The following is a 72,089-nucleotide window of genomic DNA, read 5'->3' as shown; positions in this document are numbered from 1 at the left end:
GATTCCCCAAAGCCTGTCCACCATCTACAAGGCACAAGTTAGGAGTGTAATGGAATACTCCCTACTTGCCTGGATGTGTGCAGCTCCAACAATACTCAAGAAGCTTGACACCATCCAGGACAAAACAGCCCATTTGATTAGCACACCATCCAACACCTTAAACAGTCACCACCTCACCCCTCCCCTACTTGTGCAGTAACAGCAGTGTGCACTGCATTGCAAATCACCAGTTCTTATGCAAGAGTACCTTGCAAGCACACAGCCTCTACCACTTGGAAGGACAAGGGCAGCAGATGCATGGGAGCACCACCACACACAAGTAACCCTGACATTGGAATCATTTGCTGTTCCTCACTGTAACTGGGTCAAAATCCTGAAACTCCCTTCCTAACAGCACTGTGGGCCTACTACATCAGATGGATTGCAGCAGTTCACCATCCTCTGCTCAAGGGGAGATAAGAATGGGCAAGATATCCCAGATCACATGAAAGAATTTTAAAATGTCAGAACCAAACCTTTATTTTAAAATGAGTTAATGAAAAATCTGCTAAAGTGTTGATTCTTCGATTTATTTTTTCATAATTCTGACATAGACACAGCACTGTCTGACTCTCGGATCTCTTTGCATCTCTACAAATTAATCTGGTCCTAATCAATGTCAGGAGGTGAAAACTTCTCCTAATTATTCCAACACTGAAGCAATTCATTTGCAAAATACATCCAGCCACCATATTAATTATCAACACACGTGCAAAACACTGATCAATTAATCTAAGGGCATGAACTGCATGTTCTGGCAGTCTGCTATGCAAACCTGACAGCTACCAATCAGATTCAGTTGCCAGCTTGCATTGAACTGGTCTCAGCTGCAAGTAAGATTGCAACAGTTGAATTAGGTTTTTGGTTTGTGGGAGATTCAAAGTCCTCCAGAGTGCTGCTCCTGACCAGCAAAGCGATTCTTGCTGGAAACTGTTCATAGTGAATGTTGAGTGTGAGAGAATCAACATCAGTTGTTACCCCATACCTACTCCCCCCACCCACCCCCCCCATCTCCAACCTCTACTCCATAATGAGTCAGTAGGGAGATTTTCAACTTCTCTACCTGGCAGTAACCTGCAAAAGTGAATCCCCTGCCTTTTACTGAGCATTCCCAATCTTTGTTCCATTGATTTTTATGTAATGAATATCAGTCGATATAAAAGGGTTGTTGGGGTGGGGAGGGGAGGGCTGGGATGGTGGAGTGTAACAATCCACTTCAGCAAATTACTAACCAGGTAGCAAAGGTCAAAATTACCTGCAACATCTTCAAATGATTCAGGGAAAATATCAAATTAAGTATAAAATGGAAAAGCAATAATGTATTCTCTGGCTGTGTGTCTTGGAAATCTCTGAGAGTGCATGAAAATTAGAGATTGATTTACAATTTATTTACTTGATCTGAATTGTCATGGATGGGAAACTGCAGCTTTAATTAGAAAATAACCAACCTGTGATTTATTTCTCTGTCTGGCTGCCTTCCTCTAATTTTTCCTGTTGCTGCTGAGGTTTCAATGCTCATTAATGAGGCTGCAAAGCCTGCACTGTGCCAGCATTTAAACTACAGATGTTAATTAATGAAATCAATATAGCAGTACCAGAGTTTGAAGCATAGGATGCACAGTTAACACATTACAACGGGATTTTTGCAGCACAATAGGATGTGTGAATCCCCAAATGGCCGGGTGAATAAATGTATTGTCGCTATGAGTTAGAGGTCGGGAACATCACCACTGTTTCCTGTTTACTTCCCAATTTCAGAAATGAAGCAGAAATGGAGGACTTTACTCTCAGTTAGGAAAAGAACATTCAGTTAGAGTTTCTTGCTGGGAGTGTGTGTACACATGTAGATGATTATATGTACACGGGGAAAAACAAAGATGTGTTTAATAATAGCAACACTGGTGGAGACTCTGAGCTAATTCTTAACTCCCAAAATTGGGTGGATTGGTGTCACTTTGGAAATTGAAATGCAAAGGATCTAGAACAGGAACTGAGCCCATTTCAAACCCAGCACTCTGGTTTAACAAAGGTGGGATAAGGGATGACAATACCCTCTCAACTCTGTGCAGAACCTACCCTCCAGGTTAAAATCCAGTCCACAGGTCCTGGCATTTGCACAGAAAGAGAGAGAGAGCTTTTGAACTTCGGAAACTGGAACTGAAAACAAAACACCAACTTAGAATGGCGGAGGCAAAAGTTGAGGAAAGTGGTGAGGAGGAATTAACTCTTCTTAGTCAAAAGTCTGGTGGGGATCTGTTTAAATATATTCAAGCACTGCAAACGTTTCATGAAAAGGATGTAAATGTCTTCTTTAATTTGAGAAAGTACTAAATATTTAAAACAACCACAGATCCTGTGGGTACTGTTGGTTCAAACAAAGTTGGTAGCAAGAGCTAGTGAGGTGTTTGCATCAGAGGAGGCGTTTAGGGATTATGGTGAGGTGAAAGAAGCTATCTTAAGTGCATATGAACTAGTGCCAGAAGTTTAGAAATCTAAGAAAGGAACCAGGTCACACGTATATAGAATTTGAAAGAATCAAACAAAGTAACTTTGACAGAGTGGATAAGAGCATTGAAAATAGACCAGATGTGCGATGCTCTTAGGGAAAGTTATTTTAGAAGAATTTAAAATTTGCTTCCCAAAGTAGTGAGAACTCATGTGGAAGAGCAAAGTGTTAAAACTGCGAGACGAGCAGAAATAGCAGATGAATTTGAATTAGTTCTTAAATCAATGTTTGATTTTCAACATCAATTTCAATCTGTGAGGGATAGAAACTGGGGAAAAGAGAAGTCCTCAGGAGTTCAAAGCAAAGGGGATCTTGCTGGAGATAGAGAAGCTAGTTTGCCTCAGGTTTAAAAGGAAACATATGACGGTGGAAGAGAAATAAGAAACTTTAGAAGTTTTCATTGTAATGAAGTTGGACACACCAAGTCGCAGTGTTGGTGGCTTAAGAAAAGTACAGATGTGCTGAAACAGGATAAGGGTTTGTTCAGTTGGGAAAGGAAATCATGATTGAAGCTGGAGAGGTGTAAAAGAATGTGCAGCCTGTTCAGAAGTTGGTTGATAAGCAAGCCTCAGATCTTTTTAAAGATTTTATTTGTGTGGGTAAGGTTTACTCATGTGCACAAGGAGGAGTAGGTAAAGAGGTTAAGATCTTAAGGGATACAGGATCAAGTCAATCTTTAATGGGCAGAGTTGAGGAGATATGTAGTTCGGGAGAATTGCCAGAAAAGGTGGAGATATGTGAAATTAGTAGTGAAAAGAGTAGTGTTCCGTTATGTGAGATAAGGTTGGAGAGTACGGTGAAAAGTGGTCCTAAGAGTAATAGAGAAATTATATTTTTCGGGTGTACAGTTCATCCTGAGTAACGATATAACTGGATCACAGTGGGAGTGATGCCTACTGTGGTTGAAAAGCCAGTGGAAAATTAAATAATTGCAGGAAGCATATCCTGGGATGTTTCCCAACTGTGTGGTAACAAGATCATCAAGCCGCACGTTAAGACAGGAGGAGGAGAAGTGAAAGAGTAAAGATAAGGAAACTAAGGTTCAGTTATCAGAAACAATCTTTGACCAGATTGTTGATAAAGAACAACAACAGTTGAAGGATGAAGTGGATTTCTTTAGCTTAGGAAAGTTGGCAGAATTACAACAGGAAGAAGTAACGATAAAGCAATTGTATTAGAAAACATACACAGGAGAGTCTAAGTGTAAACCAAAGTGCCATTACATTAGAAATAATCACCAAAATCTTGTTCCCGTTCACGTTGATGGGATCTTACGGTCCTGCCAATGATGTGCCCCCACCGCAGGTTTCCCAGCAGGGAGGGGTATGTTCAATGGGAAACTCTGTTGACAACAGCGGGGCCGTAAGATCCCACAACCAGGGAGATTGAGCCACCTCCCACCACCAGAAAGCACATTGCGGAGAGGGAGGAAAATCCTGCCATTGTCTTAATGAGGAAGTGGAGACCTTTACAGTGGACAATGGAGAACCTGTGGATGTGGTGTACCTGGATTTCCAGAAGGCATTTGACAAGGTGCCGCACCAAAGACTGCTACATAAAATAAAGGTGCATGGTGTTGCGGGTAATGTATTAGCATGGATAGAGGATTGGTTAACGAACAGAAAACAAAGAGTGGGGGTAAATTGGTGTTTTTCTGGTTGGCGATCAGTGACGAGTGGTGTGCCTCAGGGATCAGTGTTGGGACCGCAATTGTTAATGATTTACATAGATGATTTGGAGTTGGAGACGAACTGTAGTGTGTCAAAATTCGCAGATGACACTCAGATGGGTGGCAGAGCAAAGTGTGCAGAGGACACAAAGTCTGCAAAGGGATATAGATAGTCTAAGTGAGTGGGCGAGGGTCTGCAGATGGAATACAACGTTGGTAAATGTGAGGTCATCCATTTTGGTAGGATTAACAGCAAAATGGGCTATTATTTAAATGGTAAAGAAATTGCAGCATGCTGCTGTGCAGAGGGACCTGGGTGTCCTTGTGCAGGAATCTCAAGCAGCAGGTAATTAAGAAGGCAAATCGAATTTTGCCCTTCATTGCTAGAGGGATGGAGTTTAAAAACAGCGAGGTTATGTTGCAGCTGTATAAGGTGCTGGTGAGGCCACACCTGGAGTACTGTGTACAGTTTTGGTCTCCTTACTTGAGAAAGGATATACTGGCACTGGAGGGGGTGCAGAGGAGATTCACTCGGTTGATTCTGGAGTTGAGAGGGTTGGCTTATGAGGAGAGACTGAGTAGACTGGGGCTTTCCTCATTGGAATTCAGAAGAATGAGGGGAGATCTTATAGAAACATATAAGATTATGAAGGGAATAGATAAGATAGAAGCAGGGAAGTTGTTTCCACTGGCGGGTGAAACTAGAACTAGGGGGCATAGCCTCAAAAATAAGGGGAAGCAGATTTAGGACTGAGTTGAGGAGGAATTTCTTCACACAAAGGGTTGTGAATCTGTGGAATTCTCTGCCCAGTGAAGCAGTTGAGGCTACCTCATTGAATGTTTTTAAGGCAAGGATAGATACATTTTTGAACAGTAAAGGAATTAAGGGTTATGGTGAGTGGGCGGGTAAATGGAGCTGAGTCCACAAAAAGATCAGCCATGATCTTATTGAATGGCAGAGCAGGCTCGAGGGGCCAGATGGCCTACTCCTGCTCCTAGTTCTTATGTTCTTCTGCTCAGGCGGTTGAAAAATGGGCAGAGGTTCCAGTGGGAGGTCATTTAGTAGTAAGGAAAACTCAAGCGAAAATACAAAAACATTTTTATTGCTCTGGATTGCATAAGGATGTGGTTGCATTTCATCATACATGAGACATATGCCAGATAATAGGAAAACCTCAAGCGATAATCAAACCAGCGCCCTTAATACCCATTCCAGCATTCGAGGAACCATTTACTCGCGCCTTAATTGATTGTGTGGAACTCCTGCCAAAAATGAAAAGTGGGAATCAGTATTTCTTGACCATAATGGACGTGTCTACGAGTTTTCCAGAGGCAAATTCATTGCATAATATTACAAATAAGAGGAGTTACTTCAATTTTCTACTAGATATGGACTCTCCAAAGAAATCCAGTCAGACCAAGGATCTAATTTTATGTTGAAGTTATTCAGGGAAGTTATAGATTGCTTAGGAGTGAAACAATTTAAATCAAGTATCATCCAGAATCACAGGGAGCATTAGAACGATGGCATCAAACTTTAAAGATATTACATATCTTTACATATGTAAAGATCATAAAGGCTTATTGTCAAGATTATCCATAGGACTGGGGTAAAGGGATTCCATTGTACTTTTTGCAATTAGGGATGCATGTAGTTATGGTCTTTTGAGCCAAGTTTCCATTCTAGAACCTTCCCGTCTAGCTATAACCTTAACTGGGATCATAACATTTAAATTTTCCATTTAATCTCTCTCCATTAAAGAAATGATAAAATGCATCATAAATGTTTTCCTTGTTAAAATTGCAATGAATTGTAAGATTAATTCTTTATTTTTGCAAACAAAAGGGAATGTTCTGCAAGGTTGCATTGACAAATTAGAAAGGAAAATTCAAAATCTGTGCATTAGTTTTACAATTCACATGCTGTTTTCCATATACAAATACTTAGTTGTTCTAGTCTATCAGATTTGTTAACCCTTTGAAAATATGAGTTAGTTTCTCCATTCGAATAACAAAGTAATTAATGGATTAAGTGTCTGAATGCCAGATTGTAGGCTTTTAATTTTGTGATTTTTGAAAGAGCCTTCCACTTTGTGGGCTAGATTTTCTGACTGTTTCTGCTGGTGGGAATGCCCGGTCCCACCGACAATGAGTCCCCAGCAACGGAGGGTGCGAATAATGGGAAACCCCATTGACAGATGTGGGACCATCACCCACCGATGGCGGGCCACAAAACACACGGTGGGGGGTGGGGGGGGGGTGGGGGGTTGCGGAAAGTCCCCCTTGCAAATTGAATCACTGAACCTCATCAGTTTGGCGGGGACTGACGGCAAGTGATGCTATCCTGGTGCCAGCTTAAAGTGGGAAACAGAAGTCAAGAGGCAGATAAATTTAGGGAGAGAATTCTGGAGTTTAGCTGAAGGCTAGGCTGGCAGTGATGAAGTGATTAAAATTGGAAATGCTCAAGAGGCCAGAATTAGATGAGTACAGACACCCTGGAGGATTGTGAAGCTAGAAGAAATTGCATCGATAGAGATCGAGCAGCAAAGCCATGGAAAGATGTGAAAGCAAGGACGAGAATTTTAAAATTGAAATATTGACTAGAAGCCAATGTAGGTCACTGAGCACTGGGTGGTGAGCGAACAGGATTTGGTGCAAGTTAGAAGGTGGGCAGCAGAGCTTTAAATGATCTCAGGACTATGGAAAATAGAATGTGTTCAGGAAACTGTTGGAACAGTCAAGTCTCAAGATGACAAAGGATTTCAGCGACAGGTGAACCAAGGCAGGGACAATGCTACGGAAATTAATTTGGATTGCCTTACTGAGTTCCCATTGTTCATGCTTTGACGTTGGTGGGAGATTGGTGGAAATCTGAGAAAAAGACTGGAGTGATTGTGATCAACTTGAGAAGGGTTCGCTTTTGAAGAATACCACATTAGTTTAAGCTAATGAAGCCACTTCATTGGTTCACTTTCCTATATTAAGGCTCTTGAGTCCTTGTATTTCTTTTATCATGTGGCTGCACAGCTATAGTTTGATCTCGAGGTTAACAATCCTTCCGATTTTCATAGAATCTTCAGTGCAAAAGAAGGTCATTTGACTCATTCTGTTGTGTTGGCTCTTTGAAGAAGTGATTCGTCCTATTCGCCCAAATTTTCTCCACTTCCCACAAATATTACCTTTTCAAATATATGTCCAATTACCTTTTGAAAGTTAATATTGAATCTGCTTCCACCATCTTTTCAGACACTGTATATTAGATCAGAAGAATTAGTGTTTTTTTAAGATCTCATCATCATCTCCATTTTGGTTTTGATGCCAACTAAATCCTGTTTTCCAGAAGATTTAGACAGGGAGAGTTAAAAAGGACAGAATAACTTGAAATGTTGTTTTTAATCTAAATAATCACATTTTTTCTGATGCTAATACCTTTACATAGTTTAATAATTAAACAATGTGTTCTGGTATAGCTGGGGATCACAGTTGTTGTTTCCAATATAAGATGCGTCAGAGCTCAAGATGTGGCCGTAACCTTTTAAATAACTTTATTAAGTAAGTCATGCAGCGTGCTAGAAAATTATAGAATAGTTCTCATTTTCAATGTCATACGTTTCATTAAAATTCATGAGTGCTGACTCATGTGAGGTACTCTTACGACATATCCTCACAGATTTCTGAAGCATGCCTGGAGTGTCTGTCGCTAACATTCGACACTCATCTGATATTTCATCAGCAAATAAGGTGATGACACCAAAATAAATGGAAAGACAGATAAACTGCATTTAACAGGTGATTGAGGAGCAATTATACAGCATGGTGATACTTCATCACATAACTGAATCCGTTGACAAAGAGGTGGAAAGTAAGTTGCTCCTTGTTATTGACCATGATGTTCTTCCACTGCAGCCCTGTAAACGAAGCCTCTGGTGCTTCTTTGTATTCAGAAGCAATGGAAGTGGGACTGATTTTGTAATCAAAGATACCATGTGATCATTTCAGTTGCCTTAAAAGGGTTGAGATGCCATTTGAAAACACAAAAAAACTTCCCATTGTAAAATATCTGCTCTCGTCAACAAAAATGTTGTGATGGAATGACATTTTGCAAGAATATTTACGAAAAACAGAATCACACCCAAATGTATAGAAGATGTGTTCTGTGTACTCCCAGCATCATTACCTTCACATATTGTTCCTGTGACTAATTGTTGTTAATTGTACCTTTGAGAGCCAATCATTATCCAAGCATGAACAGTGTAATCTATTATGTTGATCACTGCTTAATTTAGAAGCTTCATTTCTTAATGTGTAAAGAAAAGGAGCAGGGCTAAATAAATGTAATTAGACAGAGTGGCTTTTGAAAATTGCAGTACTCCTCAAGAGACATCTCTTAAAGCACATGCAACAAATTGTTGTAAGTTGGTCAGTTTATAACATTAGTTATCAATCCTTATAGCTTTCAGTTCATATCTATAAGTCAATTTGCCTGAAGCTATGTATCACTTTTCAAAACATTTTCTTACAAGAGTTTGGTATGTATGGATTACTTTGATTCTACATATTTCCTGTTTGTTCTCATTTGTAGTCACAGTAAGAAGTCTCACAACATCAGGTTAAATTCCAACATGTTTATTTGGTAGCACAAGCTTTCGGAGCCCTGCCCCATCATCAGGTGAGACTCATTTGTAGTGAAAGTTATCTGGATTTGTTACAGGTCTTGCCACAATTGCAAAACTCTAATCTTTGAACAGAAACAATGGGCCCGATTTTACCATTTTGATTCTAAGTGCTGAATCTGGGAGTGATTCAGATCCGACCTGTAAACCTGTTCTTCGGAGTTCTACGCACTCTGCCTGAAAAAAAATCAGTGATTCTGAATTGCGCTGCAGAAGTCTATGGGCGGGGCTTATCGTGCCAGAAACGCTGCTGCTCTGACCAGCGTCTCCAACGGCGCATGCGCAGTAAAAGAAATTTGAAAAACGCTCCCCTGCCACATCGCTGCCGGGCCAGATAAAGCATTCTGGGAGTGATGGCCCCCACAGACATTACCCCACCCCCATGACATAAATGTCCCCCTTATCCACCCACGGCCCCCACTACCCAGACTGATCACAGCCCCCTGCCCCACTTGCCCCCCACCGATTGCACGCAGCGTGGCAGTGGACAACCCCTTCCCCCCCCCCACACCAGAGAACGATCTGGCCTGCCTCCCCCCCCCCCCCCCCCCCCCCCCAACCAGTGATCCATCTGACCCGCCTCCCTCCCCCCTCCACCAGAGAACGATCTGGCCCACCTCCCTCCTCCTCTCCTCCCCCCACCAGAGAATGATCTGGCCCTTCTCCTCCCATGCATACCAGAGATCCATCTGGCCCACCTCTCTCCTCTCCTCCCCTACCCCCACCAGAGAAGGATCTGGCCCCCGTCCCTCCTGTCCCTCCTCCGCCGCTCCCCCCCCCCACCCCCCCACCCCCACCACCAGGGAACGATCCGGCCTTCCTCCTCCCCAACCCCCCCCCCCCCCCCCCCAACCAGAGATCCACCTGATCCACCTCCCTCCTCCGTCAACACCCCACCGTCAACCCCCCCACCCCCACCCCCCCCCACCCCCCTCCCCCCAACCAATCTGAGTCAGAGAGCCGCTGGAAGCTCTGAACTTACCTCCTCAGAAGCTGGAGCGCCAGAAACAGATTTTTGCGGGCCATGTCTGTTTCACGCCAAATCTGGACTGGCGAACGCGATGGTAAAGGGGGGAATGCTGGTAAGTTTGGACACCCAGCCCAATAAGTCAATTTAAATGCGTGCAAATGCATTTAAATTGACGTCACACCCCTTTTAGGCGCGATGCCGATCACGGCCATTTTGGGCGCTTGGTAAAGGGGGGATGGGTGCGGGAGGCGGTAGCGGATCGCGCTACTCGCCTCACGCCTGACTTTACCAAGTTTTCGCTCCCAAAAACGGGTGCAACTTGTGGGTAAAATCAGGCCCATGGGTGGAAATTTCACCTTCAGTGCGGAGTCCCTGGCGGAGTAGGGGATGGTGAGTGTTTCCCGCCGTTTGAATCAGCGCCACATTGTTCCACCCAGACCTCATTAATTATGCAATTGGATGTTTCCTGAGGCAGGGTGGGCTGAATAACACACTCCACACTATCAGATCCGGGCACAATATTTAAAAGGCACTTGGACAAAAACTTGCCCACCATGTTGCTTGAGGAGATGACCAGAAGATGAGATGGAACTCTGGCACCCAGGTTCAACAATGCCTCCCTGGCTGTCCTCCACAACCAAATGGAGACCAGGAGGAATGTGCTCTTTCCAGCAGATGGGAGTGGTAGGCCGAAGGGGGAGATAAACCCTGCATGGGCGGATGTCTCCACATCAGTGTCCAGTGCCTGTATCAGAGGACTGCCCTACAATGCTGAAAAATATAAATGACCTCACTTATGCTGCCAGGGTATGTGAGAACCAACTGTTCACACTGACCTCAATGAATGGTGCAGTGGCCATGGGTCTCCGTGTATCTGTGAAAGGTGATGCCTTAGATTCCACTGCAGTCCATGCACTTTCCAGGTGGAGAGGTCACTGTGGGTCCCTCAACCCTTCACACAGAGAACTCAAAAGCTGTCTGGAAGGATGGGATGGGGAATAAACAAGTTCAGGTATTGAGGGCACCAGCAAAGACTTGCCTCTCTGAGTCTTATCCTTGTATCTGGATGGGTTCCCTGCTCAGGACTGTGTTGGCCCAGAACTCTTCTGGATAACCTGCAGTGCATCAATCACACGGCACACAATCCAGTGGGTTATTTGTAAGACTGGAAGCATGAGAAAGATACACAAAACCCAATTGTCCTCAACCCCATCTTTTCTCTTTGTGCAGGAAATTTTAAGGCCTAATCATGAGAGGGGGAGAAGATGGGATGGGGAGTCAGCCACAAATTAAACAAAGAACAAAGAAAATTACAGCACAGGAACAGGCCTTTCGGCCCTCCAAGCCTGCACTGACCATGCTGCGCAACTTAACTAAAACCCCCTACGCTTCCGGGGACCATATCCCTCTATTCCCATCTCATTCATGTACTTGTCAAGACGCCCCTTAAAAGTCACTACTGTATCTGCTTCCACTACCTCCCCCAGCAACGAGTTCCAGGCACCCACCACTCTCTGTGTAAAAAATCAGCCTCGTGCATCTTTTTTAAAACTTGCCCCTTGCACCTTAAACCTATGCCCCCTAGTAATTGACTCTTCCATCCTGGGAAAAAGCTTCTGACTATCCACTCTGTTCATGCCTCTCATAATCTTGTAGACTTCTATCAGGTCTCCCCTCAACCTCCGCCGCTCCAGTGAGAACAAACCAAGTTTCTCCAACCTCTCATCATAGCTAATGCCCTCCATACCAGGCAACATCCTGGTAAATCTTTTCTGTACCCTCTCCAAAGCCTCCACATCCTTCTGGTAGTGTGGCGACCAGAATTGAACACTATATTCCAAGTGCGGCCTCACTAAGGTTCGATAAAGCGTCAACATGACTTGCCAATTTTTAAACTCAATCTCCCGGCCGATGAAGGCAAGCATGCTGTATGCCTTCTTGACTACCTTCTCCACCTGCGATGCCACTTTCAGTGACCTGTGTACCTGTACACCCAGATCCCTTTGCCTATCAATACTCTTAAAGGTTCTGCCATTTACTGTATATTTCCTATCTGTATTAGACCTTCCAAGATGCATTACCTCACATTTGTCCGGATTAACCTCCATCTGCCATCTCTCCACCCAAGTCTCCAACTGATCTATATCCTGCTGTATCCTCTGATGGTCCTCATCGCTATCCGCAAATCCACCAACCTTTGTGTCGTCTGCAAACTTACTAATCAATCCAGTTACATTTTCCTCCAAATCATTTATATATATTACAAACAGCAAAGGTCCCAGCACTGATCCCTGAGGAACACCACTTGTCACAGATCCTCCATTCAGAAACGCACCCTTCCATTGCTACCCTCTGTCTTCTTTGACCGAGCCAGTTTTGTATCCACCTGACTGACTCCGAGGAACAGGTATCCCAGCTGACAGGTGGAACAGGACTGATTCATTGGATATGAAGAGATTGGCTTGCGACCTCTATCCAACATGGATCAATGCTTATCATACAAACCACAGGGCCAAGTGTGTCTTCATGTTGGAGGCCGTTCATGCAGTCAGTCATTCTCTCCTCTCTCACTTCCAGGTTCCAACAGGAAAAGGGCAAGACCCGACACTTAGGAAACCCTGTCCAACTCCAACACAATCCTGGAGAGGAGCAAGGACATTGCTAATGAAGAAAGAGCAGTTGTATAGGTGTCACAGCAGACAGCTGCATCCTCCACCAGCCAGAATCACACTTTGGTGGATATTTGATCTAGTTTAGGAAAGGTCTCACATTCTGGTGGTCACTGTATGGACATGTGTCTGCAGGGTCAGCCAAGCTCATTGCCACTTGGAAGACGGCTGGGGAAGAGGCATCTGCAAGATCCATGCTCAACGGCAAGTCTTTGGAATTGGCCTTTCAAAAGATGCTGGAGAGACAGCAAGAGATTGGGGATCATCAAGCAAAGATGTCAGAGGCTCTCAACAGGATGGCACATGAGGTGGAAAACTCTGTCCACCTGCTGGTTGATGAAGTGGTGTGGACCTGTGCATGTACATAGGTCTCCATGAGGAGGGTGGAGGACTCAAGGGTGAACCTTGTCCAGCAGACTCTGCAAGAGATATCTGCAGACTTCAAGTGGGTATGCGAGAGAGAGGCAGGGTGCCTTGACCTCCCTCCAGGGTGCCCCTTCTCCTGAGGGAGTCAGGCAGGGGCCATACTTATAAGTGTTCCTAGATTTTAATTTAGAATATGGAAACTAAAAATGTAATTGGGAAGAAGAGAGGTCAGAACTTCTTGGACAGTGATTTCCCTTCGTTGAGCTAAGGAGAGTTCACATTTTGGGCCATGGAAAATCTAAATGTGTTCAACGTTAGTATTCTTCTGCCTTGCTTCTGTTTTGATGTTTCAATAAAACATTTGTATAATTTCATATTTAAATGTTTTGTTCTAATGTTTGAATATTAGCTAAATTTTGTAAAGTTCAATAAAAAACATTTATTAACGCAAATAATGAAATGAATACAAAACCTTTGGTAACATGTTAACATTTAACTCAGCATTTTACTTCAACAGCTACACTATGGGCCCGATTTTACCAAAGATTTGCACCTGTTTCCGGGCGCGAAATCGTGGTAAAGTCGGGCGTCGGGCCTTTAACGCGATCTGCACCCGAATCCGAGCAGATCGCGGCTTTACCGACACCCGCCTTGGGCGCGGGTCCGGTCCGCGCCCGAATTGGGCGGCCCGACGATTTAAATGCATTAGCATGCATTTAAATCGACTTAATGAACCGCGCGCCCAACTCTACCGCCAAATCCCACTTTACCGTCTTCTGGTCCGTTCCGGATCCGCGCTGTAAGCGACCTGCAGAATAAAAATCCGAAGCGGATTTCTATTCTGCAGGGGAACGTCCGAAGCTCATCCTCTTCGACCATCCTTCGCAGACCTCCCGCTAACCACCCCGGCAGATCCCCCCCCCCCCCCCGATCAGACCCCCCTGGGAGGCAGGCCCCCCTCGGCAGAGCACACCCCCAACCTACCTCGATCGCTGGTCTCCCTCCACCATCCTTCCGACCTGCAGTCCTTCAAGAGCCTGCAGTATCTTCCTGGCCTTCCGCTGGCATCCGCCGGAGGAGGGGGGCGGGCTCAGATGGCTCTCTGGTTGGGAGTGGGGGGGGGGAGGATGGGGGGCAGGATGGACTTGGGAGAATCTTGCAAACTGAAAATAATGTAGCATCTTCTTTGTGCTGCCTAATTATCTATGGGAAAGGTAATTAAATTACAGTGTCCTAGTGAGCAATTAGTGACCTGTATAATACATTTGTGATCTGTAACTGGATTGTTGATGTCCCTGTAGCCATGAGCCAGGTGCTCAAATGTTCAGTGTCATGTGGTAAACTTGGAGGAATTGTCCCCGTGGTGGAACTTGGTTGGAAATAAGATTCAAGGAGATTACTACACCTGGGAAACCAACCATAGTGAAAAGAAGCTTGTATTGGCAACTCTTCTCTCACATTCCATGGCAGATGTGCCCCTACTTATGAATGTGATTTGCATGGGCAATGTTGGGTGCAGCTAATCTGCCTCTGGAGCAGCCTTGGATCCTTTCTTTCATCTTATTTTCATCTGAACATTCAAAATATGGATGGGGGGGATATATATTTTGAAATATTTTCCCAAATTTTTGACTGTCAGGTTTTTAGTTCCTGCAATTATAATTTTGACATTATCTTCCAAAGGGAATTCCTCTAATTCTGTGCAATGTTCAGATGAAAACAAGATGAAAGAAAGGATCCAAGGCTGCATGAAGGGAGGGAGGGGTGGGGAGGAGGAGGGAGAGAGTATGAGGGGGAGGAGAAAGGAAGTTGGGGGTTGGAGGGTTCGAACATAAAAACTGTACATTCTACATGTAGCCTGACTCTTAGACTTGCACCTACGTCTCAGCCTCAAAAGAACTTCAGTTCAGAAGCCAAGCTAAAAGTGTGATGTCACAGCGGTGGTGGAACATAACTCCAGATTTTCAATCTGCACTGGATTCTGCAATACCCCAACAGACAGAGAGTTCACATCAGCTAACAGGAGACTTGCATATGCAGGAATGCACTTTCCTAAAGCATTTGAACTAGCCAAGTTGCATACTTCCCACTGTAAATGTAGAACTCATTTCACTAAGAGGCTTCGAAGGATCAACATTACATCAGGTAGGTTCTTAAAATTGGGATAAACAATTGGACTTTAGCTGAAACTTATTCCAGACACTAACATCCGCCATGTTATATATGAACGTGCTTTTTGCTGGAATTAGTATGTCATGACAAAGTTGTAAAAATTAAAAAAAAACATTTTCTTTCACTTTCTGTACATTACATGTATGTTAAACATCTTTTTAAAACATTTACTAAAAAATGAACCCATCCAAAGAATGTCTGCTGCCTTTACTCGCTGCAGCCAGACCCAAAGAAAGTGTGCAAATAACTAAGTGTAAATATTCACGTATCATCAGCACAGGTGATGGAAGTTAGGGAGATATTGCAGCTCTGCGCTTCAATCCCGGCATCTTTACAAAACCAAATTGGAGGTTTCAACTTGCCGTGCTCCCAGCGCGCAGGTCTATGCGTCAGGACTTCCGTATTGTCCCGACATGCATGTGTGGCACGCAATCAACTTAGGTCAGGATTTGGGCCAGAACTCACGGGCTGTTAATGCACAAAAATTGACATTTTGACCACATTAAATTGAAATGCAACTTTACCATGTGTGGATTTGGAAAGTGGACTTGAAAATAGAACTATGCCTACAAATAACAAAAAAGGACCATTGAACTTAAATGGAACATTATTTTCTCAGTTAAAAACTGGAAACATGAAAAAGAAACACAAGACTTGAGTTAGGATAACACTCTCGTGTATAGATTCTGATAATGCTGTTAAATCTGTTGCCTTTGTTTTGGTTAAATCGTTGTAATTATACAATATAAGATGTGTAATTGAGAAGGGAGATCTATGGGTATGATGTAATAAGTTAGGGTGTTAAGTTTGTGTGAAGTGGATGTAAAGCCAGTGTAAAGAAATTGTCATAATTGTGAAGATTTCTTTCTTTCAAAGAAGGTGTTGGGAGGCAGAGGTAGATTTAAGTGATCTCTATTTGTTTTGTTAAGTGTGACGGTTTTGTGTCTTTAAGAAATTTATTTTTAATCATGTTTCTATGATTTCTCTGTAGTTATAAGCAGGCGCTGAGCTGTCTGCTGTTGTCCTTTTATTGCTGGTTAAATTGTTTAAATGGGGTTTTGTTTATTTTTAATCTGGGCCTAATGCCCTTTCTGGGAGTTTATGACCTTTTGAAGTATTGTGGGAAGATTGATTGACAGGTCAGGTGGGACAGTTTTTTTCCCCTCTCTCAAGAGTTCTTTACTTTCAGTTTTGGTTGCTGGCTATTTTGTTAGTTAGAAGCTGTGTGGAATTCAGACTGATAACAGTGTTCCTGTGACTCCCCCTGCTATTAGAAATTTAACTCTTGGTGGCTAGCTAGCTAATAACTAGAGTGAGTGGTTTACTGTGAACAACTGGAGGACAACAGCAGCTGTATCTCTACCTCGAGGTCTGCTGGAAGTTAAAAGGCTGGGAAGTCTGAGTTTCAATTCTCCAACCAAAGGACTAAGTTCAAAAATCATGTGAGCGTTCATAGTTTCTGGTGTTAAACCTATGGCAGGTATATATTTATGAGGATGTTACTTGTATTGAAACAGTGCATTTAGTTAAGGTTTATACAATATCATGGTTTTTTTCTTGTTTGTAATTGGTAAAAACTATTGCTAGTTTTCTTTCTATACATGTTAACTGTATTCTTAAATAAACTTTGTTTGATAAAAGCTCCCTAGTGGGTCTTTTGAATCAGACCTGAAGTGAAACATCTCTGGGATGATTCTCTCTTCCCACTGAGCTGATTTTTTAGTGCAGTGGGCTGGGAGATTCAAGCAGCGCCCAATGCATGGAATCCATGCTGGATGTCCCACCCCGATAGCATCTCCCAGCACCGGATTTCAGGGGGCGTCAGTTCCACGCCAGAAATCAGTGGGGAGCCACATATATTATTCAAATGATCATTTAAATATAACTTAAATGCCATTAGCGAGCCTGGGACTGAAATCTCCGGGCCCGCTAGCATCATCCCACCCCCCACCCCCCCCAAACCCTACCAGGAGTATTTCACTCCAGCAGGTTTTACAATAGCTCCCCACTTTCGGGAGCTAGCTGCCCGACCCCACTGGAGTGAGAGGGGGGCAATCAGGGCACTCCAGAGGGTCAGGCAACAAAGGGTGGTGCTCCTGTCACTGCCCAAGGGGCAAAGTCCCAATGCCCAGGGGATACCTTGATACTGCCCATCAGGCATGGGGCAGAGTGAAGGACATGGGGCCTAATAGGGATGGGGCTTAATAGAGACAGTGCCTAATAGGGGGGATTGTTGGGGATGGGTGTTCCACTGCCACTCTGCACTTTGGGACTGAGTGGAGGGAAGGAGGCCAGCAATCAGGGATGGGAATCGGGATCGGGGGTGGGGGGGGGGCAGGGGTCAGGGCTGCTGGTGGGGAGGGGGGAGACAAGGGGCATTGATCAGGGCTGTGGGGGGTGGGAGTGATTGAGGCGGGCTGAGGGCGGGGGTGGGGGGGAGGGGGGTGAGTCTGGCATTAACATAAGAACAAGGAGCAAAGTAGGCCATCTGGCCACTCAAGCTTCTCCGCAATTCAATAAGATCATGGTTGATCAGGCTGTGGGGGGGGGTGGGGCAGAGGGTGGAGGGCCAACAATGTGAGGATTGCAGGGCTGGCCAGCAATCAGGAGACTGGCAGACAGGGACCACTGCGCATGTGCCAATCTCGGCACTGACAGATCGGCGCATGCGCAGTAGCCCGCTCAGCGCTATGCTGCGGGCCTCTCGGGTGGGAATAGGCCTCTGATTTTTCACGTGATTTACGCTCATGCCCTCTGGAGTGCACAGAGTGTGGGAGATTCATTTTGAAACTCCCGCTGAAAATACCAACAAGATTTACTCCAGTTTTCACGCAAATTTGGCACTTAGAATTTTTTTGGGACAATCCCAGTCCTAAGCAAGTTCCAAGTACAAAACGTATGGTCAAGGCTGACTTCATGAAAAACCTTGGAGTTTCTGACCTGGATTATAACATAAGTATTAGAAATAAGGTACAGACTTAAGTGGATTTAATTTGGTGTTTCTGTGTAGCAAAGGGAACAACTCTAGTTAGATTCATGTTAAACAATGAAGCTTAGATGCTTGTGATTTTCGGTTTCAGTTCAAAATGTGTTTCTGTTGGGCTGAGGGTTTATGATGGGAAAGTAAATACGAGATTGAAGAATGATTGAACTGTTGCTTAGCAACAAAGGGCCAATTTCAGGGAAAAGACCTTTTGGAGTTCAGCTTTAACCAGAATCCAGAATAGAAGGAGCTTAACAGTGAGAGAGAGAACATCTCTCACAGGTTTGCTGAAAGAAAGATTATGCAGTCTAAAGAACAGCTAGTTAAGGAAACTGGCGAAATGAAGAGAAGTTTCTAGGAAGATTGAAGTTCAATGAACAGAGGAAACTGGAACAGGTTACTGTTCATTGAAGCTACAGACAGAGTTGAGAAGGAGTTGGCTTGTGAAAAGCCAGAAAGCCATCTGAAGTGTTTCTAAGGTTCACGTCACAAAACTAGTGTTAACATTTGTAGAATACAGTCGCCCACAATTGAGGGAAGGTTAAAGAGTAATTTAGTTAGGTATTCACAATTATAAAAGGTTTTGATAAAGTGAGGAGAAATTATTTCCAATGACAGAATAATCAGTAATCAAATGGACACAGATTGAAGATAATTGGTAAAACAAGCAGAGAGAGATGAGGGGAAGTTTCATTTAGTCTATGCAGCAAGTTATTACATTCCAGAATGCCTTGAAAAGACAGTGGAAGCACACTCAACAGTGACTCTCAAAAGAAAATGGAATATGTACTTCAAAAGTAAATGTTTACAGGGCCAGTGAGGGAAGAGCAGAGAAGTGAAACTGATTGTATTGTTCTTTCAATGAACCATGATGGGCATGATGGGTTGAATGGCCATTTCTATGATATATGATTTTTTGATTCTCTGAGATCTGAACAAGAACATGCCACCAGAGGAGGCTGGGTCCAGCACAGGATGAGGTATGGGCAGATTAGAAATGATGAGTTGCCAGAAGACTTCCAGACTCAATATTGAATTCATCAACTTCAGTCCATGAACTCTGCCCACCATCTTGGCTCTATTTAGGTGGGTTAGGCGGATTGTCCATGCTAAATTGCCCCTTCGTGTCAGGGGGACCAGCTAGGGTAAATACATAGGGCTATGGGGATCGGGCCTGGGTGGGATTGTGGTCGGCACAGACTCGATGGGCTGAATGGCCTCCTTCTGCATTGTAGGATCTATGATTCTATTTTTGTTTTTGCCAAGTGCCAACCTGTATCTTATCGACATGATTTTGGTTTCAGAAAGGGCTGTTCATTATTCTGCCGTTAACACCCACTATGGACCAATGCTTTGTTATAACTATTACGTCTCTCTTTGCCTTTTGTTCCATTACACATTTGTATTATTTAGTCTCTCTCACCCTATTACGTCTCCTTGAACTTTCCTTATATGTTCTACCACCACCTTCAACACCTCCCCCCCCCCCACCCCCCTCCACCCCAGCTTGCAACAGCATAAAATCCATCACCTTTCTACCTCCTATCAGTTCCGATGAAGAGTGATATAACCATTGAAACATTAATTGTGTTTTTCTCTCTTCACAAATGCTGTCTGACCTGCTGAACCAGTACTTTCTGTTTCTCTGCAGCGGAGTGCCTGTTTCATTTCCTACAGCTTGCTTGGTTTAATTCAGATGAGGCCCAAACCTGATAATATTGAGTCAAAGAAGTGTGGGTTAGGTTGATTAGCTACGCTAAATTGCCCCTTTGTGCCCAGGATGCGTAAATTAGAAGGATTAGCGGAATAAATATGTGGGGTTACGGGGATAGTGCCTGGGTGGGAATGTTGTTGGTGCAGACTTGATGGGCCGAATGACCTCCTTCTGCACTGTATAGAATCATAGAAGAATCATAGAAACCCTACAGTGCAGAAGGAGGCCATTCGGCCCATCGAGTCTGCACCGACCACAATCTCACCCAGGCCCTACCCCCATATCCCTACATATTTTACCCATTAATCCCTCTAACCTACACATCTCAGGACACTAAGGGGCAATTTTAGCATGGCCAATCGACCTGACCCACACATCTTTGGACTGTGGGCGGAAACCGGAGCACCCGGAGGAAACCCACGCAGACACGAGGAGAATGTGCAAACTCCACACAGACAGTGACCCAAGCCGGGAATCGAACCCAGGTCCCTGGAGCTGTGAAGCAACAGTGCTAACCACTGTGCTACCGTGCCGCCCTGGAGGGATTCTATGTCTCTATGATCCTTGATAAAGACAGTGTGGACCTCACACATGCCTGTTTTGAGAGCAGGTTAAAAATTTCCCCCAGGAATTCCTATTTGTGTTCCATCTGGCTCATCTCAAATAGTTCCGCTTTTGAATTTTTCTGAGGTAAAAGGGAAGTTGCTCTGAGGCGTACTGTGGAAGTGAAGAGAATGAGCAATTTGTAATAATGACACAGCTTACAAGGCTTACAATCAATAAGGGAACGGTAGCATAGTGGTGATCTTCCTGGATTAGTAATCCAGACACCTGGACTAAAGATCTGGAGATATAAGTTAAATCCCATTATAGCAGCTGGGGAACTTAAATTCAATTAATTTAAAAATCTACAATTAAATAGCGAGCATAAAAATACCAGATTGCCATTAAAAACCCATCTAGTTCCCTAATGTCCATTAGGGAAGGAAGCCTATCATGCTTATCTGGTCTGGCCTATATATAGCTTCAAACCCAGAGCAATATGTCAAACTAATCTCTAAAATGATCGAACAAGCCACTGGTTAAGGACAATTAGTGATAGGTAATAAATACTGGCAGTATTTATTTTGAACATAAGTGTGTTGGATCAGATTTCTGATTAGTTCTCTTGGAGGAAGGTTTGTGGTGAAGTTCTCAGGGGGTTGGTGTTGATCTTCCTGATACATAAGAACTCGGAGCAGGAGTAGGCCAGCTGGCCCCTTGAGCCTGCTCCGCCATTCAAGTGCCTTTTAAATGTTGTCAATGTCCCTGCCTCAACCACTTCCTCCATTAGCTCATTCCACATATGTACCACCCTCTGTGTAAAAGAGTTGCTCCTCAGGTTCCCATTAATTCTTTCCCCTCTTAACTTAAATCTAGTTCTTGGTTCCCCAACCATGGGAAAAAGACTGAGTGCATTCACCCTATCCATACCTCTCATGATCTTATACATCTCTATAAGATCACCCCTTAGTCTCCTCTGCTCCAACAAAAAAGGTCCTAGCCTGTCTTAGCCTGTATGATCAGATCCTCCTTTCCAAGGGCCAGAGGGCTGACGAAGAATAATGGAGACAGCAGATAAATGTCTGTAACTGTGTGAACTGTATAGCAATATACTAAAGAGATGAGAATCTGTATTTGCCCACTATTTGGGAATCAGGCTCTTCCACAGGTTTAGTTCTGCTCATTCACAACTATTGATCTATAGCTAGTGAGTACACTCCAAAGATGTGTGGGTTAGGTAAATTGGCCTAGAGTCAGGGGGATTAGCAGTGTAAATATGTGGGGTTACGGGGATAAGGCCTGGGCGGGAATGTGGTCTCGATGGACCAAATGGCCTCCTTCTGTACTGGAGGGATTCTATGATTCTAATGTAGCAGGAAATGAATAAAGACTTGTCAGTCGATAAATCTTTGGATACACGTGTATGGGAGATGCAGGTACATGGAGGCCTGTGCTCAAAGAGGACTCATTTGCATGCTATGGGGACAAAGCCTGGGTGTAGGACTGAACTTAAACTTTTTCAAAGAGTTGGTACTGGGGTGAGAGACCAAGTGATCTGCTGCTGTGTGTAAGATGCTATGATTCACCCACACTGTCAGCTGTGGCTCAGTTGGTAGCACTCGTGCTCTGAGTCACAAAGTTCAAGTTCCACTTGTTAATTAATTAAATAAGTACAAAAATGAAGGGTGACACTTCAGTGTCAGGTGCACTGCGTGGGAGTGCTCACTGTCAGAGGTGCAGTCTTTGGGGTGAGATGTTCAAATGAGGCACCATCTGCCTCCAACAAAAACAGAAAATGCTGGAAAAGCTCAGCGGGTCTGACAGCGTCTGTGGAGAGAGAATGGAGCCAACATTTTGAGTCCGTATGACTCTTCTTCAGAACTTGGGTTGAGGAAGGTTACAATGATGAAGAATTGAGATTTGAAGCTAAAAAGGACAAACAGAATTTCTGTCAGAGAGAAGATCACCATCTGGCTGCTCGGATGTTGTAAAAGATTCCAGGGCAGCATCGTGAAGAAGAGCATGGGAGTGACTCCCGGTGTCCTGGTCAATTTTTATCCCTCATTCAACATCGGAAAACAAATGATCTGCTCATTATCACATTGCTGTATGTGGGAGTTTGGAGTGTACCAATTGGTTGCTGTATTTCCTACATTACTACAGTGACAATACTTCAAAAATATTTCATTGGCTATAAAACACTCCGAGACATCTGGTGGTTGTAAAAAGTGCTGCACGAACGCAAATCTTTTTTATTTATATTTATACGTGTACCCCTGTGGTGTAGCTTTACGAGTAGCTTCATTTGTAGGTGCACTTGGTGCTACTCTTGGTATGTTCCTTCGTCACCTTTATTACACCAGAATTGATTAACTGGTTTGATGGGGGGGGGGACTTTTCAGACAGTGGTTGCTGGAGGTGAAAATGGCAATGCCAGCGTAAAATCTCAGCGCTGAGATCTTGTTCTCAGAATTTCCTCACCCTCGCTGGTAAGGCAATGAGGTGGGAACCGCCATTAAATTAATTAAATAATTTTAAATGTATTTAAAGGGTCTCCCTGCCATATATTCCTCCCAGAGAGGGAACTCCCCCCTTGCCAATGTGACATCACCTCAGCGAGGTTTACAACAGATTCTGCGAAACATGAAACTGTCAAGGGGACCCTGCTGGAGACGCAAAGGTAAGGACAACCTGTGGGAGGAGAGGGACATTTCCAGAAAGTACCAGGGTGGCAGTGCCAGGGCAGCAGTGCCAGTGTGTGGCAATGTTGGGGGCAGTGCCAAGGGCAGGCCCTCCGGTGAGCCCCATTGGGGATTGTTCGTACCTGTCGGGGGAGGTTGCATTGTTGCTTCTGGGGGAGGAGGTCCCCTGTATCCGTGGAAGGTTGGACAGAAGTTTATTTCTATCAAAGAGCCTAGGGGCCCTTTAAAGATGGTGCTTCAATCTCTGTGGAGCAGCAGAGGACCTGGAGAGAAAACACGGCTGTGCAGCTGGAGCGCTATGTGTTAATATTCTCGCTGAAACTGACACTCTGACAAATATCGGGAGATTCTGCAAGCTAGGGTTTTCTGCTTTTTTGCCTCCCAGTACAAGACTGCATCTGTTCATTTCAGCTGATGAGTTTCTGTGCATGGCTCAGCTACTTAATCACTGAGCTCACCACTCAAGTTTGTGATGATCTGAAATTCTGCAACACCAGATGTATCATACGGCAGTTATAGCTACCTCAAAAAAACATTGGCAATTCTTCCCTCTCATCTCATCCTCCATCAACACAAAGAGGCAAATTTCTAATTATTATTAGAAAACTCACAAATGTGGACTTGAGGCCATCTTTTTATTAAACTAAGGCTCCATCTCCTCTCTCAGGGAATGTAAAAGTTCCAGTGACACTATTTAGAAGTAAAGCTAGAGCGTTATCCTTGGTGTACTGAACAATATTTATACATTAATCAACATCACAAGAATGTAATATCTGGCCATTATCATGCTGCTTGTGTGGGAGCTTGCTGTTTGTAAATTGACTGTCATGTTTGCCACATTATAATAGTGATTATATTTCAAAAGTACTTAATTGGCAGTGAAGCATTTTGGTTATCTGGTGGTCAGGAAAAGCTGCAATACATTCTTTTTTTTTCACTTGGTAGACAACAAGACCTAGGACCCTGGGACATGAAAGTTTTACAAGTGGCTTGATAAGACCTGATAGAAACATATTGGCCGGAATTCTACCTGCACACCCGCCCTGATTGCCGTTGCCAAAAAGGAAAATGCTGGAAAATCTCAGCAGGTCTGGCAGCATCCGTAAGGAGAGAAAAGAGCTGACGTTTCGAGTCCAGATGACCCTTTGTCAAAGCTGACAAAGGGTCATCTGGACTCGAAACGTCAGCTCTTTTCTCTCCTTACAGATGCTGCCAGACCTGCTGAGATCTTCCAGCGTTTTCTCTTTTGGTTTCAGATTCCAGCATCCGCAGTAATTTGCTTTTATCCGGCACTCTCCGTTGGCCTCAGGCGGGATCGTATGAAACTCGGGTGGACGTGCCGGTAAAATTCCACCCTTTATCTCCAAATTTGCAGATGATACAAGTTGGGTGGGAGGATGAGCTGTGAGGAGGATGCAGAGATGACTCAACATGATTTGGATAGGTTGAGTGTGTGGGCATCTGCATGGCAGATGCAGGAAAATGTGGATAAATTTGATTTTGATTTCATTTATTATTGTCACATGTATTAGTACACATTGAAAATGATTGTTTCTTGCATACTATACAAAGCATGCCGTTCATAGAGAAAGAAAGGAGAGAGTGCAGAATGTAGTGTTACAGCCATAGCTAGGGCGTAGAGAAAGATCAACTTAGCGCAAGATAGGTCCATTCAAAAGTCTGATGGCAGCAGGGAAGAAACTGTTCTCGAGTCAGTTGGTACGTGACCTCAGACTTTTGTATCTTTTTCCTGACAGAGGAAGGTGGAAGAGAGTATGTCCTGGGTGTGTGGGGTCCTTAATTATGCTGGCTGCTTTTCCAAGGCAGCGGGAAGTGTAGACAGTGTCAATGGATGGGAGACTGGTTTGCGTGATGGACTGGGCTTCGTTCATGACCCTTTGTAGTTTCTTGCAGTCTTGGGCAGAGCAGGAGCCATACCAACCTGTGATACAACCAGAAAGAATGCTTTCTATGGTGCATCTGTAAAAGTTAGTGAGAATCGGAGCTGACATGCCAAATTTCCTTAATGTGAGGTTATCCACTTTGGTAGCAATAATAGGAAGACAGTTTATTGCTTGAATGGGTATAAATTGAGAGAGGTGAATACCCAGCGAGATCTTGGTGTTCTTCTGCATCAATCACTGAAAGTAAGCACACAGGCCAATGTTATGTTGGCCTTCATAGCAAGAGGATTTATGTATAGGAATAAGGGTGCTTTACTGCAATTGTTACTGCAATCTAGGCTGTTGGTGAGGTCACACCTGGAATATTGTGTGCAGTTTTGGTGTCCTTATTTGATGAAGGATGTCTTTGCTGTGGAGGGAGTGCATCTAAGGTTTACCAGGCTGATTCCTGGATGGCAGGTCTGTCATATAAGGAGAGATTAAACTGGTTCGGATTATATTCGTTGGAATTTAGAAGAGTGAGAGGGGATCTCATAGAAACTTATAAAATTCTAACAGGATGAGACGGTAGATTCAGAAAGAATGCTTCTGATGGTGGGGGAGTCCCGAACTAGGGGTCATAGATTGAGAACAAGGGGTAAACATTTTGGGACTGTGGTGAGGAGACATTTCTTCACTCAGAGAGTAGTGAATGTGTGGAATTCACTACCACAGAATGTAGTTGAGGCCAGAACATTGTGTAACTTCAAGAGGGAATTAGATACAGCTCTTGGGGCTAAAGGGATCAAGGGATATGGAGGGGAAGGCAGAATCAGGGTTTTGAATCTGATGATCAGCCATGATCAAAATAGATGGCAAAGCAGTATTGAAGGGCCGAATGGCCTACTCCTGCTTCTATTTTCTAAGTATGTTTCTATGCATACATTCACGCTACTTTCTGGACTGCAGCATGAACTGTACCACAACACCAGTTAGGGATGTGCAATGTTAGTAGCATCTGCTGCCTGCCTTCAGGCCTCAGGCTTTCAATGTAATGTAATAGGCTCAAGAACAACATACTCTGACACTTCTAACCTCCTGCTACTGGGCCCTCAAGCTGCCCAACTGGGAGCCTGAAGGCAAGGAGCTGCTTTAAAAGCTGAACATCTCGAAATGGCGATATGTACTGTTTGTGCTGCAGTCCAGAGGGGAGCGGTAATGTACTCATACATTTAGTGGTGTGTTGTACTGCTTCCACATTTTCCCCAGGCTCGACAAGGCAATATAATAGGCTCAGAGACCAACGCGCTTTGACAGGAAGGCAGGATGGAGGGATAAGTACTTTAAAATACCCTAGGCCTCAAGCATAATTCCACGGGTTTGTTTAACACTAACTCTCCCCCTGCCTGTCCGAAACCTGTTTGGATTTAAAACCAACCCAAGGTTTAATTGCAGCGCATTTAACTGAAAAGGTCCATCTCAGATGGCCAAACATGCAATGAAATTTTGTTGTATACTTAAAAATTTGACAGTAAAATAAAGTCAGAAAGTGTGTTTTCAGGTGTGCTGCCGACACTGTGACCATTAGAAATTGGATTTTTTGTTTCCTTTACAAGGACTGTCGACGCGTTAAAGAGGTTTAGATTTGAAGAATCACGACATAAATGTGTTAGAAAATAATGTGATCAGTGCTTACACTTTAGAAAATAAAATAGTAATCAAGGGAAGTTTAAAGTTTATTTATTAGTCACAAGTAAGGCTTACATTAACACTGCAATGGAGTTACTGTGAAATTCCTTTAGTCACCATGCTGTTTGCGTCAATGTACCTAACCAGAACGTCTTTCAGAATGTGGGAGGAAACCGGAGCACCCGGAGGAAACCCACGCAGACACAGGGAGAACGCGCAAACTCCACATGCAGACAGTGACCCAAGCTGGGAATCAAACCCTGGCGCTGTGAGGCAGCAGTGCTAACCACTGTGCCACCATGCCGCCCACAGCCACACAACAGTTGTTAACGTTTTCAAAGAATGTCGGTTTGATTTTAAAAATATATATTAATATATATTAAAATGTATATTAACAAGGAATCATATTCTGTTGCTTCAGAACAATCCTATCGTTTTCTCCATGGTATCAAAATCCCAAAGGATTTGAACTCAGGGCAGTTTGAGCTCTCGGCATGTGTTACTGAGAGTTTGGAAATATGATTTTAATGGGAGATTTGTGAGCTCGATTGGAATTCGAAACTGCTCAGTGTGTGAAAGCATTTCAGGGATGGAACTCTGGTTCAGGTCAGAATACCCAGGAGTTATCAGCAAAAGTAACAAAAGGTTTTCTCCCCCACTCCCACCAACTGCCATATATCTTTCATTTCAATTATAGTTCTCTGTGGAACTTTAAATATGTTTCGACCATCTGCACGATCACTGGCTTCGCACTTAAACAGATTGCAATAAAGGAGTTTCCCTTTATGAAAATATGTCATTTTGAAATTACATTTTGAAACTGACTTCACCTTGGGGACTTTATTCACCTCGTAATTTTTTCCAATCAAAAGGGATTTGATAAAGTGCCGCCATCAAAAGTTACTGCACAATACAAGAGCTCAGGATGTAGAGGTAACTTATTAGCATGGAGAAAGGGTTTGTTCACTCACGCGAAACTGTCGGGAAAAATGAGTCTTTTTTGGGCTGGCAAACCTTACATTAACACTGCAATACCACAGGGATCAGTGCTGAGGCCCCAAGTATTTACAATCAACATCAATGACTTGGGTGTAGAGACATAATGTATGGTTGTTAAATTTGCCGATGATGCCAGGATAGGTAGGAACGTAAATAAGATGCAAAGAGTCTGCAAAGGGATAGAGATAAGTGAATGTCCAAAATTTGGCAGATAGAACAAAATGTGGGGAAATGTGAATTTGTCCATTTGGCAGGAAGAATAAAAGGGCAGCATATTATTATACGAAGATTGTAGACTTCAATGGTACAGACAGGTCTGGGTGTCCTGATACATGAATCAAAAAGAGTTAGTGTGGAGGTGCAGCCAGTGATTAGGAGATCTTGTGGTGCAATGGATAGCGCCACTGCCACTGAGACAGAAGCTCTGGGTTTGAGTCCCACCCTGGGACATGATTGCCAAGGAAGGTGCATTCATAATATGGTCAAGCCGGTTGAGTGTGTCAACCTGCAAAATCCTTCCAGACATGCCAATGGCTGGCTGTAAGAATGGGAGCGACTCCTGGTCAGCCACACTTAATGTAGAGTGCTGCCCTTCAACCTATAAACCCCTGGTGACAGACTAGTGACCTGTTCCAAGAATAACTAGCTATGGAAATGGAGGGAAGTCTGCCTCAGTGCACCACTAGGTGCAGGAAGAGAACTGGAATTGAAACAGTCAGCAATTCCGAAGGCAAATGGAATGTTGGCATTTATCACAAGGGAAATGGAAGATAAAAATAGGGAAGTTATACTGCAGTTGTACAGGGCACTGGTGAGATCACATCTAGATTTTTAAAATTCACTCTTGGGATGCGAGCTGGTTAGACCAACATTTATTGCCTATCCCTGATTGCCCTTAAGAAGTTGGTGAGTTGCCTTCTTGAATTGCTGCAGTTCATGTGGTGTAGGTACATCCAGAGTGCTGTTAGGGAGGGAGTTCTTGGATTTTGACTCAGCGACAGTGAGGGAATGGCAATATAGTTCCAAATAAGGATGCTGAGTGATTTGGAGCAGATCTTCCAGATTGTGGTATTCCCAGGTATCTGCTGTCCTTGTATTGGTAGGGGCATTGGGTGGCCTATAGGGCATTAGTGGATACATTGGCAGAGGTGGTGGGTTTGGAAGATACTGTCAAAGGATTCTTAGTGAGTTCCTGCGGTGCATCCTGCAAATAATACACACTGCTGCTCCTGTGCGTTGGTAGTGGAGGGAGTAGATGTTTGTGGATGGGGTGCCAATCAAGTGGGCTGCTTTGTGGATGGTGTCAAGCTTCTTGCATGTTGTTGGGGCTGCATTCATCCAGACAAGTGGAGAGTATTTCATCACACTCTTGACTTGTGCCTTGCAGATTGTGGACAGGCTTTAGGGAGTGAGTTACTCTCTGCAGGAATCCTACCCTCTGACCTGCTCTTGTCACAGTATTTATATAGCTAGTCCAGTTCAGTTGCTGGTCAATGACGACACTCAGGATGTTGACATATTGGAATATCTTGTACAGTTTCGATCTCTTTATTCAAAAATGGATAATAATGTGATAAAAATAGTTCAGAGAAGATTCACACAACTCATTCCTGGGATGAAGTTTGAACATGTTTGGTGTATATAGAAGAATGAGATATTGAAACTTGTAGGATGCAATCTTCCTAAAATTGCACAGAGTGTTGGATCAGGTGAGAAAAGCTGTGTGCTTTAGTGGCCATTGCCGAATTTGCACCTGTGGCTAATGGGGCAGCTAGACTGCACACATAGGCCGCGATTCTCCATTGTGACCGGCAACTTTTCTGTTGGGTCATGATGGGAGATGCGCGTCTCCGGCCTTTAACAAGGATTTGCGCATGTGTTGGGAACGCATGTGCATCTCCCAGAGCTGACGAACACTCGCCGGTCAGACCATGCTGGAAACCGCCAGGAAGGCAGGTCAGTCATTTAAATCTTTTTTGCATGTATTTGAAATATGTATATTAGTTAATTATCAGGACCTTTCAGGTTCCGATTGAATCTCCCACCCCGCCAGGAGTACTTCATTCCGGGGGGTTCAGACTAGCTCCCCACATTTGGAGAACTAGCGGGAGACCCCGCCGGAATGAAAGGAGGGCAATCAGGCCCCTACAGGGGGTCAGGCAGCGGGGTGGTGGTGCCCCCTGGGCATGAACATCTGGCAGTGCCAGCCTATTCCTCCGGCACTGCCCCAGGGGCAAAGTGCCCATGCCCAGGGGGCACCTTGGCACTCCCTATCGGGCATCAGGCAGTGCCATGGGGGTGGGGTCTATTGTGGGCAGGGCCTAGGGGTGATCGGTGGCGGTGGGGGATCCCGCTGCCACTTTGCAGACAGGATCGGTCTGGGATAGAGGGAGGGCAGCCATTGGGGCGGGCTGGGGGGAGGGGGGTCTGCCGGGGGGGTCTGCCTCTGGGGGGGGGGTGGGTATGACCACGTGGCGGGGTGTCAGTGGAGGGGGAGTGTCTGCTGGGGTGAAGGGGTGGGGGGACCACCACTCTGGGGGATGGGTGGGGGGCTGGACATCGGGGTGCTCCGGGGCGGGAGGGGTCCGGGCTGGCCAGCAAATGGGGAGATTGACAGATCGGGGCCACTGCACATGTGCAGAGTTCCAGAACTGTCAAACTCCGGTGTGAATAGGCCCCGCCCCCCTGGGTTTTTAATGAGATTCATGACTGGGACCTCTGCAGTGCACAGAGAAGCTGAACTGAGAAAACAGTCGGGATTTAGAACAGTTCTCCCACCAATTCAGCACTTTTGGGAGAATCGCGGCCATTATATCTGAAGGGGATGTTAATAGGGTAGAAACTAGGATGATGCTTCCCTTTGTGGGGGCGACTAAAACGAAGATGAGGAGGAAATATTTCTCTGAGAGGTTGTTAGTTTGTGGAATTCTCTTCACCAGACAGCAGTGGAGGCTGGATCATTGAATTTATTTAAGGCTGACTTTGATGGACAAGGGAATTAAGGAGTATGGGGGAGTGGGGGAGGTGGGGGGAGAGGTTGAATTGAAATCACAATCAGATCGGCCATGATCTTATTAAGTATTGGAGCAAACTGGAAGGGTTGTATGGCTTACTCATCCTCCTAAGTCCGGTGCTCCCACACATGCTTTGGTAATGTTATGATTAGATGAGAAGAAATGGAATGGTTTCATTCTCTCCGCACTCCTAATTTAAACCCAACAGTTTGTTTTTTAAAAGGATATGCTTGTCAATTCACTGAGCGTTTAACTGTTTATCTTCTGTGACCTGGAAATGTTGGTTTCTCAAGTTTTCTTTGAGAAATAGGAAAAAGGATCGAATCATAAATCCCTACAGTGCAGATGAAGGCCATTCGGCCCATCGAATCTGGACCGACCACAATCCCACCCAGGCCCTATCCCCGTAACCCCATACATTTATCTTGCTAATCCCCCTGACACTAAGGGGCAATTTAGCATGGCCAATCAACCTAACCCGCACATCTTTGACTGTGGGAGGAAACTGGAGCACCTGGAGGAAACCCACGCAGACACAGGGAGAAAGTGTAAACTCCACACAGACAGTGACCCAAGGTCGGAATTGAACCTGGGTCCCTGGCATCGTGAGGCAGCAGTGCTAACCATTGTGCCACCATGCCAGTGTATTGTACTGAAGCCGGTTTTCAGAAAAATAATAATCCACACATACACTCGGGTTTGCACATACAAAAATAGATTATAAAGCGGAAAAATGGGTGGGATTATTTGGCCCCATTTTCAGCGGGATTATGGTGGGCTAGATCGGAAAATATAGGGAGAAAGCCAAAGTGTCAAGTCATCTGAAACCATTTTGCAATCGTTTGCTCCACCCATTAATTGTAGACCATTTTCTCCGCCACAGCATTAAAACAATAAATCCCTCACTCCTTATACTCCTTCCCCCCACAATCCCATGCCCTCTACCCAACCCCATATCCACTAATAACCCTCCACCCACTCCCCCATAACTCCCATAGCCTCATGCCAAACTATGGTTCTCCACCCAACCCCACAGTCATTTATAGCTCCAATGTCAGTTTTGTGCCAACCCATGTCCTTGCACCCACTACCCTGAGCCCTTATACCTACTGTGCCAATCACCCAGCATACTATGGACCAATCTCTGAGCCAAGCTGATATTAAATAAAGTTTTAAGTGGCTTTTGAAGTCTTCTTTTTAAACAAAGCACTTTCATTCTTAAAAGCACATTTGATATATTTACATTCTTCAACTATATTAAGTGCTTAATCCCTTATAAAAATAAGGATTGGAATTTATTGTTCCACTTCAAAGAGTCTATAACCTCTTAGAGCTGTCAATCAAATTGTGAACTGTAAGATATCCCACTGTAATAATGGAAGGGTGTCAAATTAGCCAAGCAGCACAAATCCAGTAATGATAGCCCTCATTGGGCAGGAGTCTTAGTGGTTTGACAGTTTTCACAAATTGTCTTGATGGTCATTTTTGACACTTTGGACAGTTCCTTTTGATACCTTGGTAATTCCACACAAAGTTCTCCTTTACAGCTCTCTTGACATTTCCAATGAAATATGTACCTTTTACTCAGATTCATGTCCATTTTTAACAATGCAAAAGGGTACCTTTTCTCTCCTAAAGTGTATCATGGAGCCATATTCAAAGGGCTATCCTACCTATTCAAAGGGCTATCCTACCTCTCCAAAGGACACCCTGCTTCTTCAAATGAGTCCACAAAGTTTAGATCTGCTCCTACTAGGTCTAATCTGCACATGTTGGGCTGGATTCTCCAGCCTTGCTCACAGCTGGGATTCTCTGGTCCTGCTGCAGTGAATGGAGATTTGGCTGAGCGCCAAATTCTCTGTTCTCACTGGCAGCGACGGCCGGGTGTAAATGGCTGGATAACTTGGTCACCATGTTTCCCACTTCCGGCTAAATGAAAATCAGACGTGATTAGAGGCAGCTGCTGTTTCATAGTAGATTCCAGTCAGGATGACAGCAGTTGAAGTTATTCACTTTTCCACTCATTCTCTGTGAGGCCCCAGGAGCATGTCACCTCAATTGCTCCACATGGGGATTGACATCTTAAAGTATGTGATGACTGTAAGGAAAAATTAGTCATTGACTGAAAAATTTAAACAACCATCCTCTGGATTGACAAGTGTGCCCACTGTTACATATGGCTTCCATAACCTTCCAGAGGCAGTGAAAGTGTTATCCCTTAACTGCCTCTGAAGTGGCCTCGCAAGCAATTCAGTTATTCTGAAACTGCCATGATAGACTTCAGCAGTTAATGAAAATAACTCAATGCTACCTGTTGAAGGGCTGTGAGGAATGGACAATAAATGCCGGTCTTGCCAGTGGCACTCATCCTGTAAATGAAAAAAAACCTCTGCCAGCAGAATGATATTAAAATGATTAAATATCTGTTCAGGAGTTGTAAATATCATTTTAACAAACTGGATAAGGTGCAATGGGGCAGCTGCGTTCAGGAGAATTATATGATACTATTGCTGAAATAGTGGATGGAATTTTCCACTCCCACCAGTGGCGGGAATCACAGTGGGTCAGGAATTAAAGTTGGCGTTCTGGAAAATGTCAGATTTCTGCGAACGGGAACTTAATTAGGAATTTTCTTCTCCTGATTTTGATGGCAGGTTAAAGGTGGCTTGAGTTTCCTGCAGATCTATGTTAGGATTTGCATTCATTTGCAATGCTCATTAAAAGGCCCACTCACCAGAATTATATGCACCCACCAAATTAAGCAGATAATTGGAAAAGTCTGTTTCCCAACATCTACAAGTGATGTGTACCTGGCAAGCTTCATCCATGACTCGGAGGTTAGTAGTCACTGCTTTCACCTTCCTTTCAGGCAAGAGCTATGAAATATTGAGTGCCTGTCACACAAGCCATGCCAATGTTGAGCAAGGAGGCACGATCAGTAGTGAGGGGGTTTAGACAGCGACAGGACAAGGGGGAGAGGGATGTGGAACATGAGAGGGGAATGGGGAGAAAGAGGAATACTGAGGAGAAGGGAGGGGGACAGTGGCAGGACTGAGGGAAACATGAAAAGGGAGAGGGCAGATGAAGATACGACTAGCTGGTGTTCAAGGAACAGCGTGAAGTAGTGAAGGACAGTCCTGAGATAAGAGTTATAAAATTGTCCAAGATGAGTCAGAGACAGTCTGGGGCTGATGCCACTCTGTCGGGGGCATATTGTAGAAACTGTCCTGGGACTGAGGCCATGCTGTTCGGAGCGTAGTGAACAGACTATCAAGGGACTTAGGCCACACTGTCAGAAGTACATTGAAGAGACTATCGTAGGGCTGTGTTAGAAGGCTCTGCAAGGCACTCATGTCTTGGTCCTGAATGTGGGCAGGGCACAGTCACTCTAGTCAGTGACAGTCATGCACATTATGGTCTGCAGCATGTAGACAGTCACCAATGGCATTCAGTCCCAAAGGTTCAACTCATGGTACTGTGAGCCAGATGGCACAGTCATGGTCAAGGGAAACATCGGGATCTCTGTATGTTGGTAGCTGAACAGTTATGGGGGGGTATTGGATAGTTAATAAGGTGCATGTGGCTTTGAGAAAGTTGGGGCGTCTGTTTGCCAAGGGTATGAGGACATCAGTATTTCGGTCTCAGGGGGAGTACAGAAGTATCCACATGGATAATATTACAGTCAAGGGTAACAGTTAGAGGCTGGATCATGACAGGAGGAATGAGAATGAGGAGGCAGTGAGTATGGGAGAGAATGGGAGGATTGGTGGGTGACTGGGGGAGGTTGGAAGCTGGTCTGAAAGTCAGCAGTATGATTTTTGCCTTCACCTAAGAACAACGCAATTTGAAAACAAGCTAGAAAAAAAAACAAGAGAGGAGTTGCTGAACATGAGGAAAGAGTTCAGCACATCAATTCTAGGCCAATTGAAGGGACGCCCTGTAACTGTCCTGTTCAAATGATGGAGAGCATGGCTCAACTGAATGCTGGACTCTAGGGTCTAATCCACAATGAATGAGCTTGGCTCCTTTACTAATGGTGCACATTGGGGCAAGTATCCATTAGGTTAGTTGCTGCAGTGGTCTTAATTGGCATCTGATCCTTACAGAGGCATGTCAGAATAGGTGTAGGCATAAAAAAAATCAATGGCCACAGCTGCTGTGCAGAGGCAGATTCACTGTGATCTCAGGTTGCCTGTAAGTGCAGGGTGTCATCGACTGCACTCAGAGCCTTGAGAGCTCCGTGGTAGCAGTGTGTGAAATTCATTAATAGAAAAGCATTTTGCTCTCTGAATGTTCAGCTCATTTGTAATCACAGAGCAGATCCAGTATGTTTGTGCTAGGTACCCAGAGAGCCCTCAACTTGTATATCTTGAGTCATTCCCAGATGCCAGAGATATTTGAGTGTTGACTCCTCAGTGATGTCCCAAGAAGACATTCCAAATGACACCCATTCATGCTGCACATTCTGCCAGAATGGCAGCTGAACAGTTATGGGGGGGGTATTGGATAGTTAATAAGGTGCATGTGGCTTTGAGAAAGTTGGGGCGTCTGTTTGCCAAGGGTATGAGGACATCAGTTTTTCGGTCTCGGGGAGTACAGAAGTATCCACATGGATAATATTACAGTCAAGGGTAACAGTTAGAGGCTGGATCATGACAGGAGGAATGAGAATGAGGAGGCAGTGAGTATGGGAGAGAATGGGAGGATTGGTGGGTGACTGGGGGAGGTTGGAAGCTGGTCTGAAAGTCAGCAGTACGATTTTTGCCTTCACCTAAGAACAACGCAATTTGAAAACAAGCTAGAAAAAAAAACACGAGAGGAGTTGCTGAACATGGGGAAAGAGTTCAGCACATCAATTCTAGGCCAATTGAAGGGACTGGTCAGGCAAGGCTCTCCACTCCTCACCACAGAGAGTGTCACAGATCATCATTGTTTGCTATGCCCTGCACAACCTAGCACTGCAAAGGAGGAATGTGTTGACAGGAAAATGCTCCATTTTACTTTCAAACAATCAATCTAAAATTGATAAATGACTGAAATTTTAAAAAATTGTTTAAGACAAATTTGTGGACTTGGTGAACATTTTGAAATTGCAATTACATCATGGCAAAAAAAAATGCAACCATTTAGTGTTTGTTTGTTTGTTAACTTGCCTGTAAAATGTTGTAAATCCCTGCAGGTTATTTTCTGGTCTGGGCTTACTCACTTTTCAGGAGTGTCAGGCTCAGTTGAAATTACTTGGTCCATTTTGCTGTTTCCTTCTGCTGATGTCTTTAAGCATAAAGTTTAATAAACAACACCACATTTTAGAGACAGGGATGGCAACAATTTCATTGGATAACATTCCGGCAATAGAAAAAAAAGAGTGCAATACTAACAGCCAGAGAAACCACTATTAGGAGTAATGAGGACAATGGAGGGTGTTTATGTAAAATAGCAACTCACATTTGTATTTTTCATGAAATAAACTTGCTCAAATTACTTCACACAGGAGAGAGGTAGATCAAGCAGTGGAGCAGTTAGGAGAGTTGGCTAAAAGTACAGTCAATAGGATAGATTTTGATGAGGTTTTTCAAAATGAGGATCAAGTAGCAAGATTGAGGAAAGGAATTTCAGATAATGGGGAACAGAATGGCTGAAACATCCATCACCAAGTGAGGAAAATGTGGGGGTCACAAATACACAATAGCTCAGAGTCGACAGTACATAGAATACAACTGGGATGTAGCACTGGAGGACATTACTGAGGAAAATTGGGGCAAGACTATGGAGGGATTTGTACGTTTTTTTTCCTATTCATTCATGGGATATGGGCGTCACTGGGCCAACATTTATTGCCCATTCCTAATTGCCCCTGAACTGAGTGCCTTGCTAGACCATTTCAGTGTGCACTTTTAACAATCAACCACATTGCTGGCCAAATGGACATTAGTGAACAAGATGGGTTTTTGCAACAATGATTTCATGATTGTCATTAGACCTTTAATCCCAGATTTTTATCGGATTCAAATTTCTCATGGAGGGATTCAAACCCAGACCCAACCTTGGGTCCCTGGATTACTACTCCAATAACAATACCACTACACCATCACCTCCCCCAAAGAGGACAGGCTTTGAATTTGGTGTATTGCATGCATTTTCTGTTTTTATTTCACAACTATGTTGCCCATTTAAGAGGAAATTGGCAACTTTGACCACTGTCAAGCACTACTTAATAGAAAAAGTTCCATCTATACTCTTTCAACAATATTCTCTTGTCCAACATCAAATGATCACCTACTGCAGAGGTTTAAGAACAAAGAAAAGTACAACACAGGAACAGGCCCTTTGGCCCTCCAAGCCTGTGCTAATCATGATGCCCTAACTAAACTAAAGAAAAAAATCCTGCTGCCCTTACTCGGTCTGTATCCCTCTATTCCCTCACTATTCATGTAACCATCCAGATGCCTCTTAAATGTTTCAATTTTTCCAGTTCCTAAACTAACATTCCCTATGGCCTATTTAGCAGACTCTGCCAATTTGAGGAACAGTTTGGTACCATAGGTTTGCATTAGGGCTAGCTGGGACTGGAGCGGAGTCTGTTGAGACACATTTCACAACTCATAACAGAGGAAAGAGAATCCATCCGATTTGTCAATATAGCAGCAGTCATTGCACCCCTAAAGGAATGTATCCAGTATCGTTCCTCACCTTAAGCACCAGGGTGGTAATTTAGTGAACTGGATAGCCCAGCCTTTGCGTAACATGTCCTATTTTCATTCCATTGAAATGTTTTTGTTAGCTTTCATGTGCAATGAATGGCAGTTTTCTGAACTGTTTTTGTATTACAGTCGTGAATGCTATCTCTTCACACGAAAACAGGTGTTAATTCTGCAGAGTTGACAAAGCGTGGGTGTAGTCAGTACTCTGGCAGCTGCTATAAATTATAAGTGTTAGGAAATTTCATTAGACTATAATTGCAATCCTCAGCTCTTTCATGGTAAACACACAGTCATATGTTAGAACTTATGTGAAGCCACACTGCAAATAGAATTTCAGCAGATGAGAGGATAGACAATAAAAATTCATTGAAGTTCATCTTCAGTCTGTTTTCCAACCGTTGATTGTAGTCCAGATTCATAGCATTTCTGCTTTACTGAATTTCAGGATTAACACTGATTTGAGGCAACTGAACACAACTGCCTAAATAATTATCCACTAACTTATTTCTGTTTTATAGCTGTTAAATATTCAGTGTTGTGTTTTTTTTATAAGTCTTGCACAAAATGGGAGAAGGGAAAGGTAGTGAATCTTTAAATAGGTTAGGTAGCATTAGATGCACTTCCCTTACGCATTTCAGTAACACAGCTATTCTCAGCATAACCATGCTGATTTGTGAAGTCGTTTGAGCATTTGTGTCTGCTTGATCCAGGGATACAAGTATAGTGACGTGTTTCAGGCACAAGCATGCCATTTGTGTCATCCCAAGACCCATTAGATTGTAGGAAAGTGAAGCAGATGCTTGGGCTTAAAACAAATAGAATTTTCCTTTGTTTTTGTACAAGTCAAAATGTTTTTCACCCTGACCTGGGGCTCTGAATTATGTTGTTTTAAATTGCATGTTCCAAAATCTAGCTTTTGTTCCTCACTCTCTAATTTTTTTTTTAAATGGTTGTTTGAAACTGCTCAAAAGAGAATTGCAAACAGTTAACTTAGAGCTGGTCAAAGAATAGATTTGAAACTGACACCAGGAAAGGAGTCACTCTTCTACTATTCCAACATCCTGTCAAGCAACTTGCACAGGAGTCTGATGACCTCACGACTACTGAACTCACTGCCAGTCTAATTTGGGATCAGTGAGTGTGGCTTTTGATGGGCTGCCGAGCTGCTTAAAATGTCAACCATGTTTACTGAAAGGAAAGTTCACCTACTTGTGGTTCTCATGGTTTGTAGGCATAAACTGCAGGAGTTAAGATTTTTATTGAATTTTTATCATCAGCGTAGCAAGTCTCAGATCTCAAGCCAAGATCCAATCTGTCAAGCACTCAATTTCATGATGGGCTTGGCAAGAGGTACCTGCCCCAAACGTAACAACAGCAAAAAATAGTGCACATACCTCAACCATCATGGTGCCAAAAACAAAGCCTGCAAAAGGCAACTACACACTTCTATTTCTTTTTTATGAATAGACCTCTGAAGGTTTTTTCTCCAATTTATTTCATTATTTTGACACAATGTAAAACAATTTTATCTTCAACAGTTTTGCTTGTGATTAGCAGTTGATGCTGCCGGGTAGAACAAGTTAATTAGGACAAATTAGTAAAACCATTGAGTCTCTGCCTTGCTTTCTAGCTCTCGAATGTTAGCAGAGATATGAACAACTTGAAGCATCCACCAGGAGATCCATTTTTCACTTAAGAGCCAGATTAGCTATAATGCCATTAGTGACACCACCTATATGGGTGAGATTTGGCAATCAAGACTGGATTGAACTAATACTAGTTTTCGATTTAATTAAACTTTTACTGCCCATTCTGAAATTCATAAAGAAAGATATCATCACCAGACAAACCAAAAATAACAGCCACAAGTTTCACGATCATCATTATGAATGTGCTGATATCATTATTTCACAAAACAAACTGACGAAAAACAAAAAGAAATAAAATTAATTGATGAAAAATCCCATTTTAATCACACGACATTAGAGGTATAATAGGTCCACCTTTTAAACGTACAGCAGTTCGACATTTCAAATGTACTGCAGGTCCACATCTTAAATACAGAACAGGTCCACACTGTTAAACATGCAGCATCTCCACAGCATTAAATGGACATCACATGCACAAGGTGAGACATGCAGCAGATTCCCATTCACAATGTTAAATGCTGAAGTTCCAAGTTTGCGTAGCAGGCAGGTTGAATTCTGAACAATTTTGACATCACCATTGATATGGATTTGAGAAACAATGCAAAAATGGAGACTTTTGAGCTGAAAGATAACATCATAAGAAGTAGTAACAGGAATAGACCATACAGCCCATCGAGCCTGCTCCACCATTCAATATGATCATGGCTAATCATTGGCTTCAACTCCACTTTCCACCCATTCCCCATATCCATTGATTTCCTAAGAAACAAAAAAATTATCTATTCCAGTCTTAAATGTATTTCATGATGGTGTAGCCCTAACCCTCTAAAGTAGAGGATTCCAAAGTTTCACAACTCTGAGTGAAGAAATTCAGCCTCATCTCAGAACTAAAAGTCCTTTATCCTGAAACTGTACACCCTTGGGACCATAAGATGCAGGAACAGAAGTAGACCGATCAGCCCATCAAGTCTGCTCCGCCATTCAATGAGATCATGGCTGATTTGATATAATCCTCAAATTCACTTTTCCACCTTATCCCTATACCTTGATTCCCTTGCTGATTAAAAATCTGTATCTCATCCTTGAACATAATTAATGACCCAGCCTCTACATCTCTCCGCTAAAGAATTCCAGAGATTCACTACCCTCTGAGTGAAGAAATTCCTTCTTATCTCTGTTTTAAATAGGCAGCCCCTTATTCCGAGATTATGCCCTCTGGTTCTCGACTCTCTCATGAGGGGGGAAACATTCTTTCAGCATTTACCCTATCAAATTTTGCTCTCGTGTGTTCATTCCAGGCAGGGAAACAATCTACTTCATCAGGCCCACTGTTCCAGATGTCTCCATTTATACTCTTTTGGAAGTTGAGCCAATGATCAACATCTGTCTTCAGCAATGAAATTGCCTTAACAACGTGATTGCCAAAGGATGCACTTGCTGTGACATTGACAGATTCCCCTCTCTTTCTTTGTATTGAAACTTCAGAAAAAAAAATCAAGGACTTTTTTTTGTAACAAGCGGAACAAAGTCATGTGCGTTAACATTAAAGATCCCACATTCCCTTTAACACATTTATATATGCACATAATTATAAAGCAAAAAGCTTAGTTTTCCATTATAACATAAGACACCCCCTTACAATACATTTAGCAATTTCTTGGAGCAGGCAAAACAGTCTGATAATTGGTGACTTGTGTCAACCCATCGTACCTTAGAGATTTCTCTTGTCTCTAACATTTTTTTAATGCCAGCCAGGTCCATTCTTAGGCTTTTTTCATTGACTGGATATTATCCCAAGGGGGTCAGTTATCAACATAGCACTTTGTGAACAAATGTTTCTCATCTTTCACTTTGCATGGCATGTCTGTTAGTATATTGAATAAGTAGACCCTATACCTATTACTTCTACTAATTCCAGTGTTTCAGCAGCTAAGGTACTTTTTACTACTCTTTTATTTTTCTTGGCTTCCCAAGCCAATGAGCTACATTTATCATTCTTTCTCACCAAGGATATGATAAACCCTGCTGTGCTAGTTCCATCTGGAAGATTGGCATGCGAAGCATCGCTAAAAATGATCTATCTCATATTATCTGGTTCACAAAAAGCTGGAAACTTGAGTGTGCATTTCTCAAAATTTAGTTTCTTCAATGTTTAGTTTGCTCTCAGAACTTCCTCTACCATGGCAATGTTTTGTCATAGTATTTAGTTCCAACACACCACAACTAGCATCAGGTATAGTCTGAGTATACAACCAGTTCAACTGTCCCATCAAACTTCTCAACTGATCTGTTTCATCCCTGGACACTGGATCCTCTTTTTGTGAGGATCTTTTGCAATTTATTAGGATGCGACTAACATTTTCTAGGTAAGATTATTGATCCAACGTTACTCCTGATTTGTTTTGCTTAATGTTTAAACCTATGTAGTTAAAAGCTTCTGAAACCTGGCTTCCAACCTTGAATTCCTTCTTGATTTTATCAGTCACCCATTGCTCAAATTCTACAGAACCTCCCCACAGAAAATCATCAGGATCTATGATAAAGATTCCTCCTAGTTTCTCATTGTGAAACCATTGGAACATCACAGGGTTTGCCTTTAAATAGAAACATTTCCAACAGGACCAACCTCACGGAAAAGTTCTTAACTCTTGATGGATCCTTCAATCCATAAACACGCTTGTTTAATTTCCACAATTTTCCTTCTATATCTCAGGCTCCTGTAAGTGGTTTCAAAAATACTTCCCTTTTTAATTTCTCACCCTGCCAAATGCAGCTTCTATATCTATCGGTTGGCACGCCTGGGAGTATGTTGCTAAAACAGGTGAAAACATCTTCAAGTTTACTTTCCTTTCAGTTGGGGAGTGCACACTGACATCTCGATCCCTAAGTCTCTCCTCAAAACTCTGAGCTATTGGTCTAGCTTTAGCATTGTTTGTGCCATCAGGGAGCACCTTTTCTGTGGCATCCACCTGTCTGACTAGGCTGCTATCCCCTGTCTAGTATTTTAGTATATATTCCAAATTCTTTCCAACTCTTTCCTTTTGCTTCCTTTATCAGGTTATCTTCTAATTTAGTAGCAGCTACTAAAACCTCTATATCATGAGGGCTTCTGCTTCTAGTGACATTCCTAACTTGTTCTATAGTTCCGACCTTTACTCACCCCTCTCTCTGTTCCTTGACAACTGCTACATGATCTTTCCCGCATGAGATTGTGCGTCTTGATTGCAAGTTTGTGATCTTTCTCTGGGATCATCACCTCTTTCTTACAGTGCGCTTTCTGGCCTTCCACAACCTTACACATTTTTCCAATTCAAGGGTCTTATCTTCTGACCTTCATTCTGTAGGTTTAACCAATGTTTATATTTCCCGATGGCCTTTCCTGCTCTTCCTATGATGGAGGCTTCCCTCCCCACATTGACCCTTACTGGTATGTATGTTACCTTTGTTCCTACTTTGGGTAGTTGTCCTCTTGAATAAATCACCTCATCCTGTACTTCAGTTTTACTTCCTTCATTATCAATCAATTCTCTATTTGTCATAGTTGGCTCCTCATAATTGCCCAATATGTGCATATGTGAAGTGGAGGGCACTTCTTCACTCTCTATATCTTGTTCAGAATCTGTAAAATTGTAGAAATTGCCAATTAGACTGTAAGAATAAACATTCACAGTTTGATTCCCCTGTTGTACAATCACTACTTTTCCCTCATGGCCTATCACTTTGCCAGGACCATTCCATCCTTCTACTTTGTAATATACCAGATCTCTCTGTCTATAGCATGGTAGCACTGCTGCGTCACAGTGCCAGGGACCCGGGTTTGATTCCCGGCTTGGGTCACTGTCTGTGGACTTTGCACGTTCTCCCCGTGTCTGCATGGGTTTCCTCTGGGTGCTCCGGTTTCCTCCCACATTCTGAAAAACGTGCTGGTTAGGTGCATTGACCTGAACAAGCGCTGAAGTGTGGTGACTAAGGGAATTTCACAGTAACTTCATTGCAGTGTTAATGTAAGCCTTACTTGTGACTAATAAATAAACTTTAATAAAATTATATTCCCTTTGGCTTTATGCAATGTCGCAAGGCTCGCTGAATTTTCTCCAAAACCTCAGTTTTAATGAAATCCTTTCTGATTGCATGTAAAGCATTCAGATGAGCAGACAAAGTGAAACTAATGTTAGTCCCTTCTGATGCAGGGGGAGCATCTGATATGACTGAAGGCAACTTTGGATTCCTGCTGCAAACTAACTGGTATGGACAGTACCCCCAACCATTTGTAACAAGATCTTTGCATGTACGGCCCACATCAGCACCATTTGCAATTTACAATCTGGTTGATCATCCAGTATTTTATGTAACATGTCATCTATCACTGCATGGTTTCTCTCACGCAGACCATTACTGAATGGGCTCTTAGCTGTAGTGTGCATAACTATCATCAAATTTTCATGCATTTTGAAATTCCTCATTGGAAAACTCCCCACCATTATCCATCAGGAATTTCATCAGTGTTCCTAATCCTGTTGCCATCCATTTCTCCATGACCTTATCAACAATGCTCTGTTTGCCCTTATCATGTATAATGGTGGATATGCTAAATCGTGTTGCCATATCTATACAGTGTAATAAAACAGAAACCCTATCTTTGTCCCATACTTTGAAATCCATTGCCAATGCATCATTAAATTCCTTGGCGAGTGGGAAGCTCACATCCAAACGTGGTGGTGTCTTTTTAGATTTTATCCAAATATTACACGGAACTGTGACTTGCTCAACAGTTCCGTGTAATGATGAGATTAACAGATGATGAGAAATTTCTGGCTTCCTTAATAACAGGTGATAATGGCCTGACCTATTAGAATGGAATCCACAATCTCCTGAACATGAGGGGGGCTGCGCTAGTTTTTTAGCCAGCCTCCGGGGCGAGAATAGGCCCCACCCCTGAATTCTAGAGTGAATCACGCTGTTACTCTCTGCCGTGCGCAGAATGTGGGTGATTCATTTTGAAACTCCTGCTGAAAAACCAACGTGATTTACTCCAGTTTTCATGTGAATTTGACACTTAGAATTTTGGGGGGGGAGTTCCAGCTGTTCTCTGTCATTCTTCCTGTCTGGCATCATCTGTGCCTTTTCCAATCGAAGATCTTCTTAACAATAGAAGTATGTCGCTAGAAACCGCATTTGCACTAATCTGGTCCCAGGTATTCTACAATGAAGGACTACTCTTTGGGAAGACGCTAGCATTTTGTTATCTCCAAACCTGAAACATGTAGACCTTTCGTAATCTTTGATATTCCTGCTAATCTGCCTCTAGATGGCAGTTAAACCAATCCACCCCACACACTGTAGAAATGCAACCAGTTGAAGAATCAGCCATCAAAATACTCATCACTGGAATCTAACTTTCAGTGCCCAATGCAATTCCTTCATGGTAGTCCCCATCTCATTTTCAGCCTGGGAATTCTCTGCTTCATGAGTTATTTCAAGCACTTGATTCTTTCGCTGTGTGCAACGTATTGCATAATGATGCTTGGGATCACACCAATAACTTCGATTAACCATTTCCCATGCATTTCTTGTGTTGAAGCATCTGCGGTCACTATCCCAGATCCTTTTTTTTGTCTCACTTCTCAGATGGCTGTTGCTTTGTTAAAAGTACAGCTATCATCAGTCCACCTATCGGTAACCCCATCTTTGTATTGGAATCTGCATTGAATGTTTTGTTAATCTTGAAACTTAGCCTGAGTTGAAAGTTATCACAGAGTTCCCTGTATTCGATAGGAAAGTACCTGGAAACAACTGCCTTTCTGGGTTATTTTAAGTGCGGCAATCATTTGGTCTAAAAGAGAGTCTATACTTTGGAATTGAACCCCCCTCAATACTAAAAGTCTGTCTAGATGAGAGAGGTGTGTGCAAACAAGTAATATAAATGCCAATACCGAATCCGGGATATCAAGTTCAAATCTCTTCCGTTCCAGGCATCATATGATTTCAAAATGTTACCCTTTTTGTAGAATTTATCCAAAAACCGTAACAGAAGGTCCAATTCTCTGTTATCCAAATAATTTGTGTTCCATTCTGAAAGCAATTTACTCCTAATTTTACATTTGTTGTTAATGATAAAGTAGGAACCATACCTTGCTTATTTTGGATAATGAAGTAATCTAGGTCTACATTCAGTTTCCCATTGTTCATATGGTTCCACCTCTAAGAAAACTGGTGGATAATCAAAGCCTGATATATTGTAATATCTTTCTGCCACCCTGTAACTTAAATGTGTCAGCAGCAGTATACTTCTTTCTTCAGAAGGTAGATTAAAACCTTATTTTATAGCAACCAATCACCAAAGCTTAATATTCATTCTCTGCTACCGTGTTAATTACAATTATTGTGTATGGTGAAGGAATAAGCCATAGAGTCATAGAGGTTTTCTACATGGAAACAGGCCCTTCGGCCCAACTTGTCTATGCCGCCATTTTTTTTACACCCCTAAGCTAATCCCAAATGCCCACATTTGGCCCATATCCCTCTATACCCATCTTATCCATGTAAGTATCTAAATGCTTTTTAAAAGACAAAATTGTACCCATTTCTACTACTAACTCTGGCAACTTGTTCCAGACAGTCACCACCCTCTATGTGAAAAAATTGCCCCTCTGGACACTTTTGTATCTCTCCCCTCTCACCTTAAACCTATGCCCTCTAGTTTTAGACTCCCCTACCTTTGGGAGAAGATATTGACTATCTACCTTATCTATGCCCCTCATTGTTTTATAGACCTCTATAAGATCACCCCTCAGCCTCCTACACTCCAGAGAAAAAAATCCCAGTCTATCCAGCCTCTCCTTATAACTCAAACCATCAAGTCCCGGTAGCATCCTAGTAAATCTTTTCTGCACTCTTTCTAGTTTAATAATATCCTTTCTATAATAGGGTGACCAGAATTGCACACAGTATTCCAAGTGTGGCCTTACCAGCCACATTTTACTGGTAAGCTTTGCTTTTGCATTAAGCAAGTTTATTCTTATAACAGCTCAGTAGAGTAACAGTCTCCATCTGCTTTCCCATAAGCAACTGTTCCAGCTGTGTCCATTTATACTCCTGTTGAGGTTGCGTCAATGATCATTGCCTGTCCTTAACAATGTAATTTCCAAAGGATGCAATTAGTGATACATTGACACTAAATTGGGAAACCACTTGGCTCACCACAACAGCCTCAGGAGAAACACCATTGAATGGTGGACTCATTGTTCTGGGATCAGGAGCATGTGGAATGGAGTGTGGCTCCAGTGCAGATTGGAAGCAGAGATAGGGGCTGTCAAATGCTAAGGCAGGCTGTATAAAAGGCTTGCTTCAGTTCTCTGAGAATTTGTCCCAGTTGCTTATGTATATTTTAGACCCTCTATACCTCCACTCTCACATCCCCTCACTCCCAGTGCTCCATCCATTCCAACTCATGCCACACCACCTAACACTAATAGACTCTAATTCCCTCCATGCCGACCCATGCACCCCACCACCCTCCATGTCCCTTCAAGCCCCCAATGTCAACTCATGGCAACCCATCCACCATCCTTTGTTTTTATACCTTCCATGCCAACTCACCCAATATTCACCACGTTCAGACCTCAGGGACTGAAAAATGCTGAGAAATAAAAGTTCTAGTGATCTTTTACAACCTTCACTACATTAAAAAAACACTCCCATTCAAAATTATTAAATCCCCTAATACATTGTGGAAACAAACAGACTTCTATTTATAACCCCACATCAAAGACAGCAAATCATTTAGTAACCTCTTTGAGATCTCAATTAAACTTAGGACACTCTGCTGGGATAATTATAGGTTGAGTGAGACAGCCAAGTGTTAATAATGATATAATGATAGCTCTTAGGGTAATGTCAACAAACACATACTTTGACTGCTGGACTAGATTTTATTTTACCTCTCATTGACACAGGCAGCTTATTTTTAATTTTTCAAAGACTGGAAATTTCAATAACTTCATAGATTGGCAGTTCTACAATCCTTCTCCATCCTTTCAGAGCATTTATGCGTACTCTAAAAATTTGTAACAGCAACACCATGGGTTAAGGCTCTTGAGACAAATGGGGTCTGTTTGAAGTCAGGACTGAGTTCAAATGGCCCTGCTGAGTTTGGGTTTCTCTCATGTGAAAATCATGCCCCCTCTGCCCCACCAACCTTTCACTCACTGGTCAAAGTGAGATCTGCTGGAAATGGACTTAGGCCTTCCATATCTGAGCCATGGCATTTCAGTACGTCCGCTGAGTCTCCATCACTCTGTGATAACTTCGTCCACATCTCAGTATCTACCTTGTCAAAGCTCCTCCATAACCTTGAGTGTTTCAATAACTCCAGAGAAACACCAAGAAACTCCAGAGAATATAGACCCAATTTTCACAGTCTTTATCCCAGGGATCAATCTAGTCAACATTCACTGTGTTGTCTCCAATGCAAGTCTATTCTTACTTAAATAAGGAGATCAAAATTGTGCACAGTATTACAGATGCAGTCTCATCAAAGTCCCATATAACTGTAGCAAGACTTCTTTCTTGATAGAACCAGGAGAATTGCTGTTGCACAGAAAGAGTTTTGAAACAGTGAAGGAAAGAACAAACTTTTGTTTATCATCGAATCATAGAATCCCTACAGTGCAGAAAGAGGCCATATGGCCCATCGAGCCTGCACGAACAACAATTCCACCCAGTCCTTTCCCCATAACCCCACGTATTTACCCGACTAATCGTCCTGACACTAAGGGGCAATTTAGCATGGCCAATCAATCTAATCCACACATCCTTGGATTTATATAGTGACTTTCGCAACTTTAAGATGTCCTGAGGTGCTTCACAGTTAATGAAATATTTTTGTTGTCATGCAGGGAAATACAAGAACCACAAACAACAGAATCCCACAAATAGAAACAAAATAAACCACTAGGCAATCCATTGTGAATCAAAGGTTTGCCTCCTGTGTCCTCAGTGGACAGACTTCCAGTCTTGTATTTTCTGGGACTGGAAGTGAGCCATTAAAACATTTCTATTTTTTTGATTAGGCCTGCACTTGAGGTTGTTGGGGTTCATGACCGTCATGTCAGGCTCCCTTATAAAGTGTGTGACATGATCTACAGCCATTAAAAAATATTGATGGCTCGAAAGTTAGGGTTACATTTTTTGCTATCTTCTTTCCGGTTTGAAGAGTGTCCCTTAGCTGTAAATCTGGAATGAAAATTGGACAGGTTCTACAATCGGTTGTCAATTTGCTCCACCAAATCACCACCCAGGCAGCGGAGATGAGATTTTACCCTAAGATATTACATGTACATTGGACAGACTTCATGACTAGATTGCTTGCTGGGGAGTCAGAAAAGCCAGGGAAGCCAAGCATAACTTGCATCATTAGGTGAGGTAATGTAATCCATTTTGACAGGAGGTTAGCTAAACACTCTGACAATGTGAGAGAGCTGATTTATTGTCAATAAACACACAGCTAGGGTGTTGTGAGTTTAACTCCTTCAAGCCACTTCACTTGAGAATGTCCATAGTACTCATTGGTTAAGAAAATATTTTTAAACGCTATCCAAAAGAGAGGAATAAACGGCATTATTTCTAGTCTTTTATTGTCCATTTAGGAACTGCACAATCCTATTTTAGTGTTGAAAATCTGGCAAATTACTAACTGAAAACTGGACACCAAAAGCAGCACATCGTCTGGGTCGACTAGTTAGATGCTCCAAGTATTCACTGAATGCAAGCATATTAAATTTCTTGATTCCCTTCGGTGACACATTCTCGAGACTGCAAGGAATTGTGTTTGAGCTGGGGAAGAGGACCAGGGGACATTCCCAAATTGAAATGCTGAATTGTACTCAGCAGTGGATGAGAAACAATACACTGTTATCAAAAGTCGTAACATATCCAAGGAGGGAGAAGATGTATCAATAGAAGGAAAATGACAAGATCAGAGTCATTTCTTACTTTATACTTAGGTAAATGGATCCATTTTGTGCAGGAGAGGTCAATCAGGATTTGTTTATGTATTTAAATAGCCCAACCCTAAGGTATAGTGCAACAGCTGACAACTCTAATGAGTACATAATGATTTGCTTTATTTTTTGAAAAAGCCTGAAATATGTCAGTTTTAACCTTGTCTGTAAGGCAAAATAAAAAGGGATGGCCAGGCAATTAAAATGGGCCAGGCCACTTACCCACATGGAACTGGCCACCCTTGATTTTAACCAACTGATCAGGGCGGCAAGGACACTCTTGAAAAGCAACTGAGTCTTTTTTAACATGTGCCTGTCGGATTCTTCATCAATTGCTGACTTCAGTTTGAACTATGCAGCCTGAGTGGGAAGCAGGAGTGAGTTTCCTGCCAGGTGAAATCAATGACCACTTGAATTGGGATCAAAAGAATTCCAAGAAGGAATTCTCATTTTGTTTCTTCATTTCCATTTTGGGACAAGAAGAGGTAGGAGCGCTCTTCTTCCAAGAACTCTCTTGCTATTAGTTTGGCCCCCTTTCCCAACCATGCAATCCCAGGGAATGGTTCCAGGATCTGATCCCACCACTTACCCTCTGTTGGTGAAAGAGGCTTCTGGGATGCCACTGCCTGCAGATTTCCCACCTGAATTGGGTGGGTAGTTGGTCAAATGAGGCCTGAGAGTTAAAAATACCCCTCACCTCAGGCAGAATTTAATGCCCACCCCGTGGTGAGTTTGGTTAGCGGGGATATTTAATCAAATGAGAGGGTGATACGTGGAGATGCCACTGCCTTCATGCCTCCACCTTGGGCTATGTCCATGGCAGGAATGCCGAGAGATAGTCTTCCTGCCCTGCTGCCAGCTGAGTCAGTTTGTGAATGTATCTGAAAGAAAATAATAGCGGCCTACTGCAAAGTGGACTGAAAGCACCAGGCAGTTAGATACACAATTCCCCCAAAACATAGGGTGTGATGGGTTGAGAGTGGTGGTAGGTGAGGCTGGTCTGCTGCTGATCCTTCCTGAGGTGTATGGACTTGGATACATGGAACTTTAGTTGCTACTTTAAAGGGCCAGTACATCACAAAATGGCAGACTGTTGATATGTCTTTTATTGGTGCCTAGAAAAATCCCTGTTGCATAAAACATGAGGGTTTGGATTATCTTCAGTGTCACCAACAGTGACTTGCGGATATTTACTTGCTCCTGGAACCTTTTGTTTATCTAAATTATCATCACGACCTCTCCGACAATCCACAGATTTTTCAAGCGCTCTTTCTTTGTAATGCCCAGCAGCTGATTCCATTGTGGTAGACCTTCTGAATGAGGAAGTACCTGCTTCAAATGATGAGTTTCCAATGCCGACAATAAGTTTGGAATTAGACCTTAGGCAGATGGTACCTTTGAATGTAGATCAATCTGCTTTATTGATTTAAATTGCTAATAACTGCATAAATGTAAGTAACAGCTGTTGTCTTTAATCAGAATGCGTTTTCTATACATTCTTGTCTTCTTGCCTTGTCTAAATGTGCAGGTGAACTGGAGCTATACAAATGAAAATTTATTTTGTCCACTCTGACAATAATCCTTGGGCAAAGTGGGCAGGTTCTCTTTGGAGTCAAGACAGTTCCAAGGTGACATCTAATGAAGCAAGTTCAGAACAAAGTCAGTTGTCTTTGGCAGGTCTGCAATGCTTGAGTGTGGTTGATAATTGACCACTCAGTCAACTTTGTTAATGGAATCTGACAGATTTCAGTGCGGTTTGAGTTTCTTCATACTTGGTATCAGATAACCTTGAAATACAATGCCTTAATAAGTATAAACATAAAAGGTGTTGCTATAGGAACCAATAAGAGGCCTAGCAACAGCTTACTTGTCATGGGATATATGGAACATTCTTTGTTCCAGTTCTACTTGGGTCCCTTCCCTCACCTCTTTTTCTGGTACATTGATGACTGTATCATCAGTGTTTCCCGCTCTTACCACGAACTGGAAAACATTGCTTCCTGTTTCTACCTTTTTCTTCACCTTCGCCTCGTTCATCTTTGACTCTTCCCCTCCCTTTATCGACTTTCCTGCCTTTATTTCTAAGGAAAGGTGATCAACCAATATTCACAATAAGTCGACTGACTTCCACCTTGCCTCCTGTAGAGATTGTATTCCATTTTCCCAGTTTCTCCATTTCTTTTGCAATTTGCCACATTCCATATCAGTGCTTTTAATGTGTCTTCCCTTTTCCTCAACTGAGGATTCCCCATCACCAGGGTTAATAGGACCCTCGACTATCTGTCTGTCCCATTTCCTGTACTTTTGCTCTCACCCCCTTCTCCTTCCTTCTAAAACCAAGTCCGGGTTCTGCCCCACCAGACTTCACCTTCAGTGAATCACCCTCTGCCATTTCTGCCAACTCCAGCTAAATGCCACCACCAAACACATCTTCTCCTCCCAAAAATGAAAATGCTGGAAAATCTCAGCAAGTCTGGCAGTATCAGCATCTGTAAGGAGAAAAAAGAGTTGACGTTTTGAGTCCAGATGAAGAGTCACAGATGCTGCCAGACCTGCTGTGATTTTCCAGCATTTTCTCTTTTGGTTTCAGATTCCAGTATCCACAGTAATTTGCTTACATCTTCCCCTCCCCTCTCCTTTCAACATTCCAAAGGGACTAATCGTTCCACAAGCCCCTAACATGCATCACGCCCTCCCCTTCCCACAACATCTCCCTGTACAAGCACAAGGGATACAACACCTGCCCTTTGGCCTTCTCCCGTCCCACTGCCCAAGGTCCTAAGCAACTCTTCCCCGATAAAACAGCCAGCTTAGTAAGCTGTATTGACTGCTCATGATGCAGTCTCTTCTACACTGAGAAGACAAAATGCAGATTAGGTAACCATTTCGTGGATAACCTCCCCTCAGTCTGCAAGCATGAAGTTCTGTTTCTCTCTCCATAGATGCTGCCTGACCTGCTGAGTATTTCCACTATTTTCTGTTTTTATTCTGGACCAAGTAAGGTAAACCTGGCTGGACAGGCAACGGGAGGTTTATCTGTTCTCTCTGATGATAACCAGGTTAATCCAGAGGTACTCATTTCTGGATCTCTCCGCTCGATGCCAAAGTGGGCCGAAGCTCTGCGGACTTGTTGGGAAGTCTTGGAACTTTCCTGGAATTGCATTCCATATTGGAAAATGGCATGAAAATTTACTGAAATTACGAACTTATTTTTTCCCAGTATTTTCCTACCTGATTGACATACTGGCCGACTGTTGGACAGGAAACATGTGGCACAGGAGTAGAGAAAGATAGCAGAAAGGAAGGAGGAAGAGATCAGGGGTTAGGTAAGAACATAGGATTATCACAATGGGATGGGCTAGCCTTTGAAGCCTTTGAAGACTACCCACAGACTACTATTACCATCAAACCTGTTGACCAACCCTGCTTCAAAGAGAAGTATAGAAGAGAATATGAAGAGCAGCACCAGGCATACCTAAAAATGAGGCACCAAATTGATGAGGCTACATCACAGGAGTAGATGCATATGAAACAGCGTAAGTAACTCACCATAGAATGAACTAAGCAATCTCACAGCCACCAGATCAGATCAAATCTCTATGGCCTTGTTTCATCTAGTGACGACTGGTGGTGCACAATGAAACAGCCAATGGGAGATGAGGTTTCAGAGACATCCCCATCCTCAAAGGTGTTGCAGCTCAGCACATGAATGAAAGCAAGTGGGTGATCCATCTTTGCCTCCTCTGAGGGCCCGACATCACAGAGACCAGTCTTTAGCCAACTTTATTTTCTCTACGTGGGTATTAAAGAACAGCTAAGCTGACTGATCACAGCAAAGGCTGTGGGTAGCCAACAACATTCTGGTTCTAGTGCTGAAAAGTTGTGCTTTACAACCAGCTGGGGCCTCCAGTTAAACTGTTCCAGTAATCATAATACTGACATCAACCAGCAGAGTGAAAAATTGCCCATGAACCTCCACACTCAAAAAAACAGAACAAATCTGATCTGGTCAATTACCATCCCATCAGCCTGTTCTCAAACACCAACAAAGCATTGGAAGGTGCCAACAACATTGTTATCAAGTGGAACTTACTCATCAATACCCTGCTCATCAGTGTTTAATTTGGGTTTTGGATTCGGCCATTTAGCCCCTGAAGCCTTTTGTTTAAGATCATGATTGATCTGTGCCTTTGCCCCATATTCCTTAATAACTTTAAATAACTAAAAATGCATCGGTTACAAACTTAAAATTAATAATTTATCTGCTATTAACTGGTTGTTGTGGAAGACATTTCCAAACTTCTACCACCCTTTGTGTGGAGAAGCGTGTTCCTTGAGCTGGATTTTTGCTCCCACGCTAGTCAGTGTGCAGGAGGGTAGGGGGGCACATATAATCCAGTGGGTGCTGTGCCTGCATCTACCTGCTTACCCTTCTCGCACTGCAATTAAACTAGGGACATGGGGTCTTCACCTGGTTCTGATTCACATTCAATCAATTGTGAATGATTGAATGTACCACATTCAATCACATTGAATGATTGTGATTCATTCATTATACCCATTCATATATTAGTGCAGTTGATTGATGATAGTCTCTGGGATTGATTTTACCATCGCATTGCGCCCATTTTTGGGCGTGAAAACGTAGTAAAGTCGGGCGTGAGGCGAGTAGCGCAATCCACGCCTGCCTCTGCACCAGTTCCCTCTTTACCAAGGCCCAAAAATGGCCGTGATCGGGACTGCACCCAAAATGGGCGCGACGGTCACTTAAATGCATTTGCATGTATTTAAATTGACTTAATGGGCTGCACGCCCAACTTTACCGGCACTTCCCCCTTTACCACCACGGTCACCCATCTGGAATCGGTGCGAAACAGACATGCTCCATATAAGTCCGATTCGGGCGCTCCACCAGTGAAGGTTAATGAGGAGGTAAGTGCCAGTGAGCTTGACGTCCGTGGTAGGGAAGTTGTTGGAGAGGATTCTTAGAGACAGGATGTATGCGCATTTAGAACAGAACAATCTCATTAGTGACAGACAGCATGGTTTTGTAAGAGGGAGTTCGTGCCTTACACATTTGGTGGAGTTTTTTGAGGTTGACGAAGGAAGGGCCATGAATGTCGTCTATATGGATTTCAGTAAGGCATTTGACAAAGTCCCTCATGGCAGGTTGGTTAAGAAGGTTAAGGCTCATGGGATACAAGGAGAGGTGGCTAGATGGGTAGAAAACTGGCTTGGCCACAGGTAAGAAGTCTCACAACACCAGGTTAAAGTCCAACAGGTTTATTTGGTAGCAAATACCATAAGCTTTCGGAGCACTGCTCCTTCGTCAGATGGGGTGGAAATGTGCTCTCAAACAGTGCAACAGACAAAATCAAGTTACAGAATACTGATTAGAATGGGAATCCTACAGCCAGCCAGGTCTTAAAAGTACAGACAAATAAACCTGTTGGACTTTAACCTGGTGTTGTGAGACTTCTTACCGTGTTCACCCCAGTCCAACGCCGGCATCTCCACATCTTGGCCACAGGAGACAGAGGGTAGCAGTCGAAAGGGTCTTTTTCCGGCTGGAGGTCTGTGACCAGTGGTGTTCCGCAGGGCTCTGTACTGGGACCTCTGCTATTTGTGATATATATAAATTACTTGGAAGAAGGTGTAACTGGTGTTATCAGCAAGTTTGCGGATGACACGAAGATGGCTGGACTTGCGGATAGCGATGAACATTGTCGGACAATACAGCAGGATATAGATAGGCTGGAAAATTGGGCGGAGAAATGGCAGATGGAATTTAATCTGGATAAATGCGAAGTGATGCATTTTGGAAGAACTAATGTAGGGGGGAGCTATACAATAAATGGCAGAGTCATCAAGAGTATAGAAACACAGAGGTGTACAAGTCCACAAATCCTTGAAGGTGGCAGCACAGGTTGGGAAGGTGGTGAAGAAGGCATATGGTATGCTTGCCTTTATAGGACGGGGTATAGAGTATAAAAGCTGGAGTCTGATGTTGCAGCTGTATAGAACGCTGGTTAGGCCACATTTGGAGTACTGCATCCAGTTCTGGTCGCCGCACTACCAGAAGGATGTGGAGGCTTTGGAGAGAGTGCAGAGAAAGTTTACCAGGATGTTGCCTGGTATGGAGGGTCTTGGCTATGAGGAGAGATTGGGTAAACTGGGCTTGTTCTCCCTGGAAAGACGGAGAATGAGGGGAGACCTAATAGAGGTGTACGAAATTATAAAGGGTATAGATAGGGTGAACAGTGGGAAGCTTTTTCCCAGGTTGGAGGTGACGATCACGAGGGGTCACAGGCTCAAGGTGAGAGGGGCGAGGTATAACTCAGATATCAGAGGGACGTTTTTTACACAGAGAGTGGTGGGGGCCTGGAATGCGCTGCCAAGTAGGGTGGTGGAGGCAAACATGCTGGCATCGTTTAAGACTTACCTGGATAGTCACATGAGCAGTCTGGGAATGGAGGGATACAAACAAATGGTCTAGTTGGACCAATGAGCGGCACAGACTTGGAGGGCCAAAGGGCCTGTTTCCTGTGCTGTACTGTTCTTTGTTCTTTGCCTAGCGCCTGATGGTTCTCTGCTTGAGATTGGTGGGGGTGGGGGGAGGGGAAAGAGGGGTCCACTGCCACTCTGCCTGAGTGTGGAGATGCCGGCGTTGGACTGGGATAAACAGAGTAAGAAGTTTAACAACACTAGGTTAAAGTCCAACAGGTTTATTTGGTAGCAAAAGCCACACAAGCTTTCGGAGCTGCAAGCCCCTTCTTCAGGTGAGTGGGAATTCTGTTCACAAACAGAGCACATAAAGACACAAACTCAATTTACATGAATAATGGTTGGAATGCGAATACTTACAACTAATCAAGTCTTTAAGCTGCTTTCTTGCATCTTTGTAGAAACTTGATGTCTGTGTCGATATGCGCGATCTTCTTGGAGATGCTCTCCACTTGGAGCCGGCAGTTTGCGGTGTCGATGGTAGTCATGATGTGGAGATGCCGGCGTTGGACTGGGGTAAACACAGTAAGAAGTTTAACAACACCAGCTGAGATCAGTGGGGGGGAAGGGAGATCCGCTGTCACTCTGCCTGAGATCGGTCGGAGAGAAGGGGGGAGGGGCCCGCGATCGGCCTGGCTGGCGGAGCGGGTGGGTGGATAAAGGGGTCAGTAATGTTGGGGGAGTGGGGCAATGTCTGTGGGGACCAGGGGGAGGCATTATCTGGCTCAGGAGGAATGTGGCAGGGGCGCAACATTCTATCATTTTTTTCTGCACATGCGGAGTTAGAGGCGCCGATCGGAGCTGCAGGGTTCCAAGTGCAATAAGCCCCACCCACAGACTTGTGCAACGTGATTTAAACTCGCTGATATTTTTTCAGGCAGAGTGCGTATGGGGGCGCCAGAGAACGGGTCTAAAAGTCGGATCTGAAACACTCCCAGTTTCAAGTCTGCCCAGCACTTAGAATCAAAATGGTAAAATAGGGCCCCCAGTCTATTCAGCCTCTCCTTATAACTCAATCCATCAAGTCCCGGTAGCATCCTAGTAAATCTTTTCTGCACTCTTTCTAGTTTAATAATATCCTTTCTATTATAGGGTGACCAGAATTGCAACAGTATTCCAAGTGTGGCCTTACCAATGTCTTGCACAACTTTAACAAGACATCCCAACTCCTGTATTCAATGTTCTGACCAATGAAACCAAGCATGCCGAATGTCTTCTTCATCACTCTGTCCACCTGTGACTCCACTTTCAAAGAGCTATGAACATGTACCCCTAGATCTTTGTTCTGTAACTCTCCCCAACGCCCTACCATCAACTGAGTAAGTCCTACCCTGGTTCAATCTACCAAAATAAATCACCTCGCATTTGTCAAAATTGAATTCCATCTGCCATTCGTCAGCCCACTGGCCCAATTGGAGATAACTTTCTTCACTGTCCACTATGCCACCAATCTTGGTGTCATCTGCAAACTTACTAACCATGCCCCCTCTATTCTCATCCAAATCATTAATATTGATAACAAATAACAGTGGGCCCAGCACTGATCCCTGAGGCACACCGCTGGTCACAGGCCTCCAGTTTGAAAAACAACTCTCTACAACCACCCTCTGGCTCCTGTTAAGAAGCCAATTGTGTATCCACTTAGATACCTCACCCTGGATCCTGTGAGATTTAACTTCATGCAACCACCTACCATGCGGTACCTTGTCAAAGGCCTTGCTAAAGTCCATGTGGACAACATCAACTGCACTGCCCTCATCTACCTTCTTGGTTACCCCTTCAAAAAACTCAATCAAATTTGTGAGACATGATTTTCCACTCACAAAGCCAGGCTGACTGTCCCGAATCAGTCCTTGCATTTCTAAATGCCTGTAGATCCTGTCTCTCAAAATACCTTCCAACAATTTACCCACCACAGATGTGAGGCTAACTGGCCTGTAATTCCCAGGCTTTTCCCTGCAGCCCTTTTTAAACAAAGGCACAACGTTTGCCACTCTCCAATCTTCAAGCACCTCACCCGTGACTATCAATGATTCAAATATCTCGGCTTGTTACTTCAATTTTACACAGACTGGGCACCAAATACTGTTCATCTATCACCCCTGTGCTCACTGACCTACACTGGCAACTCATCAAGCGTCGGCTTGACTTGGAAACTCTCATCATGTTCTTTAATCTCTCTATGGTCTGACCCCTCCATATTTCTGTCATTTCCTCCAGCCACCCACCTAAGAGATTCTCTATTCTAATCCTCGTCTTCCAAGGACTGCTAATTGCTTCACCATCGGTGTTTTAACTGCTTCAGCACTCAGCTTTAGGGTGGAATTTTCCTGTCCCGTTCACTGTGGGAATCATAGAGGGCAGGACAGAAGGTTTGGCAGACCATTTAAAGGTCTGTAGATCTTGGGTGGGAGTTTCCAGTTTTGGGTCATGCGTGGCCAGAAAGTCCTACCTCTAGAATTCCTCCTCTAAACTCTCATTCTTTCTTTAAGACCCTCCCTAAAACATGCTTCTTTAACCTAAATTTTAGTCATCTCCCCTGATGCTGCCTTTATGTGGCTCAGTGTCAGATATTGCTTAACGCTCCTGTTAAGCACCCTTGAACATTTTATTATGTTAAAGGTGTTATATAAATATAACTTGTTGTTTCTACAATAACTTAAAGTTATCAAAGCCTACAGTGTGGTGGTTGCTGAAGTAGTTTTTGCTGATTTCAGGACTTATACGGAACCCAGTTGGTCCCTGGTAGGAATGCTCTGGTAGGTACTACCCTTGCATTCAAAATTAAAACTGAAAATGCTGAAAATCCTCAGCAAGTCAAGCAGCATCTCACTCCCATGGCGAGTTTGGAGGTGGAGAGGGCATCTAATCGGGTGGGATTGTAGAAGGCCATGACTATGCTTCCTATCCTTCCTAAATGTCATGGACCCTTCAATATTCATATCCCAATCTATCATAACTTGCAGCCATGTCTCTGTAATGGCTATCAGACCACAATTATTTATTTCTACTTGCACTATCAGTTTTTTTTTGGTTTTGTTCTGAATGCTACATGCATTCAGATACAGAGCCTTTAGTTTTCTCCTTTGATTATTTTATTGACACAGCTCTCTCTCTTGTTTTAATTTTTTAAAAAATCTTTTGGTTTTCTTTTTACCTCGGTTCCATACAGAGTTTGAACCCCTATTTCCGACCCCAAACAGACAAAAACATACGTACTTACATTCCTTTGATATTTCTGATGGGGGATTCTTCCAAACAGGTGTGGTAGACAAAACCTCAGAGAGATCAGTAGAGAGAATCTATGCAGAAACCATGCCCCCCTATTTATGGCATTAACTGTTGAGCTGTAATTAAAGAGTTTAAATGTCACCGAGTTCATTTGAAAAGCTACGGAGATAAAGTGAGCAGGTAAGGAGGTAGGGTGGATGAGGGAGTAGGGTGAGTATTGTAAATGGGTGAGGAGTAGGATGGGTAAGGTAAGTGGGTAGGGTGGCTGAGGGAGTAGGGTGAGTATGGTTAAGTGAGTAAAGGATACGGTGACTATGGTAAGTGGGTCAGGGGTATGGTGAGTGAGGGGGTAGGGTGAGTATGATAAGTGGGTGGGGGTAGGGTGAGTAAGGTAAGTGGGTAAGGGGATAGATAGGGTAAGCAGTGTGCTAACTTAGGGTCAGTTGAGTCACAGGAGTTGGGTTGTCAGACAGAGGAAGTGGTAAATTGGGTGTTCAGTGGGTAGACAGTTAGGATCGGGGGATTTGGGGATTGTCGGGTGGTGGGGACTAGACAGGTCAGATCAGTGGGTCAGGTGGGAGTTGGAGAGACAGGAGGTCAGTTGTATAGTTACCCAGGAGTAGACTAGGATTTTTTTCTGTCTAACATTTCTTGAATAATTTGGAACTGTCTGAAATCTTCGACTCTAACTCAGTGTTGGAGACTTTTTTGGAAGGTCCAGGGAGTAGAGTAATTGCCCATCAGAAGTTTAAATTTCCCAGGTAATTCTCATGGATTTACTGCATTGGGACTTCTGGGGGTCCCATGGTGCACATCGGGAGGTACTCTCGAGACTGGAATATATGGGCCATTATCTATACCTGTCTTTTCACCTGAGCCTTTCCCAATTTATTTGTTTAAAGTTCTTGTGACCATTCTATTATCATTTCCTCCAGGACTCCAGACCCAACAGGAATGAGGTGGTATTCATCCCAATGGTATGGTTCCTTCCAATCCCAATATTGCACCAGTGTCCCAAGAAATGGAATGCCTCTTTAACACACTGCTCCTTTAGCTGTGTGCTCACCCCATGAATCTGCTTATCCCTACGCCAATATCCACCTGGTTTGGTTAGTAATCGAGAGGTTACTCATGCAGAGGATCTTGTAGTCCTATTCTTTAATTTAGTTCCACAACAGCAGATTAAAGTCCAACAGGACTCACCTGAAGAAGGATTAATGCTCCGAAAGCTCATGATTCCAAATAAACCTGTTGGACTTTAATCTGCTGTTGTGAGCCTTCTTACTGTGCCCACCGCAGTCCAACAAAGGCATCTCCACACCTTAATTTAGTTCCTAATTCCTGGCATTTTCCAAACAGGAACTTCACCATTGCTTCTCAATGTCTTTGGTTCACTGGCCTGGATGAGTGCAGCTCCAACAATGCTCCAGAAACTCAGCACAACCAACATAAAGTAGGTTACTTTATTGCCACCCTAACCACTATCTTAAATATTCACTCCCTTCACCACCAACATACAGTAGCGACAGTTTATACGATCTACACAATGCACTGCAATAACACATCAAGATTTCTTCAGCAGCACCTACTTAAACTGTAACCTCTACCACCTAGAAGGAGAATCATAGAATTATAAAATCCCTACAATGCAGAAGGAGGCCACTCAGCCCATCGAGTCTGCACTGACGATGATTCCACCAAGACCCTATCCTCATAACCCCGCATATTTGCCCTGCTAATCCCCTGACACTAAGGGGCAATTTACCCTGGCCAATCAACCTAACCCGCACATCTTTGGACTGTGGGAGGAAACCCGAACACGTGGAGGAAACCCACGCAGACATGGGGGGAATGTGCAAATTCCACACAGGCAATTACCCAAGGCCAGAATTAAACCGGCGTTCCTGCTGCTGTGAGATAGCAGTGCCAACCACTGGGAAACCATGTGGCACAAGGGAACACAAACATCTCTAGTCACACTATAAGGGATAGATTGTGAACATTGGAACATGGGAGCGGAGGGGCGGTGGGGGGGGGGGGGGGGGGGGGGGGGGTGGGAGGGGTGGCGGCAATATGCAGAGGTCAGAACAAACCTAATGAAAATGTGCTCCCTGAAAGATCCAAATTTGAACCACCTTCTAAAAATGAATTGGTCACCTACCCCTGACCCACTTCTGTTAAAGCTGAAGTGAATGGCTTGAAACATAACATTTGTTTTCTCCCCACCTAACCTAAGTCCACCCATTCTTGGATATAAAAATACTCTCCATCCCCATCCTGCTGTATTTATAGGTCGGAAAATTCTACCACTGAGCTCCAATGATCTGGATATTTTACAAATATTAATATCACGAGTGCATTTTTCTTGGCAACAATATTGGTTAAATCGTATTGCTCATTCACATTGATACTTGAAGCTACATAATCAATGCGTGATTAAGGCAGATTGGAAATAATTAACAAATGCAATTATTATTCAAATAATTATCACTCGGTCGTCAACTTCTTCATATTTGAGACATTGTGAATAAAGCAGCTGAATCATTTCAGTAATATTGCCTATTAATAGGTTATCCTATTCAGAGATGAACGACCAAAAGATTCAAGAACTGTAATACAGAATGGCATTGGTCTATAGGGAAGGTGCAGCTACAAAAGCAAATTCATCAGTGCAACAGAGATACATAACTTCTGGCTATATTTCATAAAGACTGTTAAATGTTGGGAATTGTACATTAAAGATAATTCCCTGAAGGATGCAGATTCTGCTAAGGATGATTTGTTAATGCAGAACAATCTCGTTTTCTCTGTATGATTTACAGTAATTGTGAGCTGGCTTTGGTAATATGAAATTATTACAAGCTGAGAGATACTCTTATGCTTTAAGGTAAAGACATAAATCTACCAGAGATAATGTTTTTTTTCAAAAGTCAACATCTAAGTTGTAGATGGAGCTTCATTGCCCTACATCGGTCTAACCAGTTTCTTACTCACCAATATGGCTCTAATATCTCCATTTCATTAATTAGATGCAAGCTTCAAAGTAGAGTGAAAAAACAACACTGTCAAAGTACATCTGATTCATTGTCATGAAAGCTCTTCTGAATCATTTTGTTAGACATTTCAACAAGTGTTTGCCCAATTATTCATCTCCATTTGCAAATCCTCCAATAATGAAGCCACAAATGCTTGCTTACTACATTCAACAGTGTACAGGCTAGCCAACATTCAACCTTGAACTGACAAGCAACAGGTAACATCTGTGCCACATAATTATCAGGTAATGATCTTCTCTAGCAAGAAAAGTCCCAACAAACTTCCCTTCACATTCCAAAGCACTATTATGTGCTCCAACATCTCGGGGTTCACTGGAGCTTAAGTGAAAAAAAGCAAAATCAACAATGTAGCTACTAGAATGGGCTCTGAAAAATGGAACACCGCCTGATGTCTGAAAGTGTCTACACCTACCACAAGCCTCAATTCAGGAGTGGATCAGAATTATCATCAATTACCTAGATTAGGGAGGCAGCAACACTATCCAAGAAGCTCAATGCCATCCAGGATCTGATATCACCGAATATTGTACATGGTTGTGTCCCTCATACCCTGGGTTTGCACTTTTCTTTAGCATACTGTTACACTTTATGAAGTTTATCACTTTGTTATGGTTTGGAGCTATGGCTAGGATTCTCCGACCTCGCCCGTTACTGGGATTTTCCGGTCCTGCTGCATTGAATGAAGTCTTGGCTGAGCACCAAATTCTGTGTTCTCACTCGCAGCCGTGGAAGGGCGAGAATTCCGGCCAACATCTTTAATTTAAGATAAAATGAAAGGTCATGTGATCTTTTCTGAGGTTTACCTGACAGCATGCCTGGGTTTGATTTTTGGACATTAAAGGGAGCCCATAGTATTTTACTGGGAAGAAGGTGCAAGGTGTTAATACTTGGAGACAATGGTGGCAACATGTGTTCTAACGGTGGATAGAACGTGAGTTTCCAAAGACTCTGAAAAGTACTGAGAATTTCAGGTTGTAAACAGTTGTGCTATAAACTGTCCAGTTAGAATCATAGAGATCTACAGCACACAAAAGACCCTTTGGTCCATTGCAACTGCACCGGTCAAAAACAGCCACCTACTATTCAAATCCCATTTTCCAGCACTTGGCTCATAGCCTTGTATGCTTTGGCATCACAAGTGCACGTTTAAATACATCTGAAATGTTAAAACAGTCTCTGCCTCCACTACCCTTTCAGGCAGTGAGTTCCAGACTCCCACCACCCTCTGGGTGAAAAGGTTTTTCCTCACATTCCCTCTAAACCTCCTCCCCTTACCTTAAACCTATACCCCCTGGTCATTGATCCCTCCACTAAGAGGAAAAGTTTCTTCCTGCCTATTCTATCACTGTCCCTCATAATTTTATATATCTCAATCATGTCCCCCCTCAGTCTCCTCTGTTTCAAGGAAAACAACCCCAGTCTATCCAATTTTTCTTCATAACTAAAACTCTCCAGCCAGGCAACATTCTGGTAAATCTCCTCTGCACCCTTTCCAGTGCTATCACGTAGCCCCTACAATGTGGATTCCAGAACTGAACACAATACTATCGCTGTGGCCTAACCAATGTTTTATACAGTTCCAGCATCACCTCCCTGCTCCATGCCTTAGCTAATAATGGCAAGTATACTTGATGCCTTCTTAACCACTTTATCCACCTGTCCTGCTATCTTAAGGGACCACTGTACATGCACACCAAAGTCCCTCTGATCCTCAGTGCTTCCTAGAGTCCTGCCATTCATTATGTATTTGGGGCAGCACAGTGGTACAGCAGTTAGCACTGCTGCCTCACAGCGCCAGGGACCTGGGTTCAATTCCTGGTTTGGGTCACTGTCTGTGTGGAGTCTGCACGTTCTCCCCGTGTCTGCGTGGATTTCCTCCAGGTGCTCTGGTTTCCTCCCACAGTCTGAAAGATGTGCTGGTTAGGTGCATTGTCCATGCTAAATTCTCCCTCTGCACAGGCACCAGAGTTTGGCAACTAGGGGATTTTCACTGTAACTTCATTGCAGTATTAACGTAAGCCTACTTGTGACACTAATATAAAATAATAATAATAAGTATTCTCTTGCCTTGTTTGTTACTTTTACTTCTAAGATAAAGGAAAGTAAGGGTTTCAATGATAGTTAACAAAAATGTCTACTTAGATACAAGACTCATGTGATTCATGTTGCCATCAAGATGGGCTTTGAGAGAGGAATGGTCTAAGTAATCTCTAAAAGCTCACAGACAAGGTTAGTCTAACTGGATCTGGGAGAGAGCAGCTAGAGGCTAAAGGCTCTACAGTTCACTACACGAGGACATGGATGGGTGATCAGGTTGAAAAACAATTCTTTTTGAGGATTTGAGATGAGGCTGAAAGATTTGTCTAGCTTGTGCTAGAAGGATTATGACCAAGGGTAAAAAAGAAACTTCACTGTGAAGGACAGTTCTTAGATTATGCTAAGAAAGGAAAAGAACAGAAAGTAGACCCTTCAGAGCTATGAATCATTTTGGACTGATTTTGGGAGAATTGACTATCCACTTAAAGGAATGTATAAACTACACCTGTGATGTGTTATTTCTCAGTTGGGCTAAAAGATAAAATTTGAACTATTTGTTCTATGGTTTAAAGTATAAGTTGTCGACAAAATAGTGTTTGGTCAACAGTGCTCTTAGTCTTGTGTTGTAGTAAAAGTCTTAAAACATAAAATCTTGAGGTGCTATTCTTTCTCTTATTAACTGAAAGTTTGAATTTCATTTTTAAAAAGTTAACCATCTTTATGGGGATCATAATTTACAGTCTGCATTTTATCGACTGTCACATTCATAAAATAGCAACAAACCACAAATGAATAGTTATAAATATTTGACATATCTGACTATAAATGTATAACAGCAAGCTAGCAGACAATCAAATTGGTCCTTTTCTTTAGTTCTTTTTGTTGAACTCCCAGTTAGTCAAGGCCTCAGGCACATTTTCTAATAATGAATTACATTGACCAAAATTCATATGGCCAGGAAATTCTCCCACTCTGCTGTCATTCCTTCATAGGAACTGTGGCATAAATCTTACACTTTCAGTGAAGTAATATCAGTGGTGCAGAAGCCGCTCTGAGCAATTCTTTGATCCATTAATTCCTTCATCCTTCTTCACTTAGTATTTGGCATACAAAATAGGATTTGCCAGTTGTCCAGATGGAAGTCATGTGGTTGACATTACAGAAGGTGACATCACGAAAGCACTGAGGGAAATATGTTTGGGATTATAAAAGACAGGTAGCCTGTCTGAATATGAAATATATGAATATGAAATTCCATTGCTTGCTGCAGTCTGTAGATCACCAACTAGTGAGAAGGATGTAGAAGAATGAATCTGCAGGAAAGTTACAAAGAGATGCAAACATTATAGAGTAGTTTTAATGAGGGACTTTAATTACCTGAAGGTAAACTGGGATAGTGGTCATGTAAAGTGCTCAACAAAAGTTCCTGGACAGTGCTTAAGAAGATTTTCACAGCAGTATGTGTCCCGTCCAACAAGGAAGGATGCACTGTTGGACCTGGTTCTTGGAAATGAAGTGGGCCAAGTAGATCAAGTGTCAGTGATCATGTGTTGCAAAGCTTATGATGGTGATAGAAAAGGATAATCCAGAATAAAAATAATTAACTGTGGGAGAGCTGACTTCAATGGGGCAAGAACAGAACTGAGCTGGTTAGATGGGAATGCAAGATCAATGTGAAAAACTGTACCTGAACAATGTGCTACCTTCAAAACAGAAATGGTTCAGACCCAGTGAAGGTATATTCTGTTATAAGGGGAAGGTAGGTCACACAAGTCCAGAGCTTGCTAGATGAAAAAGGAGATAGAAATTAAAGTAAGGAAGAAAATGTGTGCTTATGACAGGTGTCAGTTAAAAAATACAGTTAAGAATGAAGAGGAATATAGAAAGTTCAGAGGGGAGGTGAAAAAGGTCATCAGAGAAACAAAGAGGGTTTATGAGAAAAGACTGGCAGCTAAAATAAAGGGAAATCCCAAAGTCTTTTATAAGAATATAAATAGTAAAATCTGGTGAAAGGAGGAATCGGGCTGATTAGGGACTCAATTGGGAATATACAAATGGAGATAGCGGCCATGATTGCTCTATTAAGTGAATACTTTGCATCCATCTTTACCAAGGACGTAGTGCTACCCAAGACAGGGTGACAGACAAGAAAAATGTGTTGTTACAAGGGGACAAAGTTGTTAAGGAGGAGGTATTAAATAGATTGTCGGTACTGAAAGTTGACAAGGCAGCGAGACCGGAAAAAATGGATCAATAGATATTGAAGGAAGTGAGAATGAAAATTGCAAGGAGGTTAGGCAGAACTTGTACAAGACACTAGTTAGACTTCAGCTGGAATATTGTGTACAGTTCTGGGTGCAGCACCATAGGAAGGATGTGAATTGGGGAGAGTGCCAAAGAGATTTAGAAGAATGGTTCCAGGGATGAGAAACTTCAGTCATGCGGATAGATTGGAGAGGTTGGCACTGTTCTCCTTGGAGAGAAGAAGGCTAAGAGGGAATCTGATTCAAAAGGGGGCTAGACAGAGAAGATAGGGAGAAACTGTTCCTGCTCGGAAAAGGATCACGAACAAGAGATTTAAAGTGGTTTGCTAAAGTAGCAAATGTGACGTAAGAAAAAGCTTTTAACGTGGTTCAGGTCTACAATACACTGCCTGGACTCTGACTCTGACTCTGTCTACACTTCCCGCTGCCTCGGCAAAGCAGCCAGCATAATTAAGGAACCCACGCACCCCAGACATTCTCTCTTCCAACTTCTTCCTTCGGGAAAAAGATTCAAAAGTCTGAAGTCACGTACCAACCGACTCAAAAACAGCTTCTTCCCTGCTGCTGTCAGAGTTTTGAATGGACCTACCTTGCATTAAGTTGATCTTTCTCTACACCCTAGCTATGACTGTAACACTACATTCTGCACTCTCTCGTTTCCTTCTCTATGAACGGTATGCTTTGTCTGTATAGCGCGCAAGAAACAATACCTTTCACTGTATGTTAATACATGTGACAATAATAAATCAAATCAAATCAAGGAAGTGTATTGGAGGCAGATTGAATCAGGGTATTCAAGAGGGCATTAGGTGACTATTTAAGTAGAAACAATGTGCAGGGGAAAAGACAGGGGAATGATGACAGTGCAGATACAATGGGCCAAATGGCCTCTTGCACCATAACAATTCTGTGATTCTGTGATTAGTTCATTTTTCCTCAAACCCAGGCTTCAGTATTAAGTGCTGTACCATTCAGCAACATGTAAATTAATTCAGGATTCTGACCTTACCAGAAAATAGTTTTATTTTCTACAAAGATTATTACTAAAATTAATCTCTTCCTTTTGGAAGAATTCTCTCTTGGGAAGAACAAAGAAGGATACTTCAACAAACTGTGAATTGTCATCCACTACAACTGACAGAATCACAGCCAGTTGAAGGCCTCAAACATTGTCAAGACTGCCAAAGTCTATTCTCTGTGATGGATGGAAATGCTCTCTTCATCAAACGCTTGCCATTCATGCAGAACACTGACAGTTGCCAACGCTGCCTCAGATTTTCACGTTGTGCCTTTCCGGAAAGGATTTGCTGATTCTCTGACCTTCAGAGGAATCGTCATGAAAGATCTAATAAATATAAAATTGTTCCGTCTGACACGAGTGGTAAGGTGACTTGTTTGGGCTCTGAAAATCACCTCAACACACCACAGCTTCAATCAACACCTCGATTCCATCCTCATCTTTATCTTAGTGGCAACTAACAGTGTTGAAAATCTAATCTATGAGCTAAATTCTTTCTTCACTACTTGCCGCACTTGGAAATGATCACTGTTGAGATTGAAATCTTCAATGCCCATTTGTAACAGAAAAATCTCCTGGCGAGCCCTTAGTGCTTCTAAACTGAAGGACCGCTGGTTCTCTTTGTACCTTTGGTGTTTAGTGACAAGAGATAACGTACTGTGCACAGTGCTGGTCTCCATATTATAAAATGAATATAGAGGCACTGGAGAATGTGCAAACAAGATTTACAAGGAGGCCAGAGCTGAGAGGTTATGACTATCAAGGAGGACTGAACAGGCTGACATCTCCGGAGAGGAGAAGACTGAGGGGTGATGTGATGGAAATCATTAAAATTAGCAAGTGGTTTATTAAGGATGGGGTAGGGAAGATGTTCCACTTGTAGGGGAATTCAAAAGTATGCTTCCATAAAGAAAGATAATCAGTAAAACATCAAAAAACGAATTCAGGCGAAACTTCTTTATGCAGAGAATGGGCAGAATGTTAAATTTGCTAGCGCAGGGGATAGCTGAGGTGAACAGTATCGTTGTGTTTAAGGCAAAGTTAGATAAACACATGGGACTGGATTTAATCATCTGAATATATTTGCCTTATGAGTGAGGTATGTGATGATGCTGCATTATCATTTATGGGTGCCCTCCCAGTTATATCTTCTAGATAAGCTTCTTTCATCAAAAGACAGCAATGTGAGACATTAAATAATTGCTCAGGTGCTGTGAGGCTGGACTCAGCAAATTTACAATGGAATGAGAAAGCATTTTGATGCAGTAGTTTTGATGTTGTCAAAATAAGATTTTTTTTGCATAGTTTGTCCTGCTAGTTGTGGCGACAGACTTTAACAAGATGGTTCATAAGAAGATAAAAGCAAAATACTGCGGATACTGAAATTTGAAACAGAACCAGAAAATGCTGGAAAATCTCAGCAGGCCTGACAACATCTGTGGCGAGAGAATAATGTTGGCTCTATTCTCTCCCCACAGTTTTGTTTTGGTTCATAGGAAGAGTCATATTGGGCTTGAAACATTAATGTTTCTCTCTCCAGAGATGCTGCCAGACCTGCTGAGTTTTTCCAGCATTTGAACATTCAAAATGGTGGCAGGAGTAGGCCACTCGGCCCCTCTCGTCTGCTGCAGCATTGAATAAGATCCTGACTGATCTGATCAGAACCTCCACTCTATATTCCTGCCTACCTCCAATAATCTTTCACCCCATTGTTAGTTATCAATCTATCTATTAGGTTTCCTAATTATTTGCTGTACCTATAAACTAGCCTTTTGTGGTTCATGCACTAGGACACCCAGATCCCTCTGAATCTCAGTGTTCTCCAATCTCTCATCATTTAGATAATATGCTACTTTTTAATTCTTCCTGCCAAAATGGACAATTTCACATTTGCCAGATCTTTGCTCACTCAATGTCACTTTGTAGCAACCTTACGTCCCCTTCACAAATAACTTGCCTACCTATCTTAGTGTCATCAGCAAATTTAGCAAACATATCTTCAATCCCTTCTTCAAATTATTTGCAAAATGTTGAGGCCCCGGCATTGATCTCTGTGGCACACCACTTGTTACATCTTGCCAGCAAGAAAATTACCTATTTATACCAACTTTCTGTTAATTGTTAGCTAGCCAACCTTCCATCCCTACACAATGAGCTCTTATTCTCCACAATTACCTTTGACGTGGTGCCTTATCAAGTGCCTTCTGGAAATCTAAGCACAGTACATCCACTGGTTCCCCTTTATCCACAACACATGTGACTTGTTCAAAGAATTCCAGTAATAATCCCTTACACAAAACTATTTTGACTCTGCCTGATTGCCTTAATCTCTTCCAAGTTCCCTGCAATACTAACTTTAATAATACCTTCTAACATTTTCCCTGTGACAGATGTTAGGCTAACTGACCTGCTTTCTATCTCTCTTCCTTTTTGAACAAAGGATTTACATTTACTATTTTTCAATCAAATGGAACCTTTCCTTAATCTTGGGAAGTTTTGAAAATTAAAACCAACGCATTACCTATTTCACCAGCCACTTCTTTCAAAGACACTGGGATGAAGTCCTAATGATCCGGGGGACTTGTCAGCCCACAGTTCCAATAATTTGCTCAATACCACTTCTCCGGTGATTGTAATTTTCCTCTCTCCCTTCCATTTATTGATTTACATTTATTTCTGGGATGTTACTTGTGAAGACTGAAGAAAAATACCTATTCAATTCATTTGCCATCTCTTTACCTTCCATTATTAATTCCCCAGACTCACTTTCTTTGATTGGATCTGATTTATTATTGTCACATGTATTAGTATACAGTGAAAAGTATTGTTTCTTGCGTGCCAACAGACAAAGCATACTGTTCATAGAGAATGAAAGGAGAGGGTGTAAAATGTAGTGTTACAGTCATAAAGTAAAGTTTATTTGTTAGTCACAAGTAAGCTTATATTCACACTGCAATGGAGTTACTGTGAAAATCCGTTAGTCGCCATACTCTGGTGCCTGTTCGGGTACACTGAGGGAGAATTTAGCATGGCCAATTCACCTAACCTGCACATCTTTGGACTATGAGAGGAAACTGGAGCACCCAGATGAAACCCATGCAGATACAGGGAGAATGTGCAAACTCCATACAGACAATGGCCCAAGCTGGGAATCGAACCCAGGTCCCTGGCACTGTGAGGCAGCAGTGCTAATCACTGTGCCACCATGCCACCCCATAGCTAGGGTGTAGAGAAAGATCAGCTTAATATATGGTAGGTCCATTCAAAAGTCTGATGGCAGCAGGGAAGAAGCTGTTCTTGAGTTGGTTGGTATGTGACTTCAGACCTTTGCATCTTTTTCCTGACAGAAGAAGATGAAAGAGAGAATGTCCAGGGTGTGTGGAGTCCTTGATTATGCTGGCTGCTTTTCCGAGGCAGCGGGAAGTGTAGACCGAGTCAATGGATGGGAGGCTGATTTGCGTGATGGACTGGGCTTTGTTCACGACCCTTTTGTGGTTTCTTGCATCTTGGTCAGAGCAGGAGCCATACCAAGCTGTTATACAACCAGAAAGGATGCTTTCCATGGTGCAACGATAAAAATTGGTGAGAGTCGTCACGAACATACCAAATTTCCTTAGCCTCCTGAGAAAGTAGAGGCATTGGTGGATTTCCTTCACAATGGCGTCAGCATGGAGGGACCAGAACTAATGCTCACTTTGTTAAGTCTTCTTATTTAAATATCTATAAAAACTGTTACTATCCATCCTTGGCTGGAATTCCCCCCCCAAAGGTTCCAAGGGTTGAATTTGTGTGAAAACTGGACTAATTCACATTGGTTTTCTCGGTGGGAACTGAGAAGAATCTCCCACACTCTGGTGCACTGCAGAGGCCACCAGTGTGAATATCATTAAATTTCAGGGGGCATGGCCTATTTCTGCTGGAGAGGCTGAAATCAGCACTGAACGGGCCACTGAGCATGTACCAATCTGTCAGTGCCGATTTTGGCACATGCGCAGCGGCCCCGCACTGATGGACAACCGATCACTGGCCAGCCCCATGATCCCGCAATACCGGGTCTCCACTGCCCCCTCCACAACGCGATTGCTGGCCCTCTGACCATTTCTGGGCCAGCCTCGAGCCCTTCCACCCAGCCCGCCATGATCTTCAGCCCACCCCCCCCCCACAATTCCCCTCACAGTCCCGACACCCCCCACAGTGCCGCACCCCCAGTAGGCTGACCCCCCCCAGCTCACACTCCTCAAGCCATCCCCAATCACTGGCCTCCCTTCTTCTCCCACCAATCCCTATGCAGAGTGGCAACAGGGTCCCGCCCCCACCAATTGAGGCATCATGCCCTGCCCCATCAGGCTCTGTCCCCTGGCCCCATCGCCCATATGTCCCACCCCCTTGGCATCGCCCGATGCCCGATGGGCAGTGTCAAAGTGTCCCTGGGGCATTGGCACTTTGCCTCTTGGCAGTGCCAGGGAGTACAGGCTGGCACCCCGTGCCATCTGATCCCCTGGGTGGCCCCAGTTGCGCCCCTTCACTCCAGTGGGGTTGGCTTTCTAGTTACCCAAAAATGGGCAGCTACTGTAATCCCCGCTGGAGTGAAACACTCTGGCGGGTGAGGTGCGAGTGGACCCAGAGGCTTCAGTCCCAGGCCTACTGATAGCATTTAAATTATATTAAAATTAGGATTTAATTACTTACCCCACCTCCCCGCCGATTTCCGAAGTGGAGCAGACGCCGCTGGAAATCCGGCGCTGGATACACTATCGCAGCAGGAACGCACGCACAAATCCTGCACATCACCTGCCATGGGATTTTTAGCGTAGTGGGATGGGAGAATCACTCCCCTTATATTTCCAGCTATCTTTCTCTCACACTCACTGATCTTCTTGCCATTTTATGCTGTTCTTTATATTCTGTCCAATCTTCTAACTTGCCACACATCTTTGAGGAATTATATGCTTTTTCTTTCAGTTTGATACTGTTGTTAACTTTTTCAGTGAGCTACACAGGGAGGGTCCTCCCTTTGGAACTTTTTCTTTCGCATTG

Source organism: Mustelus asterias, chromosome 7 (genome assembly GCF_964213995.1).
Source record: "Mustelus asterias chromosome 7, sMusAst1.hap1.1, whole genome shotgun sequence".
Lineage (NCBI taxonomy): Eukaryota > Metazoa > Chordata > Chondrichthyes > Carcharhiniformes > Triakidae > Mustelus > Mustelus asterias.
Note: the sequence above shows the minus strand (reverse complement) of the source record.